The sequence below is a fragment of the Nelumbo nucifera genome, chromosome 2 (genome assembly GCF_055504915.1).
Source record: "Nelumbo nucifera cultivar China Antique chromosome 2, China Antique-T2T, whole genome shotgun sequence".
NCBI lineage: Eukaryota > Viridiplantae > Streptophyta > Magnoliopsida > Proteales > Nelumbonaceae > Nelumbo > Nelumbo nucifera.
This window is the reverse complement of record NC_142650.1, coordinates 73,120,463-73,181,410: the sequence shown is the minus strand read 5'-3', so window position 1 is coordinate 73,181,410 and position 60,948 is coordinate 73,120,463. Positions and strand designations below refer to the sequence as shown.

General features: G+C 39.7%; 1 protein-coding gene across 3 annotated transcripts; it reads right to left on the bottom strand.

The window, feature by feature from the left end:
• Positions 1–3,700: 3,700 nt before the first annotated feature.
• Positions 3,701–34,968, bottom strand: BPM4 (BTB-POZ and MATH domain 4). Of its 3 annotated transcripts, none has more exons than XM_010268407.3 (5): positions 34,159–34,963; positions 22,662–23,010; positions 22,238–22,532; positions 4,236–4,284; positions 3,701–4,156 (listed from the first exon to the last, which is right to left on the bottom strand). In XM_010268407.3, the coding sequence occupies exons 1-4, from the start codon at positions 34,551–34,553 to the stop codon at positions 4,265–4,267; spliced, it is 1,059 nt and encodes a 352-aa protein (XP_010266709.1). In that variant the 5' UTR covers positions 34,554–34,963; the 3' UTR covers positions 3,701–4,156; positions 4,236–4,264. The 3 variants fall into 3 exon arrangements, with proteins under 3 accessions (XP_010266709.1, XP_088753897.1, XP_010266708.1); XM_088897771.1 differs by lacking the exon at positions 4,236–4,284 and having other exon boundaries at positions 3,701–3,779; positions 3,990–4,156; XM_010268406.3 differs by lacking the exon at positions 4,236–4,284 and having other exon boundaries at positions 3,742–4,156; positions 34,159–34,968.
• Between the last annotated feature and the right edge of the window lie 25,980 nt (positions 34,969–60,948).

Genomic DNA, 60,948 nt, shown 5'->3' with positions numbered 1-60,948 from the left:
AAAAAAAGATTGTTCATTGAATTAGCTAAGGTTTTAAATATCGATATAGGCCAATATGTCCGTAGGGTGTATTGATGCTTTTTTTATGTTTTATTTTTTTTTTTTTTTAAACTGATTCAAAGAGATCGGTTTAAGTCTCGGCTACCCTCTAAACCATGGCCTGACCTGATACAACCCCTGTAGGGGCATATTAAAAAGGCCCCGATACGATACGTATCGACCGATATGGGCCGATACGTAATAAAATTTTGATCCTTGGAATTAGCCCACAGAAAACTGTGTATAACCAGAAAATTCAAATCAGTAGATATGAGATTGAATAATTGAATCATGGGGGATTGGAAAAACTTTAAATTCATGAAAAAAGAACACAAATTGAAAAAATAATCTCCATTTTTGATTTCTCATCTAAATGACTATAAGGTCAGAACCCCCCTCCCCCCACCCAAAAAAAAAAAAATTGTGACTTCCGACAATGATCAATGATCCACCAAAATGAGGAAAATCTGGAAGACGAGAGAGGAATTCCTATCTCCAAAGTTTTATTGGTCAAACCTGGTATAAATGGATGGAATTATCATCTTCTCTCCCTTTTAAATCTAAAAAAAAACTATAAGTTGGTCAAGAGCATTAGCAGAAGCTTCAAACAAAAAATATGGTTGTGTTTGTAACTTGAACATCAAACCCGCCTACAAATTAGCAACTAAAAGTAAGTTATTGCTAATTTTAGCACTTATCCACCTGTTATCTTCTTTTATGGTTTGGTTTTCGGTGAACTACTTATAGGTTTATCATGGATACCTAGTTGAGCCTAGGAGATGACCCCTATAACTCCTCGAGGGTTTCCTAACTGCCTATAAATAGGAGGATTGTGGGAAGTTCATTTTCATTGAATAACAAAGGAAAATGGAGAATCTTAAAAGGGTTATTGTTTTTTATTTAATTATTTCTTTTCTTTCTTTTTCCAACTTTTGTTGTGCAGGAGTGAATAAGAGAGAAGGCTATTGACCTTATATGTTTTGATGATAATAAATTCGTTGGAAGTACTAACAATTTGAACTTAAGTCTGCAATTGTGTCAAGTGATTTTCATTAGTTCAGCTAAAATGTTGTTAAATACTTGAGAAGAATTACAATGATTTGAAATGCAAAGTGGACTTCTCTTTGATGAATTGATTACTATCCAAGAAAGAAGAAAGCTAGAAAGAAGAAGGGAAAGAAGAAAGCATCAAGTTCTAGTGCTTCCAACTTGTGTTTATTTCTTTTAGGACTTGATGTAATTATTTTCAAGAATGCGTACAAAATGGACTTAATTGACTGACCTTGGTTTAATCAAGATGTTAGAGACCAATGGTTAAATAAAAAGCTTTTTCTAGACTTTACTCTGAGCTTAAGTGTGAAAGTTCCAAGTGTAAAGGCATAAAGAGTTGACTCCCATATGTTTGAAGTCGCCTACTTGAAGTTTCTAAGGTGGGACATAGTCATTAGTTAATTATCTATAAGGTAGTAGTCGACTATCCATGATAATCGAGAATGGTGTCATTAAGTAGTCAACTACCTGTGACAATCCAGTTTGGTGTTACACTAACCTTGATCAGTAGTTGGCTATTGGACCAGGGATATTTGACTATGTCTAATAGCTGATAACTTGATATGCTTAGTAGTTGACTACCAAGAGATAGTAATTGACCACTAGAAAGAAAAGATTCTCTCTTGCAATTAGTAATTGACTACCTACTTATGACAGAGTTGAATTTATTAACTACCTAGTCATAGCAGTCGACTACTTCACGAGAAACAAGAAGTTTTTTTACCACTTAAAGATCAACAGCTCTTTCCTCTTCTGATAACCCTTTAATCTTGTTAAAACAAGCTCTGAACATTTCTAAGAGTGGCTTAGTTCCTTCCCAATGAATCTATAATGGTCACAATCTCTTTAAGCATGATTCATGCTAAACACATGAGTTTTAGATAAAAATCTCAAGGAAGTGAACTAAACTGTATTGTAAAAAGGGAAAAGAGAGAAATAGCAGCATAAAACTCGTCAGAATTTTGAGGGCAAATTTCTTACAAAATTCATTAGAATTTCAGGGGTTAATTTATTGTAAAATTCTTTAGGATCTTGGGGGGCCAAAAGCAGCATAAACTTGCGAGATTGCCAATTTGCAACCCACACACCACAGATAGCAAAATTGTGCTCAACATTGATTGCAATCAACCAAAACTGAACAAGGGGATAAGTATTTATAATATATCATATATTATCTAATGCATATATATTTATATATAATATGTAGATAATATGTGACACACACACACACTATATATATATATAGGTTCAAGGTAGAACCTATCCATTTGCTCACCCCTAATCCAAATGAGTTTGGATTTACTACCCACAAGACACTATAGCCATGCATCAAGAGCATATCCCCATGAATGACAAGATATTCCCAATGTGAAGGCATAAAGTATTGTGGGTAAAAATGTTTTAAAAACTAATCCGGAATTGGAACTGCTTTGACCACCGGTTTCTGAATCAATGGTTCAACTATCCAATCTAAACAAATCAGCCCATAACAATTTAAAAAAATAATAAAAAATAAAAACAATTAAAATAAAAAACCATAGTCTATGTCAAACGGCTCAATGGTTTGACCACCCAAATTGACAGGTCACTAACCAATTCACCGATTTTTGAAAAAAAAAAAAAAAAAGTGGTTTGGATGTGAAACAGAATCGGCCTCTTGAACAGTTTAAAGCCAAACAGTCTAACTATTGACTCATCGATGGTTCATAATCCATAGTGGGGTAGGGTTGTAGGTAGCATTGTAGGGCAAATCTGCATGCCCGAACAACTAGGTAAACGACAATAACATGCATGCACTTTAGCAGTAATTGAGTAGTTGAATATATAAGCATTAAGAGGCCATTTAGTTTGTGGGAATAGAGGTCTGAAATCAAATTGGAATGGTCTTAACCGTTTGATTGGGCAGAATTGAAATCTGATTCCAATTCGCATTCCCCCATTTGAAAAAAAGGTCATTCTTTCCCCTCCCTTGGAAATGAGAATCCATTCCGGCCGATTCCAATCTGAACCAAACAGGTGAAGGAAATATACCGTTCCAATTTTGTTGAAAATTTTCGATTTCGATTCCGATTACAAACCGAATGGAACCTAACTTTTCAGTGGTGCATGTTCCTCCGGCACAATAATACTTTGTTTTGTATCAGGATTTTAACTTCTCAAGGCCAGTGTTTAAAGACTCAACCCGTACCGTGACAGTTTTGCCGATTGGATGGGCAGACCAGCAGAGCACCCAGTTAACCGATATAACCAGGCCCCGGGGAGCAATAAAACCCTTCTCCCAGCAATAAATAAACAAAGCCAATTTATACGAGGAAAAGGCAGAGAGTGTCGCATTGCACAAGCCTACACCGGTCAAGACAATTTATACGACAAAGAGCAATAGTTAAAAAAGCCAATCTCAGCTATATAATTTGAAGAACATATTAACGAAATTAACCTGTATAGCCTAATGACCGAAGTCAAGTTTTTACAGTATAATTCGCATATTCCCCAGGGCTAACCTACAAATAAATTCAACAGTTTAAGAACAAGGTCTTGGTTTTGATTTCAGGTGTTTTGTTCAATTTACCTTCTTGTTTGCAGAAGTTGATTTTAACGTTCGGTCAGCAGATACTTCTCAAATGCTTCTGAGTTCAATGAATACGTTGAGTTGCTAGCTTATCTCTGCATTGTCAGCTGCTACTATTAACCTACAATTTAACAACATCCAGTACATTGCCATCACACCATCATCATCCAAGAAACATACCACAAATGATTGACAGACGGAGGCAACGTTTTCCTTTCTCTTGTTTTTTTTCTCCTTTTTTTTTGTTTTTGTTTTTTTTTTTATCAAATCAGTTGTACAAAAACAAAGTACCAAGGTACTTTTATTTCCCATATTAGGTCCGTTGCCTTACCCTCCTGCCATTGGTATCGCCACCATCAGAGAGCTGGGCCCACACACTTCGGCTCTTTCCACCACTGCTACATTCTTCCTCACAACCGGCCACCGTCTTCAAGATCTCAGACTGCAATGCTGGACAATTTTCCTTGAGATACTCGAACCCATCCGACCGCACAACAGCTGCACCAAAGTGGCAATTAGAGCATGAAGAAACAGAGAAACAAGCATAGGGAGAACTAACAACAGAATCAATCTAAACCTTAGGCTCCGTTCTCGGTTCCAGAATTTTCAATTAGTCGGGTAAGTTCCTGAAGAATGAAAAACTTTATAAACATAAGCTGTAGCGATCAACAAATCGTAACTGTAAAACTTGTATGGACTATGGCCAACCAGTAAAAAGTTCATCCAACTTGTAGCTGTTAAAGGCCTAAAAGCCACTTTTGGCTCCATAGTCCATTCCATTTATCTTGGAGAATTATTTTTATTGGAATCTGGCTCAATAAAAACAGCATTTAACCAAATTATGGCAACAAAAGTCGAAGGGCAAGTATAAAGAACAATGTAGTTATCAGGGTAAGAACAAATAATTATGAAATAGGAAAATATGCTAACCACAAATTAAGAATAACATTATTGAAACATAAGAATTCATAAAATCTACTATTAAGAGAAAGGTAGAAACATTATTCACTAGATGCATAACTGAGAAGAAGAAAAAAGTTGCCCAAGAACAAAGAGTGGGGAAATTAGCAAAACTACAAGGCCCTTTTAACAAAATTTGTATTATTTTTTTACAACAAATAAAAAGATCATTTCATTACAATAAAAATCGTGCAATTCATGATTTGAATCGTACAGTTCATATTGAATCAGCCCTAAAACGACTCAAATCACATGTACTAATCATTTTTTAAATTGTGTGATTTGTGATCAAACCGTTATGTTATATCATAAATCATGATTCAAAACCAATTTAAACGATTAGAGCAGGAAAAATAAGACAAAAAGACCATTTAGTCCTCCACTTTTTTAAAAGCTGCACATTTACATTAAGGGGCAGTTTCATCATTTTATTAACTTACAGCCTCTTTAATTGATCAAAAGAGGATTATTATCAAAGGAAATGCTTGGCGGGAGATTGGAAACAGTGTTTTAAAAGAGCAAGGCACAAAAAAGGCACAGAGGCCAATTTGTACCCAAGGCACAAGGCGTAAGGCAAGGCACATGCCTTTTTGAAGCAAGGTACAAAAATACAAAAAAAAGCTAAAAAAGCAAAAACAAATGTTAGAAAATTCAAAAAAATCAAAAAATGCAAAAAAATAAAAAAATAAGTGTTGTATAAATAAAAAATATATATTAAAATTTAAAATAAATGTTTTAAAAAGCTATTATCTCAAAATTAAAATACATAAACATAACATGAAAAGCACATTCAAATGAAAATTAAAAAAAAAATCAAACATATAAAACATTTCCAAGAATGTAAAACCCACAATCTCTTTTTTCCTCAATTACATTACTTCAAGTAGCTAATGTGATGTAAAACATATTACATTGCTGATTCTATGAGCCACCTTTGTGCCACGCCTCTCAAGGCAAGCCCAAAAGTCCATGTTAGGGTCTTAAATTCTTAGTTCTCACACAAAAAATAATGATTTTATAATTTCGGTTGCTTTTCAAGAAGATACTTTATCAGGATAAATGAATGAACAACATTAGCAAATAAGGGGGGTTCTCGGAGCTTCAATGAGTGAGTGAAGCGGAGGGCTGTGCCTAGGACCTAGGCAAGGCGCATACCCTTAAATGTGCCTCGCCTGTGCGCCTAGGCATGCCTCAAGCGTGCCTTTTAAATCACTGATTGGAGAGACAAAACCCTCCTCCATTGAAGCTCCAAACCTCCACTTCTTTTGCATGAAAGCAAGGGCTTCAGCCCATTTTTTTCCCTCTTCGTTTTTCATAAAAAGAGGGGCTCTGCCCTATTGCATTTTCTTCTTTTTATGCATCATTTTTTTTTCTTTTCTTTTTGCATGCAAACAGGGGCTCTACCCTGTTCTATTTTACCCTTTTTTATGCATTTTTTCCTTTTTTGTTTTTGCATGAAAGCAGAGGCTCGGTTCTGATACATTTTCTTCCTTTTCTAGACGTTAAAACAAGGGCTCCTCTCCTTATTTTCTACATAAATATAAGAGGGTGGAAAACAGGGACTCTGCTCTACTGTTTAATGCAAAACAAGAGCTCTACTTCTTAGTTTCAGTCTCTTGACATGAAAACAGGGTCTCCAGTCCATGTTGTGTTTTCATAAGGCTTCTCATTTTATCTGTGCGTCCTATTTTAAATTGCTTTTTCTTGTTAGGCATCCCTTTGTTTATAAATGGTTGGAGGCATGATGGAATAGGGCATCTTTGCATCTGAGCACTTAATATTCTATATTCCTTGTTGATTTGAGAATTACTTTGTTAGCTCCAATATGTAAGCCTTTATTTATGCTGGTTTGGTGGATATGGTTAGGCATATACTTAGGCTAGCTTTGTAATTTAGTATACTTGTCCATATAGCATCTGTTTGGTCGTTTATATCAATGAATGTGTTTATGTATTCATGTATTGATGATATGATGCATGTATTAGGTTGAATCATCATGTTCCTGGATGTGTGTGAGACTCAAATTTAACAATTATATCTCTCTTATTTTTGTATTTTTCATGAATTGCATGCTTGGCTTAAATGATTGAAACTTGAAAGTGAACACAGTACTAATTTGTTAACATTATGGTTCTTTTCTTTAAAAACCTTGGAGATAAGATTGTAGGATAACTAAATATTCAAAAACAGATTAGTAATGTTGTAGAATGTTCTGATAATATTAATATTATATTAAATATTAAATATTAAATATGTGCTTAGTGCTTACATGTTAATATTTCTTTTGGATATCAATTATGTACTTAGTGGTTAATGATACCATTGCATCTATTGAATTATAAACATCAATTGTAGTATGAAAGTAGTGTAATTGCCAGACTCACTACTACTACCTACTTATATTATGTGTATAGATAGAAAATTAGTGCAAAGAAACATTTTTTCAAAGAACGCCTCGCCCAAACGCCAACTATGTTAGGCGCATGCTTAAGGGGCTGAAGCAAATATATACTGTATAAATATTTATTAAATAAAAAATATATAATATATAATATTGTATTGGTTGTTTTAGTTTTTATAATAGAACCTATTGCATGTTATCATGCTTTTGTTTAGAGGAAAGTAAAATCAAAATTAACCTTCGAGGGTTTCACTTTGACAATAGAATTGAACAGAGGAAGAGGAGAGAACAACAGCCCTCCATCGTTCCCACACAGTCCTCTAAAGTCAAGGTGAGTTAATCAGTTTTAGTTTTGTTCTCTGTTTCCTGGTTTAAAAACAGTAGTTACGCCCCATTTTTCTCCTCTTCCTTCTTTATCTTTTCTCCAAGTTTTTGAATCATTTTATTGGACTAAAACAAGGGCTCCGCCCCCTTCTTTTGTTCTTCAATTTCCTGCATGTTTTCAGCTTTTTTTCTCATTATTGGTGTCTGAAACAGGGGCGGAACAGGGGCTCCACCTCATCTTTTATTCTCCATATTCTTCTTTTATTTTAGTATTTTTTCGCCAGATTTTCTGGGTCTAGAACAGGGGCTCCACCCCCTTCTTTTGTTCTTAATTTCTTGGATTTTTTCAGCTTTTTGTTTTGTTCTCATCATTGGTTTCTGAAACAGGGGCTCCGCCCCTTCTTTTCTTCTTTATATTTCTTCTTTTATTTTATTATCTTTTCACCAACTTTTCTGGTCTAGAACTGGGGCTCTGCCCCCTACTTTTCTTTTTCATTTTCTTCTTTTATTTTAGTATTTGTTCCCTATGTATTGTTGATCTAAAGTAGGGGCTCCACCCCCTTCAGTTCTCTCTCTCTCTTTCCCTATGTATTGTTTGCTTCTTTTTCTTTGTCAACTAGTGTCAATTGGAATTTGGGCATGAGAAGTGAATTGAGAGACCATGAAATACATCAAGTCTTATAAATTACCTAAAATTGAATCAAGTCTTATAAATTGTAAGAAAGAGGGAAGTAAAGCAGCAACAAATTTCCAAAAAGAAAAGGGGAAGGTTAATGTGGAAGTGCACAAGGACTGCAGTGGTATGGACCATGTGGGAGGAAAAGAATGCAAGAAATTTTTAAGATATGGACCTTGTGGAAGTGCTTTCTGTAGCAAGTTTTCCTTGAAAGAATTAATACTTGTGATTTACTCCAAAGGAAGAGATCCAATTGGTGCCTATCTCCTTATCAGTGTCCTATGTAAAGCCAATGGTGAAACTTGCTCTCACTTGTTAATCTCACATCCTTTTGTTATATGTATTTGGGAATGGTTCTTTTCATTGTTTGAGTGTAGGTGGAATCCCCCAACTGATGTGTAAAGCATGTTTGTCTACTTTCTTTTACTGGCCAAAGAAAAGGGGTAAAATTATGTGGAAATGTACGAGGCTACTATTTGCTGGGTCATTCGAGTGTAAAGAATGCAAGAATTTCTTGGGATGGCATCCTTGGTTGAAGTCCTTCGAAATTTTCTCCATTGTTCCATGGATGGCATCCTTTTCAGATGGAAGGAAGTAGCTGATTCTGTTTTATTCAAGGATATTGTCCCACTTGGTATCCATCGGAAAGAGGGTTCCTTGAGCTTATCTTTGATGGAAGTAGCTTGGGCAACCCTGGCTTGTCTGGAATATGAGTATTTAGAGATCAAGAGAGCAAAGTTTTGGCTTTATATTCTGGATCAATAGGTGTAGGAGATTCACTAGGAGCAGAGATTATGGCTTTGCTTGAAGAAGTGCAAAGGGAAAAATGTGTGAACATTCAAAAACTAATCATAGAAGGAAACTCCAAGTTGGTTGTAGGGTGGATACATAGTAAAGAGGCAAATATTTGGACTTTTAATAATGATAGGAAGAAATTCAAATGGCCGAAACAAAACATGGAAATGAGGGTACAATGGATCAAAAGAGATGCAAATTCCTTTGCCAATGCTCTTGCAAAAGAGGAGGAAAAAAAACTAATGTTATGCATCTTTATTCTTCTCAATATAAAAGGTTTTTATTAAAAATAAAGAAAAAAATGAGATCCCCGCCTCCTCTTCATCCTCCTCCTAGCCCCCTCCTCTTAAGGAGGCTTACGCCTCCTTGTGTTCAGGAGCCTCGTTCTGAACTACGCCTCACGCCTCTAGGTAGTGGAACGCCTCCGTGTTTTAAAACATTGCTCAAAACAAAAGCATGATAATATGCAATAGGTTCTATTATAAAACTAAAACAACCAATAAAATATTATATATTTTTTATTTTTTATTTAATAAATACTTATATATTATATATTTGCTTCAGCCCCTTAAGCATGCGCCTAACATAGTTGGCATTTGGGCGAGGCGTTCTTTGAAAAGTGCCTAGTCACCTTGACAACTATGGCTCCATCCCAAATTTCGTTAGCAACAGATTAAGAAATAGGAGACTCACTACTGGTCATTTCTTGGGCTAAAAACATCACATCAGCACCTTGGAAGCTCAAATTTATTTTCAAAGAATTGACATACTTGGAAGGAGGCTCAACTCTCAGTTTGGTTGGATCAAACGGAATGCAAATAGGATGGTGGATACCCTAGCAAAACAGGGGGCAAATAGATCTACCTTGTACTGGGCAGAACTGTAGCTGTTTGCATGTGTTTGCAGAATGGGTTAATGCATTACTGCAACCTATAACTATTGTAACTGATTGTATCTGTTTCTCTGTTATTAATAAGAAATTTTTGCTGATCAAAAAAATATATTTGCCACAGGAAATTCTTGCTAATATGGGGAAGAATAGAATTTTTATACGGTAAAAGAAAATTCATTAAAAGATAAAAACAATTACGACCTAGACGGGTGTTAAGGCAACACCTCCAATCCAAACTAAAGAGAAACAAGGCGGCCAAAGACAAAATAAAACTGACCCGAATACGACTTACAGTCCCAAACTCCCCCAAAAAACCAAAAAACCACAACTTGAAACAAATCCTTGATAAAACTAGGCAAAGCCTGAGTGTTAACACCAAAAAAAAAAAAAAAAAAAATCATCCAAACACTCAACCCTCTCCCTCTCACCTACACCACTACATCCAACCTCCTCTCACTCTTCATCAATAAATTCCGCTTCCCTCCCTTCACCTTCCTCCAAAACTCACTCCTTTCCCCAAATGCTTTCCTCTTGTTGTATTCCTACCTCATGTTTTGTTCAAAGTGTTCAATTGCCTTCCTCACCATCACTTCCCCCCCCCCCCGAAAAAAAAAACATAAAAGGCCAAGAGACTTACCGATTGCCACTTGTCTCTCCACCAATTGATCAATACCCACTCACCCCTTCTTAGTGTTATTTTCCTTACCATACGATGTTGATCCATCACTTCTTCAATCGATAGTCTTTGTTCAGCTGGAACAATTTCACTGCCACCCTTAAACCCGTCTAATATAGTGAAAAAATCAATAAAAGCGCTTGGGGAACAAGCTTCTCTAAGCTTACTTCGTCCATCAAATAATTAAAATAACTCAAGTCATCAATGAACACAAACTTCGTAGTCACCCACTCCCAAATCTCCTTCCTTTACCCTAAAACGTTAAGAGAGCTTGAGGTGTGGTATTTAAACCCTATTACTTTTTTCCCTCAATCGCATAGTCGCATCCATCCTCACTAGTCTACCTTCTCTAAACGACCAAACCCCTGCAATTTTCCTTCCTAATTTCACACAGTTCAAACAAGAAGCACAAACAGAACTCGAAGAGGAAGAAGATAGAAGAGAGTTACCATCCATAAACCACAATTCCTTAGAAGTTGCATGCTCATAAGAAAAGTTATGTGCATTAGCTGACCTAGGCTTAACTCCAATTGGGCCACTTGGCCCATTTGGCCCAAGCATCAAGGCCCACACCACCCATCCGTTACATCTTTGCACCACCTAATATATCAATTTTAACACCTCCTTCCAAAATTACTAGATTGTCCTTGATTATTGTCGCCCCTTCATCTTCCTTAAAACAACTTTGAAACAACCAAACCTCATTCGCCATTTTCCCACAATCTAAGTCGATTCCTCTTCCCTTCTTTCAAACTCCTCCACTCCCTCTCTTCTTCCACCTAGTTTCTAACCCAACATGTCATCATCTTCATCAGACTCCCAGTTGCTCCTCCATAGCGTTGCTTCAACTTTTGATGCAATCCATACCCTGTACTAAAGCCCATCCACCTGCAACTCCACAAATCAGGGGATGGCTTTTGGATTCACCCTCGTAATTCCAATTCTTTCAGCAAGAAGATCATGGATATCAAGATCAGCCAACATCCTCTAATGGCATCCGCAATGTTCTCTAACACTTGATCCACCCAGAGAATGAAGGGAGACCCAGAAACCTCAATGAGATCATATCATATGTGAAGTTCAAACTGTTGCAAGTTGGAAACCATAGTTCCACTAAAACCGAACTGACACAAGTCTCTATTGTAAGCATCTTGACTACTTCTTCCTCGACAACAGCGATCTCCTTTCTACTGTCAAAAGGCTTGATGAACATAGGAACATGACTTTTAATCTAGGTCCCAATGCTTCCAAGATCGGCTTCCAATCACAAACCTCCTCTCCCAATGCTTCGAAGCCACCAACAACCTAACCATAGTCGTGGCACTGATCTTCTCTTCTTCCTCTTCATGCCTTTTTGAATCCACTTTTTCACCCCTTCCCCCTCAACCTTCAGTCTCGATTGAATAGTGCCTCTACTATTGTGGCCCAGCCCCTTCTATAAATGCCTACTGGACCCAAATCTTCGACATCCTTTTATTTTCCAACCTTTTGTAAAGGAAACAAACCAACCATTCTTGTTTCTCTTCATCATTGCATCATAAACCTTGCCTTCCTTCTAAAAATTATTCCTCCATTCTAGTATCATCACAACATTAACAGCCACATCCATAAAGCCCTTCAACCAGATTACTACATCTTCCACCAAGGAAATTGAGGCCCAACTTTCCTCATTGAACCCCAAAGATTCCAATCCTTCACATCTAGTCTCTTCCAGTCTAAATTTCTTCGCATCGATTTCGATTTCCTTCAGCTAGCCCATTTCTAGCTAGCTCATTTCACATCTATAAACACAATTGTTCCTTCATAATGTGTTACAACAAGGCCCGGAAAAGTTGGCTCTCTATAAGCCCCCTGTTTTGCTAAAGAGTCAAGAGTCAACTATCCCATAGAATTACACAGCCATATCATGGCCATGTAATTTTCTTGCACTCAACGAGGACAAGAGGGATTAGTAACTTCTGGGCTCTTCTTTTCACTAGTAATATATCCCAATTTACCTCGTGCACCAATAGCAATACATGTTGATTGTTCCCATTCAAGGTAATTAATACAATCCAATTTAATTGTAGTAGTGAACCCACATTTTGAACATCTCCAGTACCATCCAGACCCATTCCATGATCAATTATTTTTTTAAGTAAAATTAAAATTTTATTAATAAAAAAAAAAGAAAATTTGATTACAACTAAAAAGGGTGCTAAGGTAACACCCAAACCAACTACAGAAGGACAAGACAAACAAACAAAATGAAAACAAAGAATCCCCAAACTACAAAAGCAGCTAGTCTTCAACTTCAATGTCTCAACATACTCGTCATCGTCCTCGTTGCAAACCTTTCCTCCTTCCCCTAACAAATTCTTCTTCATCCTCTCTTCCCTTTTGATCTTTTCAAATACTTTGAAAGTTAATCTAGCAAACTCCCCACCTCACCAAAAAAATAGCCCTAAGCTTTTGCCAACTCTAACATCCCTGTCAACCGAGCTCTTAATCTCCACTTTATCTCCCTCCTCCTTTCCATCTTGTTGAGACAAAGCGAAACAACTCTCACCAACTCGACCTCCCTCCTCCTTACCCCTAGACCCTAGCCTTCGAAGACAACGTTTTCTCCCCTACTACAGCTTGAAGCTCCTCCCCCCTCCTTTCATCACCCTTCTTCAAATCTACATCTTTTAATCTCTTCCTCTTGTAGACTCTCTTACATTTATTGGAAGGACCTGCCCCAATCAATTTGTCTTTTATCGTTAAAAAACCACTGAAACATTGACAAAATGAAACTTGCTTGCCTCTTTGGCTTTATTTAGCCCTTCTAGAGGTTCAACGTCTCCTTGTTCACACTTCTTCTCTGACCTAGATCGACTCCAATCCTACCAACTGAAACTTCAATCTTTTGGAAATCCTCACGCTCTACTGACAAATCAGTTTCCCTGTCGTTGGCCAAAACCTCTTCTGAATCCCCAACACAGCAATTAGCATTCAGCCTCTTGTCATTGCCCCCTTCACAGCCATCCTTTCCTAACATTCCTTCCTTGCCCTCTCCTTCCTATGGGTTGCATGTAACTCTTATTTGTTGGTTTAATAAAATTTTACTCATTTATCAAAAAAAAAAGCATTCCTTCCTTGCCCTCTCCTTCCCACCTTACTAACTCCTTCACTGCTTCTCCCGAGCCCACCTCCCTTCCCTCCTAACCTCCTAAACAAGCAACCCCTTGGTCCTCCACGTCCAAACTCCATGGCTGAGATGAATTGGAAAAGAGCTCGATTACAAAATCACTAAAACAAGTTTATCCTCGCAGCTACCGCATTGATCTCCCTCCTTGAGATCCAGACAAACAATCTCAGCTCTCAGACTTGTGAGCCACTTACTAGGATTCTCGGGCTGAACCGTATGCTCAAATCTTCAACTCCGCTTGAACTTTCTCTTGTTCAAGACCCTTAGCTTGAAACGATGTGTCTTAGAGATCATTCCAACTCTATTAGTCTAACACTTCTTCCAGCCCAAGATGCCTCTTCGTCTTTCACTTTTCCAAAATCCTCCTTTTCTTTAAACACCCCAACCCTCTCCTTTTCTTTATGTGCCTCACCACTTAAATCTGCGTGGGCCCCACCACTTTCAATTCTTTTGGGACTCTACAATCATTGTCACCGATGTGGCCCAAGAAGAAGTCCCCAACCAAACCATTAAAACTTTTACTTCCAAAACCACCAGAACACAGACAGACCTTAGCCTCCTCAGTCCACATTTTCATATTTTAAACCATCTTACTGGAAATGACCTACAACCAGCCTTAAGTCAAGATTTCACAAGAAAATCAAAGGGATAGGGATGTAAGAACAAGGTGAATCACTTAAACGTCGATCAAAATACGAGCAACAATCAAATTTCTCCAAGAATTTGTTCTGGGATCAACAAATCTTAATCTTCTGCAAGCATCTCCCACGGCCTTAAAGGTTTGAAAACTGCACAAATGCAAAGGACCTGAACACAATAATCCACACCATGTCAGGAGGACCCACATCCCTGATTGCTCCAAATAAAGAGTTCCACCTTCCAATTCGGAGGTCAAGATATCGAAACTTACTATGTTCTCTCCTCGGAACATTGCTCGCCTCCTCATCACTTTTGAAAGTGAACAAAAAGATACCAGCATTCAGTCTTCTGACCTGAAAAGGTTTCCCAGGTCGCCATTCAGCAGCAGCCCACTCTTCAATCTTCTCCATGTCTGGATCGGGATTTACGAAACAACCAACCAGACTACGATCTAGGAACCTGAGTTGATCTCTGATCTCTCCATCCAAATTCACTATCACTTCCTTCATCTGTCACTCTAGTATGACATCCTTTGGGAGGATTCCTATGGTCAATGGAACAAAGTAGGTGGATGTTTTTAATGATGGAAATCAGGCCAGTTATGCCACAGCAACCTTAGGGATCAACTGTTGGCTTCTAATCAATCATACTAGTCTCTATTTCAAACAATATAAGATACCTCTAAAAAGATGTAGAAAATCTCCTACACCAGATCAATTTGGTCCTACGCACCCAAGACTGCAGGAGCAAAACAACTCTCCAAAAACTTCCACAACCTAATCAATCTCTTCTAGGTAATGAAAGACAATATCTGAAAAAAAAAAAAAAAAAAAAAAACTCACCTAGAGTCTGAAAAAATAATGTCTGATCCAACTTGGGTTCCTTCAGGTTTGAGAGAAAATTGAAAAGGAACAATCGATCCCACAAGATTCACCAGAAACTCGTGATTCAATCACCCACTCTAACAACCTCCTAGAAGCTGAGAAACAACAGATTGATCACTTCCAAGGGGCAATTGAAAAACTCTAATCCAGTAGGGCTCTCCTTTCCTCTCTAATCCCTCTTGTTTTTTGGCCTTCTCTCCAAGAATCCCTCTTGGGCACAAAACCCACCAAAAGAACTCCAAGGATTGGGCTGTAAACAACTAGCCAATCAGCCTCTTTACATTTCCATGCAATTGGTTGATCTTAAAATTGCATGGAGAACCCTTGTCAGGATCCTAACTTGGCTCTGATACCAAGTACAAATTCAAAAAACCAAGAATCTTGCTGTAAATAACAGAAAAAGAATGAACTTTGATGATGAAGAATGAGAAAGAGAGGAGAAGAAGTGAGAGAACAAAGGGGAGAGAGGCAAAAAGTAATCCAGTTGCCCCTCTCCCTTCGTATTTATACTTAACTGAAAGTGCAATTACAAATCAGCCCTCAATAGGGCAGCTACAACTAAAAGAGAAGAACCACAACTTAAAAGAAAATAACTGGTGGGCTTAGGCCCAATAACTAAACTTTTTTTAAATAGGAAACGGCAACTTTCATTAATTAGAAAATCAGAATTATAAACTGTCAACTTCAGAAGGAAAAGGTGACCCCTGAAACAAAAATCAAATTACAACAAAGCCCAAAATAAACTCTCTCTATTCACCCCTTGCTTTGATAGTAAGTCAGATAAAGCATTTGCTGACCTCCTAGTCCAATTAACAACTGCACCCAGCTCCCTTGTAAGGCTCAATAATTCTCTTACAGCTTGTCTTAGGGACCAAGTTCCCACAGTATTTGTTTGCACCCACCCTACTACTAACTTTGAGTCTCCCTCCACTTCTAGCTGTTGCATACCTAATTGCTTAGCCAATATGAGCCCCTGAAGGAGGGCCAACACTTCTGCTCTAAGCGAGTCCCCCACCACACCTATTGGACCGGAGCACATAGCTAAGATTCTTCCTCCCTCATCTCCAAACACATACCCAATCCCAGGTGGTCAAGGGTTCCCCACAGAGCTGCCGTCAAAGTTTAATTTCACAGTACGCTGTAAAGGAGGGGACCAAGCTGCTTGTAAGGTAGAACAAGATACCGAAGACTCTGCCATTATAATACTCCATCCTCTAGTCATCTATAGAGAAGTCTTTGAACAAATCTAGAGTTCCCAGCCAATGTATAGCCTTGACGGTGATCCCTTCAATAAGTTCAGGAGCTGATTTTTCTTTTCCTTAAAATCCTGTTGTTTCTCTCTTCCCAAACTGCCCACAGGAACTGAACTGAAAATGCGGTTAACCGAAGAGGTCGATTTGGTTTCAGTTTGTTATTCTTAAAAAACCGCAAGTTTTGGTTCGGTTTCAGTTAACCTTTAAAAAAAACCGAAGGTTAACCAAACCAACCGGTATATATATACAGTAATATATATTATATATTATATTTTTATTTTTATTTTTATTTTTTAAATCGAAATAAACCCACTGCCATTTGACTTCTTGAGTTTTCCCCTTTTCCCCTTCTTCAATACCTAAAGGCTAATACCAAAACTGAAAACCCGTGCTTCCCTCTTGTTCATCTTCCTCCCCAGTTCCCCTTGCTTTCCTCCGGTGCCGGTCATCATCTTCTGTCAATCAATGTCGGCATCGGTCGACGGCTGTCCTCCAACAGCCTCTCCCCCTCCCTTCTCTGTTACGGCCACGCCAGAAGGCCCAAAACTGAGAACTCTTTCTCTTACTCTATGTCTCTCTCTCACCTGTCATCTCCACCGATCTGCGCAAACTGCCAAGTGGCAACAGCAGTTGCCAGGAAGCACCAAGCCACCAAGGCCAGGCACCAGCCACTCCATCTCCGGCAACACCTATCATCTCTGCCACCTCTCACTTCAGGTTCAGGCAACAGCAACAAGTCCGGCACAGGCAAATCGGCCACCACTTCAGTGTTCATTGTCCAAGTTCAACTTCAGGCCTTCATCTTGTTTAAGGTATTTTTTTATTTTTTGCATAAATATTATTTATAACGTATTTTTTATTTTTTTGCATAAATATACAGGCTTTCAGTCTTCAGCTTGTTCATTTATAGTGTATTTTTTCTTTGTTTTGGATTGTTACTAAATGAGTGAATGAATGTTAATTAATGGTTTAGTTTGTTGTATTTTCATTTCAGCTTGTTTTAGGTATTTGATGAATGTGAAGCTTTTCTAATTCTTTCATTCTCATTTATGTTGTTTAAATTTGCAGGCAAGTTTTTCTAATTCAGGCTCTCACTAGCTCTTGATGCAAAGTTGCAAACCATCAATATCTGTCCCAAGATGCCAAGACTCTGTAAGCATTGTAGCTCAAAAATGATATAGTTGATGTCCCAAGACTTTGCAGGCAAGTTTCTCATTTTGACAGTCCTTTTATCTTCATCAGTTCATCTAACATAGTTCAAATTCAACGCCCAAATTCATGTAGAAAAAGTGGCTGAGATGATTGGATTACATGCTGATTTAGATTACAAGTCCCTTGAATGATTTAGCAGAAATAAAACTATAACATTTCAAAACTTTAGTATGCCCCAATGCCTATTTATTTATTCAAGTTTTATGAGATGATTACAAAATGAGAACATTCATTTTTATGCCAAACATCTAGTGAGAGTTGTACAAGAATCAGGGATGGCTGTCCTTTGTACATACAGCTTATAATCTTCACTATTTAGATTAGAAGAATTGAACAAATTATATAAACTATAAGTCTATAACCTATTGGAACATTCAATAAAATAAAAGTGAAGAAGTATATAAATTTAAATCAATTTATTTTAATACGTAAATTGATTTTGATGGAAGGAAGGTTTTTTTTCCTTTCTTTTTAATTTTGAGTGAAAGGTTATTGCACAAAAAAAAATGAAAAACCAAGCTGCGGTTAACCAGTCAACCGGTTGCATTGGTTCAGTTTCGAATTTGAATTATTAAGAAACCGACCAAATCGATTCAGTTCAAAAAAAAAACTCATGTCCCTAGGCACCTCCCAACAAAAAGCCCTTACCTTTGGAGGCACTGAAACACTCCAGACTTTAACAGGAAAGGGTGTAATCAGGTTTGTAGGGGGCAACAAAGCATTAAAGAAGGAAGAACAAGAAAAACAGCCTAAAGAGGTTTCGGTCCAAATTCTACTATCAGGACAAGAAAGGCCCAAGAAGACTGAACTAAGAAGAGAAAACAATTCATCTGCCAATCCCACTTCTGAGTCCCTCAAGCCTCTCCTTAACCCCAGATCCCAAGAGTCCTTAGAGACACTAAAAGCAGAAATAACTTGAAATTTTTTCAAAGAAAGAGAATAGATGATCAGGAAACTATCTCTAAGGGGAGAGTCCCCAATCCATGTGTCCTCCCAAAAAAGTGCCTTATTACCCAAACAAACATCATACCTTGTGAAAATTGAGAACAGGGGCAGTACACCAACAATGTCTTCCTCCCACGAGGAGCGAGAAGCCCTAGGGCCGATCCTAGCATCCCATCCATTTGCTGGGATCTCCACAACCATTTGCCTAACAATGCTGTATTTCTTAATCTGATATTTCCGATCCCTAATCCCCCTTTGTCTTTCTTTCTAGACACCACTTCCTACATTACCCTATAATCCTTTTTAGAATGACCAGGTCCCCAAAGAAAATCTCTCATTATTTTTTCAATCTGGTTTGCAATCTTAACAGGCATCTTGAAGGTAGACAGAAAGTACACCAGCAAGTTTGCTAGTATAGACTTAATTAAAGTGATTCTACCCCCTAAGGTAATGTAGTTCCTTTTTCCAACCTGCTAATCTCTTAGAAAATCTCTCCAGATAAAATAACTAAACTGAAACAAACAAAATAAAGTTGGGCCCATAAGGTCTCAGCCCATTAACTAAATTGTCAACAAAAATGTTACAAATATAAGCCATGAACCATTTTATCATGTTCCATTAGGGCTGCTGTACTATAGACAACTTGGGAATTAAAAAAAAAAAAGTGAAATTCTTCAAGGCAGAGGAAAGAAGTTTGGAAGCAATCTTGAAATGCAATTTAATAAGGGTGATCCATTGGGTTAAATCTATGGACTTGTTATCACCTTACTCTTTGGATGACTCAAGAAGTGGCTTCATTTGTCTACAAGAAAAAATAGAACCCTAAAAGCTTGGGAACCACCTTTGGAAAATTTCATAAAACTTAACGTTGATAGGAACAACTTTGGTAACCCAGGCCCCTCAGGCATTGGGGTGGGGGTATTTAGGAGGATTCAAGTATAACAGCTCTTTTCTTGAGACCTATTGGCCTAAGAGATTCCACTAAAGCCGAATTTCTTGCTGTACTTTTTGGGGCTCAAAAAGCAAAACAATAGAATTTGGGAAGGTTGGTTATTGAAGGGGACTCTCAAGTGGTGGTAAGCTGGCTACAGAATGAAAAGAAGACAAACTGAATCTATAGAGAGGCAATTAAGAATATCAAATGGTTAATAAGGGGAATGGCAGTAACAATTGAATGAGTTCCAAGGGATGCTAATGGGTTGGCTAAGGGGGTGCTTTGTAGTGTAGATGAGAAATTGGTAGGTGTGGACTGGTCCACCCCACACCCTGTGGCAGGGACCAACCCACACCACACCACAGTCCATAGTTGTTCTAAATTGTGGATAGATTGTGTGGGCCGGACCAGTCCACACCCATAGTGGCGTTCTGTAGGTGGTGTGGAATCATCCACACCATACTTTTTGATTCCATGTATCTCATATACATTTTATGGGAGATCTACATAGTCAATCATAAATGTCTAATTTTTGCATTTTATACGGTAAATAAATTGAAAAAAAAGGAATCAATACGTAGACAACAATTGCATTTTTTTAAATTAAAAGATTTTATTTTAAATTTTAAAAATAAAAATTTAATATTTTAAATATTATTTTATTGATAAAAATATTAAAAATTTAATATTTAAATAATGAAAAAATAATTGAGAAGGAGAACCAGCGGACTTGTGCTAGAATTAACATTAAAACTTATTATTTTATTGATAAAACATTAAAAATTTAAAAATTAAAAATTATTAAAAGATTAAATAAAATGAAAGTAATTGGACCAATGTAACGCAAGTGCGTTACACTAAAACCTTCCCACAAACTATCCACACCATAGTGTGGACCATTCACGAGAAAATACTATGGACGATAAATTGGGGTGTGGCCCGTCCCTATCCACGCTATTTTGTGGATAGGGACCGTCTACACATAGCAGAACACCATATCTTACCATGGACGGGACCACGATATATACACACTACCAAACGCCACCTAATTCTTTAGCTAAGCAAAGGGTAAACAAGGGCAGTTGTACTGGGCTCAATTGTAATTTTTGTACTCTAGGGGATAAATCTACACTTATCGGATCCTCATAGTACATTTTTGTTTACATTAATGAAATGATAGTGTTATTTATCAAAAATATATATATCATGTTCTTGATTATATATTAACATAATGCAGATGATGAAAATCCTCCAAATGTGTTTATTGTAATATTGCCAAAATGCCCTTATATGAATTCATTGGTTGGGGGCTTTGTCCCCACACCCCCGTCAAGGGGCACATGCTCCTTAGGACCCCAAAAAACTAATCATAGTGCACTATATATGAAACCAGCCACGAAAGACCACAATAGCAAAATATAAAACATCTACACAATGTCTATACCTTCTTGTGTCTAGGGGCTTACCTCTTGCCTTTTGAACTACGTGTCACACCTCTGAGTAGTGGAACACCTTTTGTCACGCCTATGCATTTTAAAACATCGAATCAAATAATGACACAAATGAAGACAACATCTTACCCACTTAGCCAACTATCTCCAAATTTGCAATTCTTAAGGACTTCATCCAAAAAAAAACCAGTCCACAAAGTCAAAAGCCTTTGTTAAATCCAGATTACAACTCCACCCATTTCCCCCCTGATCTCTTCATTTCCTTAAGACACTCATCTGCAATCAAAATCTGATCAGTAATCTGTCTCCCTCTAATGAAATGTCCTTTGTATTGAGATCTATCAAGAAAATGATCCTTGGCATTGAGACACCAGAGAAGGTAGCACTTCTCCCAATCTCAAAGAATGGACCTATCTTATAGAGACTTCCTACCAAGCTAATTGGTCTGAAGTCCTTAGGATGTAAGGCATCTAGGTTTTTAGGAATTAAATAAATAAAGTTGCATTTGCTCCCTTTTTAGGTGTGCCCCTCTCATAGGACTCCTTAAAAACCCTCATTAAGTCCTTTTATGATCTCCCAACATCTTCAATAGAAGCCCATAGAAAATCCATCAGGACCAATCTCTTGCAATGACCTTTTACCTTTTCTATCCTTGTACAATATTCACCCCTATTTGAAAACACCAAGTACAGTGACAAGGCAACCCCCTCAAAAAAATGCCTTATCACCTTGGCATTGCCTATGTAATGAGTCTAATGACTTGACAACTATGCTGAGTGCAGAGGTTCTAGCCTCCCAAATGTGGTCATTTAATGGCCATGGACCATCAGATCCTCTGCCAGAGGACCTCAGGTGTCCAACTAATAACTCTATGTTATTAATAACTTTCGGTTTCTTGTTCTTTTGGTCATCTATCCTGGAAGATTTCAACAGTATCAGGTTCTTTGACCTTAAACAAAGATGGACTGGAGTACAATATTTTTTGTTCTTTTTTAGATTTTTGGATAATCCAGGTTCGTATATGCTTAGCTCAGGAACATCATCCTAATGCTATGCTTATATAATTTGTTACTTGTCCCACGAGAAAGAGATAGAGAGGCTCTTTGACCTTAATGCATTATTTGTTACTTGTCCCACGAGAAAGAGATAGAGAGGGAAAGCTAATATCGAACACTTCCCTTTTAATACATAGGAGTTCCAATAGATATCCATCAGGGTGTGGGTTTGAATTCCCACAAAGCACATGAGTTTGAATTGGGCAGTCCAAACTCTCACAAGTGGAATTGAAACTTACTCTTGGAAAATCTCAGACATGAATTTGTTTGGGTAAAAAGAAAAACATCTAGCTGGAAGACAAAAAAACCGTACCTCCAAGATTTTCAGCAGCAAATTTTAGGCAAACAGCTTTAAGCTCCATGGCATGGTAACGATCAGCCAAGGCTAGAGTTTTGGCAACAGAATTCACAGATATATCTTTGCATAGGTAAGATTCACACATCAGTCTAAGTCTTGCCAAACCATACTTGTCTGCTGCAGCTAACAACTTTGCTGCTAACGTCTCAGACACAGGGGACACACAAGATGAACTCGATGTTGATGAATTTGAAGGAACTAGCTCTTCATCATCTATAAGTGTATCTCTGTATATAAAGTGCAGCAGTGCCTGTCCGGTAAATATGGCAATAATTTAGAAAATGAATAAATAAGTGCACTCTCCAAGTAAATAAATAAGCATATTACATTATTACTAACTTTTGTTGTAATGGACCTTAAGATATATGAAAGTTGTCACCTTAAAAACCTTAGGTTCCATGTCAGTAATAATAATCTCATGCTTATCTTCCTCCTCTAACCCATCAAAAAATTCAGCACGAAATACAGGGGATCGAGCAGCCAAAACCAACTTATGAGCATAAAATTTGTCACCATCCACATTAAAGACAATATCTGAACCTTCCTGATTTTCCAGAAGTGTACCAAAATGATCTCCAATATCAGAATCAGGGACCTGTATAGAGTGCAACCTTGAACAATCTATTGCCGAGACCACAACACCTACAGTGCAATTAATTTTCAAGCAATCATCCTTGAGGAAATCTGATGTTTCAAGCATAGCTCTTCTGTAGAAGCGCTTGTAACCCCTAATAAAAAAAGAAATGAACAATATTTAGGGTAAGAAGAATGTGAGACACAGTGCAGAACACTAATGCATTTGCATGCAGTAACATCCTAAATGCAGTACCAAAATTATTTCAAAGACAAAGATGTACTAAGGGCCCAACAAACTATAGAATGAAGTTGTCAAGGCATATAAGCAATGCTAGTGGACAGAAAAGTGCCTATCAGTTAGGGGACTAGGAAATAAAATTTGACGAAGGAAAATAAACTAAATTCTATGTTAGTTTCCTAGTGTTATATACAAAAGAAAGTATACAAATTTTCTTATAGTAAAAGAAAAAGACTAATTTAAAAAGAAAAATAGCAGGAAGATACAATCTCAGGTGATAAGATACTACTGAGACAAACTAGAGCAAAAAAGAAAAACCACCATGTTAAGAAATACTAAGCATACAAATTGAAAAGTAAAAAAGGCTTTTTTTTAACTAAAATAACAATGATAATTTTATAAAGCCATGGTAAATCATGACATCCAAAAGAAAAGAGCATTTTTTACACAACATTACAATATAAAAAAGATTTAGATTATAACTGCATGCCAAAAATATTCAACACTTGGCAACTAAAGAATGCTATAACTCTATTAAATTTCAACTGTTACCAATGAGAAAAAGAGTAACTGCATGTCAATAACTAACATCTACAAGCATGGAATGAAGCAGGTAGAAAAGGCATTAGTCAAAAAATAAAATAAAAAACTCCTCGCATAAAAGGCATAAAAAAGATGCCAGGCATTAATTTTTTTATGAATACCAGGCATAAATTTTAGGTTGACACCTGCCACCTAACCCTTACTTTTATGATTTATATTTCATGTTCACTTAACCGACCCCAAAACAATTGGAATCTATTGACACCCTGTTTAACCATAGTTTCAACCAAGCAACTTGCCAATCTAAGAACCCAACAAAAGTTGATTATTAGTTCCCTCTCCAAGCCTCTTATCTCCCTCATTATGTTTCAATATTGTCATTAGCCTTGACCATTATTCATTAGCCAACATATAACTACTCTTTAGATCCCTTCCAACATCAATTTCCTAAAATGATCTTTCCTATTTGTGAACTTTGTAGTCCTGCTAACGGTTGCATCCTTGCGAAGTCCTCATAGACAAATGAAACCAGTATAATAAGACCTGCAGTAATGTAAGAAAGAAGAAAAGGGAGAAAAAGAGAGAGAAAAGAAACAAAATGAAATAGAATGGAATCATAGAGTGACTGGCAGCACCCACTTTATTATTTTATTGGGGTGACTCGTTAAAGCACAAAAAGACAATAATACTCACTCTCACGTTGAGTCAAAGATGTCAATCATTCCTAATGAAGTGCTTATCAACTTCAATATGCTTGGTTCATTCATGTAAAATAAGGTTGGCACTATGTTGATAGCAGTCTTATTGTCACAATAAAGAGACATGGGGCCATCAACTGTGAATCCAAACTCTCCAAGAAAGTGCTTAATCCACAAAACCTCAGTCACACCATGAGTCATAGCATGGTATTCAGCTTCTGCACTGGATCTAGCAACCACTGATTTTTTTTTACTCTTCCAAGTCACCAAGTCACTCCCACAAATGACCAAGGGTCAAGCCTCTCAAGTCTCAACTCACAATTTCTTTGAAATATGTGTGTATTAAATCAATATATGCATTAAAGACACGTAAATGAACACAAAAAAATAAATGAATTAATGGTAACAAGACAATATACATAAATAAAAGGTCATGGATTCAAGTCTTGCCAATATCATTTTGAAATTCCATCCATTTAGTGATCCAAGTGATTTTATAAAACTGGGGCCAATTCACCAGTTCTCTGCTTAAAGCAGCCAATCAACTGGTTGTGGCCAATTTTTTATAAGTTTCGATTTTTAGGGTATGGCTAAACAAGCCAGAGTCTGGGTCACTGGTTCAACCGATCCAACCTGGCAATCTGGTCTTATTTTCTAAACAGTACTCATCTCTAGCCCCTCATTCACCCCACAAATCCCACCACCAAATCCTAAGTTAATAGGACCCCTACCCATCCTACTCCAACATCAAATATCCTATAGCAGACCTCCTATCATCTACTGATCTAGCCCAATCAGCATCAGTGTATATTTCCACCTTCAAATGATCATGTTTAGCAAACAAAAGACCCCAACCAGGTCTTCAAGTATCTAAGCACCATATGCAATGTTCTAGCATCAGTGAATGCATATAATGACTAAGAACTCCTACAACATATGCAATGTTCTAGCAATAGTCATGTATAGATACACCAATCTTCCAACCAGTCTCTAAAATTGTTTAATGTCTGGGAGTGGTTCTCCTTCACCCTCCTCCAATCTATAGTTCTACTCAATAGGGGTATCAGCTGGTTTGTCCCCCAACTTGCCAAAATCCTGAAGAAGGTCCAGGATATATTTCCTTTGAGATATGAAGATGCCATTATTAGAGCTGGCAACTTCAAACCTATGAAAATATCATAGGGGTCCTAGATCCTCCATTTCAAACTAAGACGCCAATAATTGTTCCAACCTCTTTATGTCTAACTCCTAGTTACTAGTGATGACAATGTCATCCACATACACAACCAAGGCTGCAATTTTATCCTGCTCCCTCTTCACAAATAGCGTGTGATCAGCCTAACACTGCATGAAACCCACTTAAATGTTAGTTATCTTTGGAGGAGCTTGGACTGTACCACCTAAAGTTAGTCATCTTTTCTCCATAAATCTGGTAGCATGTTATACAAAAAGGCAAAAAAATCTATGGAAATTGCACAGAGTATGCCATCCTTTGAGGAATTAGTGGCAAGAGGAATGCATGGATTTAAAAAAAAAAAATAGAGGCAAATTTTTTCGTTGATGTCACTATGGTGAGAGTAGTTCATTGGACATTAGCATTTGATGAACTTAGGGTTACAACTTACAAGGGATTACTTATTGAGAGAATGGCAAGTAGTGGCTACAAATCATTTCAGAAATCAGAAAAGACGGGAGGAATGGACAGAACAAGAACAGAAGAAGTTCAATATTAATTTTGATGGTTGCAATATTGGCAATCCTTGAGATTCAGGTATAGGTGAAGTTGTAAGAGACAGAAATAGCAATATTCTGCTCAGCTATTCAGGACCAATTGGCACAGATGTACAGAAGGGGAAATACCCTGGACTGGATGTACAGACCCCTTGTTGGACAAGTGCAGACATTATGTCACAATCTAAATAGCTCATCCAGATGGACCTCTAGGTCTATAAATTCTTTATCTGATGCTCTAACAAAAACAAGGATGACAAAGGAATCATTTTTTTGTGGGGAGAACCAGGGTAGGGAACAGGCTTGTAATATTTCTTAATATCCATTGATCTTGTATTTCTTAATGTTTCTTAATTTCAGCCAAATTCAGCTGCAGAAATCTTTTCTTCATGGCCAAAATTAAGAGGTAGCAAGAAGGCGAAGGTGATTTGGAGCTGCATTCCTTTTGCAGTCCATTGGAATATTTGGAAGGAGAGGAATAGAAGAATTTTTTATGACAATTCCTGTAACTTGGACAGTATAGTAGCTTCTCTTAGCAAATCGGTGGATGATTGGGTTATGGTGCATCCAGAATTCAGACAAATTGACAAGGAGGACCTGGGGGAAAAGTTAGGGGAAGTTTTGGGTTTTCAAATGTGTAATTTGGAAAATTTATTGAGTCTTGGCAGCATCCTTTATTTGTTGTAAGTGGGTGATGCCTTGTTACCAAACAGTTTGTATTCTTCTTTTATTTTAATGAAATTTTTATTCTTACCTATCAAAAAAACATATCCATTGATCTTGTAGGTGGCATAGATATTGGCTTTGGCTTTGTACTTTGTTCCACTACCCAGCTTTTTGGGTAGCTGGTTTTCTTCAAATAAATGAAAATTTCATTGTTATTTATCAACAAGAGTTTTTAATTATGACAAGTAATCATACCTTTTTTTCTTCCTTTTGATAATTATAATCATAATTATTTGTAGGTACACAAGTAATAACACCTAAGAAAGTAAAACTTGTATGCTTAAAATATTCTAAAAATCCATACATCTAAAACTTAGAGGACATAGATACAATTTCAAAAGATGGCCACGTTAAGACCTCAAACCAGTGTCCTTGACTTTTTTTTGAAAGATAAAAGAAATTTTCATTAAAATAAAAACTGATTAGAGATGGCAGCAGGTGTTGAGACAACACCCAGAGTAACACAAGCCAAATACAACAAAAACAAAAAAGAAAAAAGAAGAGGGTGACACAATCTCCAAAAATCTTCCAGCAAAATTAAAACTCCTAAACCACACCCTCTACCTGACAGTCCTTACCGCCACCCTCCAACACCTTTGCCCAATGCCAACACCCCAACATTTGAACTTGTTCCCCACCGTTACTGTCCTCGTTCCATGCCTCTCCTCCTCCCACCATGTGTTTCTTTAGCCTTTCCTCCTTACTCCTATCAGAAGCTTCAAAATCACATTTAGCAAGCTCCTTCACCCCAAAAGAAGAATCATAAACTTTTACCAACATTGACATCTCTTGAAGCTACACTCTTAATCTCCAATGGGCCTCCTTTCCCCCTAATAATTGGAGAAGCCTCGTCAGATTTCTTGTCTTCCAAATCTCCACCTTCCTTCTCAATGCCCTTGATCCAATGGACAATCCCACCTTTTTCTCAAGAACCCTGACTGAAAGAGGCACCCCCCATTCGACACCTTTGAGATCTTCCTCTCAACAATCTCCATGGTCGAAACTGACTCCTTGATCAGAACCATAGAAAATCAACGATCCCACATTTCTTTTTCCTCCTTTTTCTCTCATAAACTTTTTTGAATTTATTTGTTGGACCAGCCCTAACCAAACCTTCTTTCAACCTTGAAAAGATTTTCGTAACATGCATTATTTGGAAACTATTTGCAGCTCGAGTTTTCTTCAACACTTCCGTCACTTCCAAGAAGCCACCTGCCAACAATAACTTCCAGATCAACTCCCACCCTTTTCCAGATCAACCTTGAAAAAAAAAAATCACACTTTTCCTCTTCTATTCCAGATCAACTCCCACCCTGCCAACAATAACTTCAATTTTTGACAAGGCCTCCAGGTCCCCATCCGCACTACTTTCTTTAACTATGCCATCCTCCTCCTGGTCATGGACATATGCCAGACTTCCTTCTTCAAAACTTTCAACAACCCCCTTAGCTCCTTCTCCTTCTTTTCATGCACTCCCATCCCTTTGTGCTGTCTTCCTCCTTTCCTTTTCTCTCCTCCTCCACCATCTCTTTCCATTCTTCAATCCTTGTATCACCCAAAGGAAATGGAGCCCTCCGAAGTGCGTTGTCATGAAGCTCGACCCAAAAATAACCAAAACTTAAGTTGAGAACATAACCTAATTAACTTGCAGTACCCCAGTGGTTTCCAAATTCCTTTCGGTGTGAACATTTGGTTTCCAAATGGAAACCTCCAATCCCAATTAACCTTCTCCTTCCTATCGGAGCTATCAAATCTAGTGATCCTCCAATCCCAATCCTTGTTTTTTCTTTTTCGATCTTTGAGACAAACTTTTCTCCTCCCAAGCTTTGGATGCTTGACCTTGAAAGTCATTCTATTTGGAGCCTTTAGTTTAAGACGAAAATCTTCAATTTTTCCAACCTACCATCTATTCAACTTACCGAGGTGAGCCTCATTCCCACCCATTTTTCCAATCAGACTATTAGACTTAAATAGGTGGACCCCACTCTTATCTTTGGATTCATAAGGTGTTCTTAAAGCTCCTTCATATGCGACCTTTGGACTTTCCAATCTCGTCAGACCAAAATCCTCTTCCCTCTCAACTCCTGCTTCAATGTGTCCCGCAAATGACAACTCCTCTCCTACTAAATTTACCATCTTACCCTTTTGGCTCCCCCTATCCTCATTGTCTTCCACCTAAGTCCGACCCTTCACCTTCCCCTGCCCACTAGACCTCTGACCCTAAAACTCCACCCCTCTCCTACCTATCCCTTCTACATCCCTATATCTTCACCCCTATTGCTACCGAATTCCGCCTTGAAGAATGCATGCTCTTCACCTCCCACGAAAATTCTTAGCCAATATTCTTCACCTACAAAACAGAACACCATCAATCCTAGAAGAATCGCGATGTCATTTACTTCCACCAGGATCCTAGCCACGTCAACTTTCTTCCACTTCTATTTCTATCATCACACCTCAGGTTCTTAGCACAAAAATCACCAATAACTTTAAAAGTAAAAGAACACCACGCATGCAAAGGAATACCAACGTCCCCAATCCACATTGCTCTCCTTCACCCCGCCTGAAGCAAACCTGCTACTAGGAACCCCAGCTCAGGCTCAAATTGAGCTCCATGCTCTTCTCTTCTAAAATCAGGACCCACTCCGCATCTTCTCTAGAATGGAACATAAATAACAACAGGCCTTCGTTCAACTTTCAAACACCCAAAACTCTCTCTTCCCCCATTCAAACCATGCCCAAGATTGCACCTCTTCTTCCAACTCCAACCCAACGAACCTTCCTACTAGACTTGCATCAAGGACCTTCAATCTCTCACCCAAACCTTCTATCCGAGTCACCACATCCTACCTCACTCCATTTCGTTCCACTTTTTTTCAATGTTTAGGAAACCGGACCGAACCAACTGGTTTGGTCTTACCCCAATAATTGCTTTTGCTAAAAAACCAGTGAAAACCGATTGACCAGTCAATTTAACCGAAAAATCGATGAATCAGTCTTGGTTTCATGAAACTACCCGGACCTTTAACCAATTGAACTTTTAAAATGTGGTTAACAAGATTTGAACCCATGACCTCTTATTTTCATATATTGTTTAATTACCATTAGTCCACCTCTTAACTTGTGTTAATTAATGACTCTTTATTGTACATATTACTTTAAAAATTAAGGAACTTGTCATCCATAACACCATATTGAAGTATATTAAAAGTTGTAAAATATATTATATAGTATTTATATAACCTGTAAGATATATGCCATGTCATCACAGTTCAACCCCAGTTGAACCTTTGACCAGTGAACCTCTCACTTCTCCGGTTCTATGCCCAGTCCAGTTCTCTGAACATTGTTTTTTTATTCTCTCCTTTCTACGACTCGACTACCCCTCTTCCATTTCTTTCATCGGCATCATTTGAATGGTCCACATCTACAACTTCTTAGAACTTTTTCTGATGTTGATTTATTGTCATGCGTTAAATTTCATGTGCATGGCCTCCCAATAGAAAGTTTAACTTTTGAAAGACTAGGCCATAACCAGATTGTAGGTCACTTGAATCTTCTATGTGACCTTTCGGTTGCAGCTGTCATCAAGCAAGACTAGATAGCTTGCAACAAACTAAGTTGTTTAGAGGAGCTGTTAGAGAGTAAAGAAAAACATAATTATATAACTCATATATGACCTGAAGACAACTAATAGAAAAGAAACTAGTCAATTTAATATCGTAGAATCTTCAGGAATAATCAAAGAAATATCATCACCTTTTTCTTTGGTCCCATAGGATATAAGAACACCACATAGGTGGAACTGTTGGAGGTATTACAAGGGATGATGCTAACAAAAATGCTTGATTCATGTAAAGTCGGCCTATTTTCCAAATGTTGACCCCTCTGCTTCTATTCTCACCCAAAATCAGACCATCTCTATCAACAAAATGGCTCAAAGGAATCTCAGAGAAAGAAAGGGACTTATCTTTTTGAAAATTGTTTTTTTTATGAATGATCTTTTTTTTTTGAAAATTGTTCAACTACTAAAATGGATCTAGGAGCATCCTTCACCACTTTCCTCCTATAGACTCTCTTGATGAACCAACACCGCAAAGTCCAACTTTAAGCATAGAAAAACATTTGATACATGAACCAGATTCTGCTTTTCCTTCCCCTTACATCATTTCGAATCTCTAAAGCTCTTCACCAACCCACCTGAGCTGTCTACAAATGAAGATTGACTTTCCATCATTATTCAGGTCAGAAGCAACCCTAAGAGCATCAACTCTTTTACATCCCAAATCACCCCCTAATTCAGATAACAACTTCACTAAACTCCACATTGGGCTCGCCAAATCATCACTCTCTTTAATACCAGCCAAACCTCACCATAAATCCTGTTCAAAAACCATACCATTAGAGACAAGAACTTGCAAATGAGCACCGGATCTACTGCTATCCAACCCAATAACAAGATCTAGCACAATGACCTTCTCTCTGTGATCAACCACAAAAAACAAGCTATCCAAACATCCTTGGCTGTTGACTTGAGACTCAACCTTGACCTTTGGTGCTCGTCTCATCAGACAGAGAGTTGCTGGCACAAATATGGCTGAGCTGCAGCTTGCAAGGCAAAATAGCAGGCACAACACACACCAAAGATGCATCCATGCCTGCCACAAACCTTCTCTCAATATCCACCACATCCTCCTTTCTTAAATGAGAATTCCACCTTAAGTCTCACAAACCAACTTCAGTGCCTGATCATCACCTCCAACACTTCCTTCAACCACCTCTACTTCCTTAAAGCTTCTACAGCCAGCGCCCTCTGAAGACTCCTCTGTTTTTTTTTTTTCTTTTCCCAAACTTGTACAATTTCTTACCTTCTTTCCTACCCCACCCCCACCCCCTTTTTCCAGAGGTCTTTCCCTTCTTAGGTTCTTCCTTTGAGTCACTCAATCAGCTGAAGGTAGTAACAACCCAGGCCAACTTGTCTCTCTTCCAATCTGCCTTCCTCTTAATCCACCATCTTCTGGAAAGCCACTTCAAAGATAAGATTCAACACCCCGGTAGTAGTCTCTTTTTATTTTTTTCTTTTCCTTTTCCGTATGGAGTGGGACCCACTTCCTTTATATGACTTCTTTGAATTACTTCTACTCAAAGAAGCCTCTTCACCTTTTAACAAATCATTTGCCACATGTCTGCCATGGAGCCCAAGATTCAGTTTTTTCTTATCAGCAAACCCAACATTCAGTTGCTCTTCAAATGAAATTGCCTCATTACTTTCACTTCAGCAAGCTCATCATCTTCAGCCTTCAAACACCTCTTCAACTTCCTTATTCATCTGCCTTCATATGACCATTGATCAATTCTGCCCCAAGAAGGACTGACCTTTTCCTTCTAACAACACCCCAAGTCAAACTCTTATCCTGCAAAGACAAGAGACACAGGGCTTGGAGCCTCACTGGGAAATTCCATCTCAATTAATTATCTTGCCATACCAAGTTTTTCCCAAGTATGATTTCTATTGTCATATTTCAGAAACCTTCCTAACCGATTTATTGCCTATGCCTATGGATTAAAATGCCAGCATGTTCCATGCATGTAAAGGAATTACCACAATGCACACACACATACCTCTCCTGTATCTACTGTATTTAATCTAGCCTGTAAGAGAAAACCTTCTATTCAGACAATTCTGCAGAATGCAGATCTGTTCACTGTCACATCACCCTCTAAGGCCTTATCTGCAGCTGCTTTGTCAGGAAAAGAGAAACAGCCCTCCCTACAACCTTCTCACATCCAGCATCTGCCTCTCTCCCCATGCTTACTCAACCCATCTGGAAAATTCAAAGATCCCAGGATTAGAACCCACGAATCCCCCTACCAAGCAAGCTTGCAGAAGATCTGGCCTATCATCAATCTTTCCAAGACTTGACACTACCAACACTGATTTTGTATCCATCTCTCAATTTTTTCTCAGGAGAATTTTCATCATCCTTCCCACATATTGCAAGAATTGATTCTATAGAAGAAACCATCCAGCAAGAAGTAAAAGAAAGCCCAAGGAATCAACCATCATATTAGGGAGGTTAGAACCTTGGATCCAAAATAAACAGCTTGTTGAGAGGATCTTAGGGTTGGCTAACTATTCCATTGGTTGTGCCATTAGGAATTGGTTAGGGGAGAGTAAGCTGGATTAGGGGTCCACCATCACATAATAGCACTTTTTAGACTCATTGCCTTTTCTCATCCCCATTCTTTTTAGTGAATAAATATTCTAAAATTCAGATTCCTTAAGCTTACCCATAAATGAATAAATTATATTCAATTAGTTACCAATGTAATAATAAGAATAACAACAACAAACAATAGTAATAGTAGTAGTAGTAGTGGTGGTAGTAATAACAGCAGTGGCAGTAGCAATAATAGAGGATGAGGAACATTGATGCTAATTGTCATTTTGCATGTGAAAATGTTGCCTGCAACAATTTTTCCTAAGAATCAATTGGACATATCATGTTTAAAGCTTCTATTGTGCAACTTGTTTATATGTGATATCCATACAGAACAAGGAAAATATAGAAAACTAATGGATTTTTATTGTTAGTATAGAGACAATATCCTGTTTAGGACTGTTTCATACCATGCACTGTAGCATCTTAACATTGCTGTGCTTATGTCCACCTTGTCAATAAAAGTATAGTCTGGACAGAGAACCATCCTTTTTTATGGAAAGATGGCTACACTTCAATCATCCACTTTTTTATCAGTACACCTTAATCATTCACTTCAATTAATATTTCATGCTTCTCACTTGTATTCCTCTTGATTATACCGGTTCAATAGTTGAAAGATTCAACAATTGCAGAAAGAAGCAATAGTTTCTGCTTATAAGTTCGGAAAACCAGTAACAAATAGCTTGCATGAGATGAAAACAAAATATCATCACAATAGAGTGCAGAATGTGTAAAATAAGAGAACTGGCAGGATGTAAAACAATAACCAAAATAACCTTTTGATCCTAAATCCACGAGAAGTGTAAATCCTCAAACACGCAATCAGAATTCAACAAGGAGAATTGAACACAACTGGCAGAATTCCATCATGTCAAAGAGTTAGATTTCACATAGAACTATTATCACGTATAATCATTATACACTTCCAAAAGTTAACATCGCTCGTTGCAAAGATATGTAAGACTAAGAATCAAGCAATGATACAGGATTAAAGCAGTTGAAAAGAACCCACAAAGTTCTTTAAGACTTTCGCCTGGAAATCCAGAAGAAGTAACGCAACAATAGTTCAGACAGAAAGGATTCTCAGTCCAAGTATTAAACTTCATCAAGTAAAGAAAGAAATTCAAAATTCGAGCTTACCACATGCTCCCCCGATACTTTAAGGTATAAGGACCGCTCTCTAACGACCGATCGAAATGGCTATGAACCTTGTGCTTCCCCTTCCCGCTCTGATCAATAAGCGTCAGCTCAAACAGCGCCCGAACATCCGTCCCCTCACTTGCGAGCGCAATAAAGACCGAAACATAAGCCGAATTATCCTCAGGATTCTTCCCATCGGGATAGAAATATATCGCCCATTGATACCCTCCAACAGTGAAATTATCGCTCGCAATGTGTTTTCCAATCCCCATCCCCTTCGCCAACGAGTAACCTTGGATCACGAATTTGTGCGAGCCATTAACGGTCTCAGTCACAGACCGTGAACTTGTCGGAGAAATCAAAATGCCCTTCTCCGGCGTCGCGCTTTCCGGCATCTTCCAGCCCCGGAATCCGTAAATTTCATAAAAAGATCTCGGTGCGTCGCGAGATAAACCCTAGGCCGATAAAAGCAACTTTCCAAAATGCGCAAATCAAGGTTACACGATGACGATGGCTTCCCCCGTCAAAGAATTCTCGGAAATACCAGCAGGGAGACGTCGTCGAATACTTGATGAATTCGAACCAATTCGAATTATTTCTGGATAGAAAGGAGATCGTTCGAATGAAAATTAGGGTTTCTCTCCTCCAAATCCCCCCCTCTCCTCCTCTGTGGGTGCCGAGACGAGGAAAGAAAAGGTTTAATCAGACGAAAGAGAAAAAGTGAGACTCGTTACGGGAAAAAGAGCGGAAAAACCACAATTAGGAAAGCTTTGAGTTGAGAGAGATATTTGTATTGCAAATGGTTACCGTAATGCGCTGTCTACATTCTTTTGTACGTTAAGCCGTTAACACCGAAACAAGTGTTTTAATTTCTGAATTTACTAAAACACCCCTTGGTTTTATGGAATTACTAAAATCAAACCTACTCTATAGTTTTTATTTTATTAAAACATTCATATAGTTTTTTAGAGAGTGAGGGTTCAGCCCAGGGTCAGAATTCTTAGGCCCAGAGTACAGTTGGGGTAGGTGCCCACTCGGAATTGATGCCAATTCATACGTGGGCATCGGTGTATAAAATGGGGGTATTTGACGTTTCGAATTTTTATAGATTATAGATCCATAGTCGAATTCAAAAATCTGCAATGAGCCTACCTATACTTTTCCATTCTTTTGGTAAATAAAACACATGTATAGTTTGCAACCAATTTATTTAATCAACCTTAGAAAATAATAGCATTGACCTTAACATCCCTTCAAACAATTTAATCTAAGAAAATGTCATTCTTGTCCCTAATAACACGAGGGCAACAACTTTATTCAACAAATTATGTTGTCGATTGAAGAAGGAAGGCTTCCATTATTGACAAAGAACCTCATATACCATTGTTCTCTCTTCTTCATCCTTTTGAAGCTAAACATTTTTTGATAGATCTGAAAATCAAAACTTGTTTCTTTCTAAAATCTTGATATGAAGTTTTAGGATACTTTTGGAATAAAAAAAAAAAGCATGGGTTCATGCCCTTAAATATTTTCAACTCTACTTATATGGTTATATTACCATTTTTACACAAAAGTACAAAGGGTTCTTAACAGAAAGTCAATTGAGTAAACTAGTTGCAAACTATAGGGACGTTTTAGTAAAATTTAAACTATATGGTAGATTTTAGGGTCATTTACTGTTGGTTTCAGGTTTTTGGAACTAAAACCTATTTTGTTAAGATCAGTTTTAAGATCAATTATTTGGCGGTTCCAACTTCCAAGGTCTATCCATGGAACCTATTCTTTATAAAATATAATAATATGCTTCTTTTCCTCTCATAGCTTTGACCTTGGATAACAATCTAACTTAAACATTCCTTAATTCAAATTCATACATATTGTAGACATGAATTTTTAAGCCATATGACTAGGCTTAATTTATAATGGTAGTCCTCCCAAATTAATATAGGCCTCCATGAGCTTAGGGCCCAAGTCTATGAAAACATAACCATGGACCCAAGGATCCAATTGTACTAAGTCCAATTAGGGCCATATCTTATTGTAATAGGGTGGTCCCTTATGTAAAACCACTAACTCCTACATAATGGAGCATGTTTAGGAGTTAACCCTAACCCAACACCCCATTTACACATTTGACAAGTTCTCATTCACTCACACCAGCACTTAAGAATTGCAAGTAATTAAAAGGTCTTGCTAATTCCAACTCTACATCAAGTTTAAGAAAGAAGAAGGAAGAAAAGCAACTACTTCTTAGTTCTCTACTTCACACTTGGATTCAAACTCTCTCAAGAAAAACAAAAATCAAGCCACTACAAGAAAGCCCTTTTTAGAGAAGCAGTCTTCACAATCAATTAAGTGCACAGTCCAAAGTGAAGAAATATATATCAATTCTTTAAAAGCACTAAAATCAAGAAAATCTACATCAACACTTTGAGAAGCACAATAAACACACCAACAACCCTTGTCTTCATCGAATTCGACTATTAATCGAAAGTTACGTATGCCATTGAACAAAATCAAAAGGAGCTGAAATCCTTTATATGTTCTTTATTACAAATTCAATTGTATTTTTTCTTCATACTTTGTGTTAATCAAATATGCAAAATTTTTGTAACAAATTTCTAGCACACCCGGTGAAGCACTCTCTTCTTCTCATCTTTCAAGTTAACAATTGCAATAGTTTTCCAATGGATACCAAGAAGACTACAATTTCCTCCAACAAGTCCTATAGTGCTCCTAGTTCAAACTACAATTGTCTAGTCACACGTGCTATATTAAAAACCAAAAAGGTTTAATTAGAATCTCCAATAGAGTTTCTGGCCAAGAAAAGCACCAAAGCAGCTCTTCTGTAGAAGCAAGTGTCATTTAACCCTTCATACTCTGATTCAAGGGATAAAGAAAACTTCATCTTTGATGGTCACTTTAACACTAGATCAGTGAATCAATCTTATTCCTCTATATGCACTACAGGCTCCGATAAATTCTTTTTGGATATGAGGATGGATGGACCGCCTAGCCTGAACCTCCTCTACAAACAAAAATTGGACTCTAAGGTGCCAACAAGACCTTACAAAAGTTGTGCTTGTAGCTTCCAACTGCCAACCAAACCTTGAAAAGTTGGGCTTGTAGGTACCAACTAGACCTTGAAAATTGGTCTTGCATGTTCTAGTCATACGTTTAATGGTTTCTAATGAAGGAAGATTTGGCCCGACCTCATAAGTTACGGCACGTGGCAAAAAAGGGCAAGTAGCTCGGCACTTAAAACAACGTACCGAGGGTACAAACGCCAAAGGGACCAGCAGGCCCGAACTCCCTAGCAAGGGGCCCGAACTCCCTACTTAGCGGTCGAACTCCCTGCAAGGTGCCCGAACTCCCTACTTAGTAATCGAACTCCCTGCGAGGGGCCCGAACTCCCTCTTTGACCCCGAATCACACAAAGTAGAGACCCGAACTGGTCCGTCTTATGACAGTTCGAGGCCCCCCTTATCCGAACTCAAGACTTCGCCTCACGCCCCGCTCCAGGCACTTCGCTTCCGGAGCATTGAACTAGACAAACCGCGCCGTACCTGACACCGAAGGAGTCCGTATCCAAGGGCGGCACACCTGATTGACTTGGGATTTGACGCTTGACGGCCGCATTCCAAACGGCCACCTGCCACCGTCACCTATCACCATTGCCTCCAGTTACAGAAACGGCTCCGACAAAAGGAGCAGTGACGGTTTTGCCCCAGCAGAGGCGATGACGCCCGAACTGGCAGAAGCACGGAAACACTCATTCCCGACCTGACAGAAGTCTAGGAGTGAGTGCGCAAGGTGGTTATAAAAGGCTCTCCACCCCCAAAGAGGAGGTATGCAAACTTTGCGCTATCTGGTTTATCTTGCCTTTGAAGGATTCTAACTTAAGCTTCGGAGCCTTTACACCGGGTTCTCCCCGGAACTTCTTCATCTCCTCCGTTTTAGGTTCTCTGCTACTCGGTTCAGAAGCAAGATCGCTGACAGCTAAGACTGGCCGGATTGCGCATCATCAATTGGCGCCGTCTGTGGGAACGCTTCAAAAAGCCTCCCTCCAAACTCTCATACCCCCTTTTCCTCTTCAAAAAACCCAACACTCATGGCCACTTCCAGCAACGCCGAACGCGGCTCAGAGACAAATACCACCGGGGAACAGCTTCAAGTTCCCGTGGTGTGCATTGGATAGTTCACCATCCCCCTTTCGCTGGATGGAATCCCCAGTTTGAATGCGCCACAAGCAGTGGCGCCCGTAAACCTTCCTGCCACAAGCATCCCCTTTCCTCCCCCTATTGAGACAACCTTTACTGAACCGACTGCCGTCCCCCTGGTAGCCAGCCAAAATCGGTTGGATGACCTGATGCAGTGCATGCGGGCAATGCAGGCCCAAATGCAACAGTTCCAGCAACACCAGCTTCACCAGCACCAAGTGCTGCACAACATCTCCCAGTATCACTATCAACAGCAGTTCCCCCAACTGCCACTGAACCAACCACTACTTCCACCTCGCCACCCTGCTCCGAGGCCGGCTAAGGCCTCCCCGCAGGATGGATGCCCCCACCAAGGCAAGGCCTCCAGGCCCCAGAACCCCCCTAATAGTCAGGCCTCGTCCCCAAGCCAAAGAGAGAAAAAAATCATCCCCGCCTCGCAGTTCGCAGGCGGGTCGGGCACCTCACCCGCGAGATCAACACCTCGACGGTCCAAGCCTGAGTTCCCACTCACAGAAAACCGATTCGGCGCACTGACAGCAGCAGACTACCAGCACTCCGGGCCCATCGAGCTCGGCAACACGGAGGCCAACAGCACAAGTACAAGGCCCACTCAACAGCGAAGGCGCCGGCGAAGTCGCCGAACCGCCACCCGTGTCCTATCAAAGCTCAGAGACAAAGAAGAGACGAGCTCGGACGAGGTAGGAGTTGCCCCGATTCTCTCAGTTCCCTCCCCCCTCACCTCAGAACTCCTGGCAGTCCCCTTGCCTAGAGATTTCAAGATCCCACCTCTGGACAAGTATGACGGGTCCTTCGACCCCAATGACCACGTTGATGCTTTCCAGTCCCAAATGCACCTCGCCAGAGCCAGCGAATCATGCATGTGCATGGCCTACACCACCACCCTCAGGGGGGTAGCCCGCACTTGGTACAGGAACCTGGCCCCTGGGTCGATAAAGTGTTGGGCTCAGTTCGTGCAGGTCTTCACCGCACATTTTGTCACCAGCAAACGGTGCCCCAGAGCAGAGCAAAGCATCTTTGGAGTAGTCCAAAGGGAAGGAGAATCCATACGGGGCTACATCAAACGATTCAACGAAGCATGCTTGCAGATACCGCGGTTAGACCCCGCGGTGCAACTCACGGCGGCAAAAAGAGGGGTAACGCACAAAGAATTCAAATGGCACATGGTAGCTAACTAGCCCGCAACCGTGGCCGAATTCCTCAAGCTCGCAGACAAATTCATGAGGACAGAGGAAGAAATCAACCAATGAACCGAGGGCGGGAACGAGAAAAGAAAGAGGGAAGGAGAGCCCTCTAACACAGTCGACCGGAAAAACCCAGCCCGAGAGCCGAAGCCGAACCAGTCGTTCCGAGCTCCCCTAGCAGTTCTGACGGATTACATGCCATTGAACACAAGGTGAACCGAAATCTTAATGAAGATCAAGGACGCCCCATACGTGAAGTGGCCACCTCGCCTAAAGGGAAATCCGAACGAAAGAAATAAGAATTTGTATTGTAGTTTCCATAGAGACCATGGTCATAGTACCGAGCAGTGTAATAACCTCTGGGACGAGATAGAGGGGCTCATCCGTCGCGGATACTTGAGAAACTTTGTACAACACAACAATAATAGCAATAAGGCAGACCGGCCAGGGGAGCACGAAAAGGATGCCCCCGAAACTAGCAACAGACCTGCCGAACCATTGCAGCGACAGCCCCCGGTGGAGAGGCCAGTTCGGCGAACCATCCATGTAATTGTGGGAGGTTCGGTGGTAGCAGTGTGTACCTCGACAGCAGCACAGACTTCGGTTCGCGAAGCGGCCTCCGAGGAGTGGAACCCTCCAAAAAGACCAAAGACCGAAGAACCAATCTTCTTCACAGAGGACGACGCGCGAGGAGTCCGCTACCCCCACGATGACGCGCTTGTCATTAAGCTAAGGATCAGCGACTTCGAGGTCAGACGCGTACTCATAGATTTGGGCAGCTCGACGGACATCCTCTTTAAATCAGCATTTGATCAGCTACAACTACAGAGGAGCAAACTGAAGCTCGCGAACACTCCCTTGGTGGGTTCAGCGGAGAGGAAGTCAGGCCCCTCGGAAAAATAACAGTACCTGTGGAAGTCGGCACATGGCCTTGTGCGGTCAGACTCAACCATGATTTCCTGGTGGTCGCGACCCCCTCCCCATACAATGCCATAATAGGGCGGCCGATCACGCATATCCTACGAGCGGTGGTCTCCACCTACTATCTGGCCATGAAGTTCCCTACGGACTTCGGTGTGGGGGTAGCGCGGAGCGACCAGCTCGAGTCCCGCAAGTGTTATGTTGCCGCCCTAAAGGGAAAAACCAAGGCAGCCGACGACCTCGAACTGGAGCGGCTTGCGGAGCAAGGCGAGGAACGAGCTTCACCCACAGAGGAAACAGTCGCAATCCCGACCTCGGCTACGGACCCAGCTCGCACACTCCAAATCGGTGCTTCCGTCGAGGAATCCCTATGGACCGAACTGGTGAGTTTTTTACTTCAAAATTTAGATATTTTTGCATGGTCCGCGGCCGATATGCCCTGTATTGACCCTGGCCTTATAACTCACAAACTTAACACTGACCCTGTAGTTAGACCCGTTAGACAGAAGAAACGCAACTTAGCCCCAGAACGCTGGAGGGCGGTCAACGAGGAGGTCGAGAAGCTCCTCGCAGCAGACTTCATAAGGGAAGTCCATTACCCGAGTTAGGTGGCCAACCCTGTGCTGGTAAAAAAGGCGAACGGCAAGTGGCACATGTGCGTCGACTACACCGACCTGAACCGAGCTTGCCCGAAAGATTGCTTCCCCCTCCCTAGAATTGACTGCCTAGTGGACGCGACATCGGGACATGAGTTGCTAAGCTTCCTAGACGCCTACTCAGGCTACAACCAAATCCGGATGGACCAGTCCGATGAGGAAAAAACCAGATTCATAACTGAGTTCGGTCTGTACTATTACAAGGTCATGCCCTTCGGATTAAAAAATGCCGGGGCGACCTTCCAAAGGCTTGTAAATAGGCTGTTTCGGCCGCTGATTGGCACGAAGATAGAGTGTTATGTAGACGACATGGTCGTCAAGACACAGTTTTCACAAGAATTAATACAAGACTTAGATTCTGTCTTCCAAATCCTGCGTCAGTTTAGCATGAAATTAAACCCCAAGAAGTGTGTCTTTGGCGTCTCCTCGGGCAAATTCCTAAGCTACATTGTCAATCGACGCGGTATTGAGGCCAACCCGGACAAGATAAAAGCCATCCTAGATATGAGACCACATCGGAAAGTAAAAGAAGTTCAGAGACTAAACGACCGCGTAGCCGCTCTAAGCCGCTTCATGTCCAAGTCAGCAGACCACTGCCTACCTTTCTTCAAAGCAATCAAAGGCAAAGGGTTCGAGTGGACCCAAGACTGCCAGCTCGCGTTTGACGAGCTAAAAGGTTACCTCGCCAGTGTGCCAACCTTAGCCCAGCCCGAGGAGGGCGAGGTCTTAGAACTGTCTCTCGGCAAGCGACGAGGTGGTCAGTTCGGTACTAATAAAGGAAACTGATCGGGTCCAGCGACCCATATATTATGTTAGTAAAATTTTGTAGGGGGCAGAGACAAGGTATCCGCAGATAGAAAAGCTAGCATATATACTGGTGATAGCAGCTCGGAAACTCCGCCCGTACTTCCAGGATCACACCGTCATCGTCCTGACCGACAAACCTCTGAGACAAGTTTTACTCAAACCCGAGGTTTCCGGTCGACTGACGAAATGGGCCATCGAACTCAGCGAGTACGACCTCTAGTACAAGCCAAGAACTGCTATTAAGGCCCAAGCCTTGGTAGATTTTCTCGCAGAATGCACGTTTAGCCTCGAAGCCCCTGAGTCGGTCGAGCCCGAGATCCCCAGTTCGGGCGAGCTTGGAGCTCCCAAACCAATCGAGTCCGAACCCCGTGAAGGAGCAGCCATCGTAGCATCTCTCCTGGTTAGACCAAGCGCGAACTGGGATGAGGAGCCCTGGATCCTTCACGTAGATGGCTCCTCGAACCAGCAGGGCAGCGGGGCAGGAATAGTGCTACGCGGCCCGAGTGGAACAAAGTTGGAATATGCACTATGCTTTGAGTTCGCAGCATCCAATAACGAGGCAGAGTACGAGGCACTGATAGCCGGGCTGAACCTAGCGCACAAGGTCGGAGCAAAGTGAAGGAGGCTTTGCTCAACTTCCAGTCACACTTCATCAAGCAAATCCCGAGGTCAGAGAACACCGAGGCCGATGCCCTGTCCCGATTAGCCAGCACGAGCCACAACACCATGAGAACCGTGTATGTAGAGGACTTACCTCGGCCCAGCATTCTCGGTGGGGCAGAAGAGGTCACTCCCGTCTCCGAAGCAGAGCCAAGCTGGATCGACCCACTTGCGAGCTTCCTGCAAGACGGAACCCTCCCCGTGGACCGCAACGCAGCCAAGAGGGTGCAGCGCCAGGCAGCCAAATACGTCATAATAGACGAACAGTTGTACCGACGATCCTACACTACACGCTCCCCTACCTGCGATGCTTGCACCTTGCCGAAGCCGAGCTCATACTCCGCGACACTCATGAAGGCTTGTGCGGTGGGCACCTAGGGGGCAGAGTCCTCGCCCAAAAAGCACTTCGACAAGGATACTACTGGCCAACGATGAAGATAGAGGCCATCGAGCTTGTCAGAAAATGCGACAAGTGTCAGAAGCATGCCAATATCCACCATCAGCCCGCTGCCGACCTCAAATACCTCACCAGTCCATGGCCCTTCGCCCAATGGGGCATCGACCTTCTGGGGCCATTCCCACCAGCGACAAGCGGAAGAAAATTCCTAGTGGTGGCAGTAGATTACTTCACAAAGTGGATAGAAGTTGAACCTCTGGCAATAGTTATAGCCCGAAACATACAGAACTTCTTCTAGAAGAACATAGTATGTCGCTTCGGGCTACCTCGGGTACTGATCTCCGACAACGGCAAACAGTTCGAGGATATCAAGTTCCAAGAATGGTGCCAAAGTATGGGAATTAGTCAGAACTTCATGTCGGTCGCACACCCGCAGGCAAATGGCCAAACAAAAGTAATGAATGGGGCCATCCTCCGCGGACTGAAAACACGACTAGACCGAGCTAAAGGGTTGTGGGCGGACGAGCTACCAAGTGTTCTATGGGCTCACCGAACCACGGAAAAAACCGCCACAGGAGAAACCCCCTTTAACCTCACCTACAGCACCGAGGCGGTAATCCCGGTGGAAATCGAAGTACCTACGCTGCGACTAGAAGCATACGACGAGCGGACAAATGAAGATGAGTTACGCACCAACCTCGACCTACTAGACGAGGTGAGAGACCTCGCGCACATCCGAACTGCGGCCTACCAGCAAATGGTAGCTCGGTATTATAACGCGCGAGTAAAGAAGAGAAACTTCCGCGTCGGTGACCTGGTTCTCCGTAAGGTCATGGTGCCCGAACCCGGTGTAGGGAAACTTAGACCAAATTGGGAAGGACCCTACAGAGTAAAGAAAGCACTCGAGGGGGCGTACGAGCTCGAAACCCTTGAGGGAAAACAAGTACCCCGAGCATGGAACATTGTCAACCTAAGGCAATACTACCTATAGACCGCCGAGCAAAGTGGGTAAAATCACCTCCAATGCCTACGAGCTAGGATGCCGAGCTAACGAAGGAATCTTGGACGAATATTCAGTTCGGCAAATACATGAAGTTTGACAAAAAGTAGGGCAGTACAAAAAAAAAAATTTTACAAGCCCTGAGCTATTTCTTCATCATCAGAAGGCACTTCGACTAAACCCGAAGGCCCCGCCTCGCCCTCGGAGTCTGGCTCGGCGTCAGCAGCATTAGCCATCTCCTGAGTTATGCGCGAAGTGGATATGGCGCTTACATCGAGCTCGGGATACGTATTCCGGATCATCCACCGGCTTAGCTTAAAACCCCTCCTATATGAATCCACCATCAGATCATCGAAGCCCGGCGAAGCAATGTACTCATCGACGGCCTTCTTCTTGGCATCTTCAATACCTTGAGAAAAGATCTGCGTCCTCTCCCTGATATCCTCCTGAAGATACTCGACCTGATGTTGCAGATCCAGCCTCAAGTCCGCCATATGCTTCACCACCACTCCCATGGCCTCGGCATCTCTCTGAGACCTTGCCTGCCTGATCCGTGAAAAACGAGCAGTCTCTTCGGCAGCGCGAGCAGCAGCCTCAACAGCACGAGCAACCTCCTCCGCAGCGCGACGAGCCTCTTCGGCAGCTCGCGCCTACCTCGAGCTCCTCTCCACCTGAGCTGCCAAAGCGTGAATAGAAGAATTCATCTACCAAAAGAGACCGAATGATCAGAAGAACCAACAAAACAAAAGCCAAAGAGCTCCAAAAAAAAGGGTAAACACTTACCACCATGGCATGGGTAACGGCACAACAGACCACTTGATGCAGAGGGAGATCAGTCCACGCCGCGACCTCCTCGGGGAAAATAGCCTCTTTGCTCTTTTGAAGAGCATGGGTCGGCGTCAACACACTCCTGAAATCCCCCGGGGCCCCCGAGCCCGAGGGCCCAGCTCGCGTGTAAGCAGACCCAGAGTAAGTGGGAGCCCTAGAGTATGTAGGAGCCCCTATGTATGTAGTCTCAGCGTAAGGGCTCCCCGCCGGCTCCTACATCGGAGGGACCATCTTGGGCCCCCTGGGTGGATCTTCTGGCTGGTAGCCCGGCACCTCGGGCTCCGCATCCTGAGGCACTTCGGCGCGAGTTCGCTTGGCAACCCGCTTTCTCCTCTTCATGCCTTGAAACAAGTGCCCACCTCGGGTCCCTCGCGAATCCATCACACCTGCGAAAAGAAGTTCGCCGTCAGTAAAAAGCAAGAAAGACAGCAAGATAAGAGTCGCTAAGTGAAGAACCTACCCGAGCTCAGGCCGGCCGCAATGAGCTTGGCCTCCATCAGATACTGTTCGCACCTCAGCCCAAGCCGCGCCCATTGCCGGAGGCCCTTCGCCGTCTCCTTGTCAAGTGTAACCCTGGAGTCAGGAGCGGCCATGCCCCACTCGGCCTGAAAAGGCCACCCCAGCACACTTCGCACCCCGAAATAGTCCCGCTTCCATGCTGGGACCTTGTTGGGGAGCTCGTGTAAAAGCTTAAAACCCGGGCGAGGAGACAGGTAGTAAGCCCGTCTGCGCTCGGGGAGAGGACCCGCTTGCTTCTTAAGCATCAAGATTGAAGAAAAAATCTCCAAGTCCAACGAAAAGCTCTCATCACAAAAAAGGGAGATTATCCCCACCAAATTTCAAATAGAATTCGGGTGAAGCTGGCCGACTGTCACGCCGAAGTGGTTCAAGACTTCAACGAAGAGGGTTTGGAAAGGCAATCGCAGCCCCGCAGCGAGCTGCTCCCGGAATATTACGATCTCATCAGGACCGTGTTCCCAAGGAAAGCCACCCGAAGGTATAAAATAAGCATACTCTCCGGGCAAGTTATAATAAGTAATGAGGAATTGGAGCCCCTCGGGCGTCATGGTCGAAGGGCCGAACTTGTCTAACACCCGACCCCGGCGAGAGGTGGACGCCAAACTACCTGAAGCGCCACGGCCTACAGGCTCGAACTCTTCCTCGAGCTCTACCTCCGGCTCGCTAAGGCTATCGAGGGATGCAACTTGGTTCGTAGAACCTGCATCAGACCCGCTGAAATGACTATCTGAGCCATCCGAGCTAGACATTGGGAGTGATGAGACCCAGGAAAGTACTCACCCGGACAAAAGCTGTAGACCACAGGAGCTCGGACGAATGGAAGACCTTGAGCGTGAACTAAAAAAATCCGGACGCAAATTGGATGCGAGCTAAGACTCAGACGCGAGCTCGAGAGAAATACAGAAGCGACAACAACTGGGGTCCCCCCCGCTATTTATGCTCATTGTGACCGAAGGGCAACGGCTTAGATCAAAGCCAATCCGACGGCCTACGGTCGCATTGACCGCATGTCCCCCGAGCCCGAGACATGATTGGCGCACGTCTTTTTGAAACTGACAGCGACGGCGCGCAACTTTTCGAAACTAACGGAACGCCAGCGCACGTCTCCTCAGAAAAAACGGCAGCGGCACATCTTTTTCATATTTGAAAAAATGCCCGCTTTCGCGCCCCCCAAGTGGCGCGCCCTTTTTTTTGAAATTTCGAAGCAACGCACGCGCCGCCACATCTATCAGCATTCAGACAGGCCGACGCGCCTCCCGCATAAATGGACACTCGAAGAAACCCAAGAAACCCTGACAAACGCACCTCGCGACAGCAAGAATCAAGACTCGTGCAGGACAAATCTACCTGACACCTTGCAAACTCCCCGCACTAGGGCGAGACCCTTAGCACGAGGAGTGGGGGCAATTGATGAAGGAAGATTTGGCCCGACCTCACAAGTCACGGCACGTGGCAAAAAAGGGCAAGTAGCTCGGCACTTAAAACAACGTACCGAGGGTACAAACGCCAAAGGGACCAGCAGGCCCGAACTCCCTAGCAAGGGGCCCGAACTCCCTACTTAGCGGTCGAACTCCCTGCAAGGTGCCCGAACTCCCTACTTAGTAATCGAACTCCCTGTAGGGTGCCCGAACTCCCTGCGAGGGGCCTGAACTCCCTCTTTGACCCCGAATCACACAAAGTAGAGACCCGAACTGGCCTGTCTTATGACAGTTCGAGTCCCCCCTTATCCGAACTCAAGACTTCGCCTCACGCCCCGCTCCAAGCACTTCGCTTTCGGAGCATTGAACTAGATGAACCGCACCGTACCTGACACCGAAGGAGTCCGTATCCAGGGGCGGCGCACCTGATTGACTCAATTTTCACTTGGATAATTCAATATTTAAGCTCTTGAAAGTTTTTAGTTCAAACTCAAGCATTTATTGTGCTAGAGAGCATTTAACAGTTATAAATCCATTGAGAGACATTTAATCAATGTGAGCATTGGAAAAACTGCTCACTTGGGCTGAATTTGGAGTTGCCACCCATCAAGTGAATGAAAGGGAGGTGATGGGACCTCCAGGATTTATATCAAAAAGCATTTTAGTTCATTAGTGACTCCAATAACCTGATGCACCAACCAACCAATCCGAGTAAGACTTGTGCACCCCACTCCTGGGTCTGATAGGTGGGGCCCACAAGGTGTCCCAAGTGAGCACAAATAAAAAGATACAATTAATTAAGCACAGTAACAATAAAGAAAGTTACCTATAGGAATGAGCCAACACAAATGAAATTATTATTTATTATTTTATTTATTCATTTTTTGCTTTTATCATGTTTTCCTTTTCCTATTCTAATATTTTTTGGTTCACCTATTTATTTATTTTATTCTATCCATGTACACTTTTTTATTTTTATTTTCGTTTTATTTTTTGCTATATTTTCATTTTTGTAAGGGAGCCTTATTTCTATTTTTTTACAAAAATTTTCTTTTGTTCTTTCCACTCAACCCAAAAGAGAAACCCTACTAATAAATCTTCTAATCAATTATGTTATTATCATTATTTTTTCTTATATTTATTTATTATTTATCTATTTTCTAATTTTCTCTTAGCGTTCTCTTTGGTTTCAAATCCAATCTACTGCCTGCAACCCACACTCTCCCTTATCTCAAAAATACACACTCGGTTACCCAACTCAATCCATAGGATTTTAACTTGGTGACAATGAGATTTGGCAGCCTAGATCATAGAATGGAGAATACATTGCATAGGATGCAGAGATTAACCCCAACATATACAGACACAACCTAGATAACAGGATTGCATAGGATCTAAACTAAACATCATACTCAAAGAAATTTTATGCTTCAATCAATGTAAATAGCAATGCTAAGTCATCAGGTAAACTATCACTCAAGAACAACAATCATCAAATAATAAAATTGATTTCAAAATGTAAAACAGTACAAGAAAAGAAAACTTAGTCTGACCTCTAGCAATGCTACATTCAGATTCGCACACAAAGCAAACAAAAAAGTACAGGTCAGATTGGGTTGAGGATGAAAGTCTACGAGAGTGAGTTCGATGGAACTTACTCCATCGACCTGCTCTCCCAACCTCAAATCCTCACTGTGAAAGAAATACGAAAAGAACATGGTTTTGATTCACCTGTGGGATGTCCTGACCGATTGCTAAATGCTACGAACCGGAGATCTATCCAAGAGTGATAGAATATAGATGAAGATTCAACAATAGGCCTCTTTCATCGATGGTGGTCGAGATCTCAATCAATGAAGAAGTGACGATACATGGGAGCTTCAAATTTAGGTTCAATGTGTGTTGGAGATGGACAGAGAAGAGTCTCTATCAATAGTGATATGGGTCTTGTCACTACTTTGTCACAGTGGGAGACTTGCTGCCGCTTCTGGTTGCATTTCGTCTATAAGGAAGATGATGAATAGTGCTGAGAACAGTTCTCGAGTGGTTAGGAAAAGAAGAAGAAGAATGAGAGGGAGAAAGAGAGTGGGAGAATGGTGAGGGGAGGAGTTCACCGCCGCTACTGGAAGTTGCAGCGGCAAAGATATGAAAACAGGGGAGTGGGTGTTTAAACTACTCCAAAAAAAAGGAAAAAGATAAAAAAAGAAGAGGAAGGAATATGAGAGAAAATATTAAAGATAATGAAAGGGAAGGGAGAGGGAGAAGAGATCGGTGAAGGGGGGTTGTCGTCGCTCTACCACTGTGCGTCGAGGAAGATGAACAGTAGGGCTTGTGGATCCGAAAAGAAGAAGAAGAAGAAAAGGAAAAAGAAGAGTGAGAGAGAGAGTAACTATGGTCGGAGGTGGGGAAGAGCAGATCACCGTCACCTGGGTTTCGGTTCGAAGAAGAAGAGGGTGAGGAGTGTACCAGTTTACATTGAAAACTTAGGTGGGTTTTTATATGTAGGGAATAATGGCATTTTGGTAAATTTGGAAAAGTTTAGGGGTATTTTGGTAATTCTGAACAATGGGTCAAAGAGTGATTTTGTGTATGTGGGCTAATAAGATCGGCCAAAACAGAATCCTTTTAGATGAAATTCAGGTTTCTTGGATTTTTGGGTTTTCAGGTGTTTTGGAAAGGTTAGAAGGGTCTGATCAAGAATTTGGGGTGAATTGGGGTTTAGGCAACTGACCAAACAAAAATCAGGTGTTGATCGTTGTCCCTCTTTGTTGTAAGGTAAGATACTACAAAACAACAAAGACCAAAAGAAACATATAAAGATTTTTGTGAAGGGCAGCTTAGAAAAGGGGCAAGACGAGGAACGAGGATCGAGACAAAGAAGTAAGGTTCCCATGCAGCATCGTTTCATCATGTTCAGGCCAATTTTATTATTGTGTGATTACCTAATCACTAAGGAATGGTGTATCCTCAGGAGGAGGGATGCAGCACATGTTAGACACAACAAAAATAGCATATCCGAGCACAATAAGCAATGATGCAATCAGGAAAAACATTTTCTACTAGAAAAGTACTCAAAATGATGCAAATTTTAAATACTTAATTGATGATTGCGCGCGATATGTTGCGTTGACATCGATGAAACCAAGGAAGGGTCATGTTATGCCATGGCATAGATTTTTAGGCTAGTAAATAAGACGTTATGTTGTGGTGCAATTGGAAATCCACTATAAACTAGAAAATCAGCAAAAATCCATGGTATGCCATGATGCAAAGTTCTAAAATGTTTATAACGACGAAAACACTCAAAATGATGCAAATTTTAAATACTTAATTGATGATTGTGTGTGATATGTTGCGTTGATATCGATGAAACCAAGAAAGGATCATGTTATGCCATGACATAGATTTTTAGGCTGGTAAATAAGACGTTATGTTGTGGTGCAATTGGAAATCCACTATAAGCTAGAAAATCAACAAAAATCCATGGCATGCCATGATGCAAAGTTCTAAAATATTTATAACAAGGAAAAGCATGTTAAGTTGTGATGCAAATTGGAATATTCACTGTATGCCAAAAAATCTACAAAATATCATGATATTCCATGATGCAAGATTCAACTTTTATGATGAGGAAAAGTACGTTAAGTCGTGATGAAAGTTGAAAAATCTATTGTATACTAGAAAATCAGCAAAAAGTCATGATATGTCATGATGCAAAAGTAGAACTATTCATGATGAGAAAAAACACGTTAAGTCGTGACACAAAATTGAAAAATTCATTGTATGCCAAGAAATCAGCAAAAATTCCTAATATACGATGACGCAAAATTCAAAACTTTTATGATAAGGGAAAGCACGTTAAGCCATGATGAAATTTGGAATATTCACTGTATGTTGGGAAATTTACAAAAGTCATGACATTCCATGATGCAAAATTTAGAATTATTCATGATGAGAGAAAGCACATTAAGTTGTGACACAAAATTGGACAATCTGTTTGTATGTCGGGGAATCAACAAAACTCCTGATATGCCATGACACAAAATTCAAAAACTTTTATGATGAGAAAATCATGTTAAGCCATGTAGCAAATCAGAAAATCCGTTGTATGTTGGAAATCAACAAAGGCTCTTATATGCAATGACACAAAATTCCAAACCAAAGTCATAAATGCTTGTTATGCTAAAACGCATATCATACTTTACAGAGAAAGACAAAACTCCTCTGCTCTACGGATTGATAATATAAATTTCTTTCTTAGCTCTTTCAATGTCTAGAACTAATATGGTTTTTACACAGCTCTATGATTTTTCTTGCCATCCCAATCATTCTTTCCCCCACATTCTTTCTCTTTATTTCTTTGTTGTTGTTTTTTTGGTTTTCTTTTGTTGTTTGTTTGTTTTTTTCTTCTTTTTGTTATCCCCTTTTTTATATTTTTATTATCATTTATATCGTCTTCATTTACTTAAACAAAATAATAGTCTGGGTTAAAGCAAGGAGACTTATACAGATTTCAAACAAATATAGATGTGGGTTAAAGCATAGAGGATAACATGACCAACGAAATTTCTAACGTAGGCAAAGCATAAAGGCTGACATGACTCCAATGGGATTTCTGATGCAATTCAAAGCATAGAGACTAACATGACCAATGGGATTTCTAACACGGGTCAAAGCATAGAGGTTAACATGACCAACGAGGTTTGTGGCGCGGGTCAAAGCATAGAGACTAACATGACTAACAGGATTTTTGATATGGGTCAAAGCGTAGAGGTTGGCATGACCAACAGGATTTCTAACACGGGTCAAAGTATAAAGACTGACATGACCAACATGATTTTTTACGTAGCCAAAGCATAGAGGTTGACATAACCAAAATGATTTTTTACGTAAGTCAAAGCATAAAGGCTGACATGACTCCAACGGGATTTTTGACATAGGTCAAAGCATAGAGGCTAACATGACCAACATATTTTCTGATGTGGGTCAAAGAATAGAAGTTGACATGACTAATGGGATTTTCTAAAATAGGTCAAAGCATATATAAGCTGACATGACCAACGAGATTTTTGATGCTAGTCAAAGCATAAAGACTTATATGACCAATGAATTTTCTAACGTGGGACAAAGCATAGAGGATGACATGACTGCAACGGGATTTCTAATGTAAGTCAAAGCATAGATGTTGACATGACCAACAGGATTTTCTGGCATGGATCAAAACATAGATGTTGGCATGACCAATGGGATTTTTTGACGTGGGTCAAAGCATAGAGGTTGACATGACTCCAACAAGTTTCTAATGCAGGTCAAAGAATAGAGGCTAACATGACCAACAGATTTTCTAACGTAGGTCAAAGCATAGAGGTTGACATGGCCAACAGATTTTCTGACGCGGGTCAAAGCATAGAGGCTGACACGACCAATGAATTTTCTTACGTGGGTCAAAGCATAGAGGCTGGTATGACAAACAAGATTTTCTGACGTGGATCAAAGCATAGAGGCTAACATAACCAACGTTAAACCAATTTGAATATCACCAATGAAATCAGAATTTAGATAATCTAATTGATAAATCTTCAATCAAATTATGGACTCAAGAAGCAGAACATCGAAGTGTGAGATAAACAACCAAAGGGGTTTTTGGAGGATAAGGCATTGATTCACACAAAAGAGCTCGGAATAACCAACATATAAGAAAGCAAAGGGATATGATGTGATAACACAACCAAGATAGAAGTTGAGTATGCATGGAAAAAGGTTAAAACTGAAGGGAAAAGTGGAAAATTTTGGAATGATGAGAAGTATTCAAAATTGTTGGTACAAAGGGCATGAAATATTGGAATGATGAGAAGGAAAATTTTCAAAATTGAAGGGCAAAAGTACCTTCAACCTCAACTCATATAAGAGTAATTATGTCCAAATAGGCTATATTTGGTTTACATCAAATGAAAGTGTGTACCCTCTCTTCAGGATAATCACTTAAAACTTATTGATTTCAAAAGCATGTGCGATGGAATTGTAAGATGTTGAACCAAGGATTGATTGTTGGAAAAGCCTTTATCACTGGGGGTCTGCCCTAGTTTTTTTTTGCTAATATACATGGTGGGTTATGAAGCTGATACATCAATGGAGAAAATGTCCTTCATTGCTATTAAATAGGTTTGTCCACTGTTGATTTTCTGATATTTTAAAGATAGATGAGGTCTTGCTCATTAAGATGAAATGTGGCATGGGATGAAGGTCACAAATGACGGGTTGTTAAAAAGGCCCAAATAACAATTAATATAGGCATTGGATGCTTGGGTCATCTCTTTAGAGATTTAATTCAAGGTCTAGTCTCATCTTTTTCTTCTCTTTCTCCTTTCTTTGTTTTTTTTTTCTTATATTTTTTTGTTAAGGCTCTCTTCATAGCCATGTGGATGGAGATTGCTCTTCATATTCTTCATCAACATGAATCGTGTTTTCTTATTAATCAAGAAGAACTTTATTTTGGGATGAAATGTAAATAGGTAGGGAAAATCAGAACTAGCGTATGGGTGTCATAATCAAAGATCCCATAGCGATAAAATCATCTTAACTGCCCTAGTTTCTTTTAATTACTTCTTAATTCTCCATTTTCCAATTCATTATTGCATTGATCTTCCTTGACAATTGCCTAATTTTCGTGGATTATTTCATTCTCAGTAAAGTTGCCAAAAGTTCATTCACTTTTTCCTTTTTTTTTCTCTTTTTTTTGAGCTTTTGCTTGGTTACTCTAATTGTATTCTACTTGTTTTGACACCCACTCACTATGAAGTATTTATTATAAAGATAAGGTTAACAGAAAGGCTCAAAGGGCCAAATAAGGGACCTTACTTCATATTATCAGGATTGAATGTAGAAGGTCAAACAAGTGGCCAAGGATGGCCTCCCTTCATTTCATTACCGAATGCGTGCCACATACTGAAGTACATATTAAGCATAGTATATGCCAAGAAAAATCCCTTGGGCACTCACATTCTTCTCTCTCTCTCTCTTTTTTCTTTTTCTTTCCTATTTTCATCATTTTTTAGCCATTTGATGATCCCCAAGGTGCATCCCATGGATTTGGCTAATTTGTCGAAAAAAGGTCTAATACATAAGATCAACTAGTTAACTAGAGTTTTTTGCTAATTCAAGCGATCATTGAAGAAAGAGAAACGACCGAGGATGGCCTCCAGTCCTTTCTTTGATTAATCGACATAGCACTAGGTTAGGATGGTGCCTTTGTTGTACGTCGTTTAGGCGTTATTCAAAGGGAATATGCTATGCTTTGGCGGTTGCAATTCTACCCTAGTTTGGACAAAGCGGATGGCTTTATTACTGGTTGGGAGGTCAAAAAAGAAATTTGACTATAGAACTCTTGATCAACAACTAACTTTTCTTCAGGCATGCTTTTGGAAGTTTGAGAGGGAACAAACTCTGTCTTCTTCTACATGTAGACAACCTTTAATGGACTAATCACTCTCCTACAAATAAGTATCTTAGGCAAGGGAAAGAGAAATGGAGAAAATAGTACTTTATCTATGGAAATGGCCAGACCCATGAGATGGGCTGCTCTATTTACCCCTTTGAAAGGCATCAGGCCAGACGTAGTTCAAAATGCCCTAGAATGACAAGAAAGAGAGGATAGAAAACTAAATGCAATTAACAAAAGAAGATTCTTGATGGCTAGAGGTAGGGTAGAGAGCATTGAGCCCCTGTCTCAGAAATTACATTTAAATCCATGCAGTTGGATCAATACTAAAGATGATATCCAAAACTGGCCAAAGACGACACTCACAACATGCTGATGAAAAGGAGAACAACTTAGTTCAAAGATGATTCCTAAGGCCCAGGAAATGCAATGAAACCCTGATCAATTAGCTTTTGAACTGCAACCTTGAGCTGATGGCAATTGTCAGTGGTATGCCTCGAGCTTCTATGATATTCACAATAGGCATTCTCATCATAATGCTTTGGTTTACGCACCGGGGGAGGTCTCTCTTCAGGCAACTCCGGATATCCATCATTAACCAAGGCATGTAACAACTGAGAGTATGGATAAGGAAGTAAGGTCAACTCATTTTCTATTTGGAGAGCTTGTTGCGCCCTTGAGGTGTGTTGCTGTTGATGCGATTGTGGACGCACTGGAGTAGGCACCCTAAAAGAATGATTAGATGGAGTTGTGGTTGTAAGGCTAGCTAGATGGCTAGCTTGATGGCTAGAGATGAATTGTACTTCATTCCCTCCTTGATTTTTAGTTTCAGACTTCTTTGGATCAGAGGTGGTTGCCCGTACTCCAATCATCAGTGGGTTAATCCATTCATGCCTAAGAGATTCTTCAATTTTGACAACTCCTTTCACTACTTTGCTAAAGTCCTTAAGCAGTTGTGCAACCAATAGAGTATGGTAGGGATCTTTCGAAGTCTTGACAAAAATCCAAACAATTTCTTCATTGGGCATGGGGTGTCGCAATTTGTATGCCATTTCATGCTACCTATAAGCATAATTTAGGAAATATTCTTCAAGATTATGAGTCATGGACTCAAGATCTGCTTGATTTGGCACTAGTTCCATGTTGTTGGAAATGTGGTCTAAGAATGCTTCAGATATTCGTTTTCATGATTTCTTCTTCTCTTCTTCAAGATTGGTAAACCACATTCTAGCACTCCCAATTAGGATCATCTGAAACATTTGGTTCAAGAGCTTCTCATCAGAACCATATTGAAAGATATCCCCACAAAAGACTTTTAAGTGAGTTTGTGAATAGCCTTTTCCATCATATTTCTCAAAATTGGGCACCTTGAACTTCTCGAGTAACTTGGCATTCGGGTACAAGCATAACTCCTTAAAATCTGTGATTCCCAAATTTTGCACTCCCTTCACTTGCCTCATCTCTTCTTTCAATATCTCCACATCATCCTTCAAGGGTTTTGGAATGAAGGAGGTGGTGTAGTGAACTTGGGGTTATCTTCACTGAATAGGGTCGGAGAGGGCCGGGGATAGGATTGCTTCGGAAAGGTTAAGTTTGGTTGATGTGGAGGTTGGCAATAGGACTGTTCTGCAAAGTTAAAGGCTGGTTGGGGTGGAGGTTGACAATAAGACTGTTTTGCAAAGGTAAAGGTTGGTCGGGGTGGAGGCTAGCGTGACGAAGCAATGAACACTAAGGGGGGAGGTGTAAAGGTAGTATTGGGTGTGGCGGATGTTGGGAATGAAGATGATGTGAAAGGTAGGAAATTTGTTGATGTGCTCGGGGGTGTGAAGGTGGGAAAGGTTCCCAATGCTGACGGACAGGTACTTTGATATGTTAGGGGAGGAGGTGGTGGTTCTAACCAAGTATGCTCTTCACAAAAGGCTGCAAATTTGGCTGTTACATCACCTGGCTTCTCTTCAAGTTTGAGATAAGTATATAGAACTGAGGCTAGTATGCTTGGGTTTGCATAAACAGACAAACCTACATATGAAGAAGTGATTGCAGGATCATTCTTAACTAAGTCTTTTGCCATGGCTCGGGCAACCGATCAGGTTACTACGCGACAGGTTGGAGGTTTAAGATTCCCAATGGTGTTCTCCTATCAACATAACTTAGTTAGCAACTCCTTTCTCAATTTTTCTCTCACTCACTCATTCTTTCTCTTTTTGATTTTTATGATTTTTTTTGGAAGTTTTCTAGTTATTTTTATTTTTATTTATTCCTTACACTTTTACCCCCTTTAGCCTTGATCTTTTATTCTTTATTCTTTATTTTTATCATTTATCTTATTTAATTTTATTATTATTTTCTTAATATTTCCTTCTTCTTCTTTTCTTTCCCTCTCTTTTCTTTACTTTTTATCCCTATTTTTTGATTCCCCTTTTAATGCTTCTATGTTTCAATTTTCTTCTTCTTCTTCTTCTTCTTGTTTCTCTTTCTTTTCCTTTATTCGTTTTTCAACATTTGTTATTATTTTTATTTCTTCTATATTTTCTTTATTTATGATTTTTACTATTTAACTATTAATTATTTAATGTATTTTTTTTTTTGTTTTTGGATTTTTAATTCTTGATTGACTTTATTTGATTTTTATTTTCTTTTACTTTTTGACATTTGGATTTATGATTTTTTATTTTTAGTTAGTTTTGATTGATATCTTTTTATTTTTCCAATAATTACTTTTCCAAAAGAAATATAGTTAATATTTCCCATTTAAATGATTTGGTTTCTTTACCCTTATTTTTCTTATTTTTAATTAATATTTTTAGATGATTATTATTATTATTATTATAATTATTATTATAATTATTATAATTATTATTTATTATATATATTTTCTATTTGTTATGAATTTGCAATGTAGTTTTTTTGAATATTTGATTTTTTATTTTTTAATATATTTGTGCTATGGTTAAATTTTCTTAATTATCTAAAAGAAATGTGCAGAATTTTCTTACTTAAATGATTTTATTAATGTTGTTTTTTATCCTTTTTTTATTTCTTTTTTTTACTTCATTTTTTTCATTTCTTTTTCTTTTTTATCTTGTTTGTATTTCCATTTTTATTTTGATTTTTCATATATTTTTATATTTTATTTATTTTTTTTTCGATTGCTATATCTATTTTGATTTTTTTGTTTTTATTTTATGAATATTTTGAATTTTTATTTGTTTTTTATATTTTTTTGGGAATTTTGATTATTTTACATAATTTATGTCTTATTTTTTCTTTATTTTTTTTTACTTTTCTTTTCTCTTCTTTTCTATTTTTCTTTTCCTTTTCCATGATTCTCTCTTTTTTTATTTTTTTTGAATTTCAAATTTTATTATTTTATTATTTTGATTTGTCAAATTTTTTTTATAATTTTTTATTTGACATTGTTATATACATACATACATACATACATACATACATACATACATACATACATACATATATATACACTCACACACACACACACACACACACACACACACATATATATATATATATTTTTGTCTTTCTTTTATACTTTTTTTTCTTTTCCCTCTTTTTAATTTTTTTCTATTTCTTTAATTAATTATTTTTGGAGTTTTGATTTTTTTTATTTTTTGTTCTCTTGTATGTGCATTTGTGCTTGACTAACCTCCCTATCACTTTTGCTTCAATGTTTTTTATGATATTTTAATATTATTTTTTTAATTTTTGACTATTTTTTTAGTTTATATATATATTATCTTATTGTTCTATTTCTTTTTTATTTTTATTGGACTCTTGACATTTTATCTATTTTGTTTGTTTTGTTTTTGTACATATATATATATACATATTTATTTTATGTTATTATTTTGATGTGGTCTCCACAAGGGGTATGTAAGCAAACTAAGTTGGGTGGCTAACATCCTAAATGACTAGGTTGACACGTGGAGTGTGATGCATGAGGGGAGGGTTGAAACCTTGACTCAAAGGGCTCCAACAAGGTTGCTAGCCTTTAAACCTCCACCCATCGAACAAATGGGGTTCTCAGGTTGGTGGCTGGTTGAGAACCATTAGCTCAGCCAATAAGTACTTAGATTTTGTGGCTTAGGCTTCCGACCCTCTCCTAATAGGACATGGGATTCTAAAATCTAATGCAGGATGATGCGAAGAGTGTGCATAAGCAAATAGTGAATAATAGAAATAAAGCAACAAACAACTATCTAATAATCAACAAGAAATGAGCAATTATTATTCTAATAAAATAAAATCAACATAGAAGCATGCATATATACAAGAAAAGGCTATCAAGTCAAATGGGCCCCACATATGATCCAAAAACTCCCTAGTGGAGTCGCCAATCTATGAGCGTCGGGAAAACGAATCACTTGGGCTGAATTTTGATTCATTAGTAATTCTAAAAGCCCGAGGCACCAACTAACCAGTCTAGGTAAGACTTGGATGGGAGAGGGAAGGGGTTAGACACCCCTCTCCCGGGTCCGATAGGTGGGGCCCACATGGTGTCCCTAACGAGCACAAATATAAAGATACAATTAATTAAGCAAAATAACAATAAAGTAAATAACCTATAGGAATGAGCCAATAAAGTAATTCCCTATTCTAATATTTTTTGCTCACCCATTTATTTATTTTTATTCGATCCATGTACACCTTTTATTTTATTTGCTATATTTTCATTTTTTTTATTATTTTTTTTCATTTTTGTAAGGGAGCCTTATTTCTACTTTTTTACTAAAATTTTCTTTTGTTCTTTCCACTTAACCCAAAAGAGAAATCCTACTACTGAATCTTCTAATCAGCTTTTTATTATATTTATTTTTTATTTATCTATTTTCTTATTTTCTCTTAGCTTTCTCTTTGTTTTTAGGTCCAATCTACAACCTACAACCCACACTCTCCCTTATCTCCAAAAGACACTCTCGATTACCCAACTTGGTCCATAGGATTTTAACTTGGTGACTATGAGATTAGGAAACCTAGATCATGTAATAGAGAATACATTGCATAGGATGCAAAGATTAACCCCAACATATACAAACACAATCTAGATGATAGGATTGCATAGGATCTAAACTAAACATCCTACTCAAAGAAATTTTATGCTTTAATCAATGTAAATAGCAATGCTAAATCATCAGGTCGACTATCACTCAAGAACATCACAGTAATTATTAAATAATATAATTGATTTCAAAATGTAAAACAGAACAAGAAATTTGACTGAAATTTGGCAAGTGAGGTTTTTGGACATTTTGAGTTGATTAACTGGGTCAAATTGGGCCAAATGGGCTCGAATCGGGCAGACCTGGAAAGGGCTTGATTCGACTAATTTGGAGCCTCAAAATGGAATTTATGTGTGGTTGAGTGGCAAACAAAGGCAGTTTTGGGTAAAATTTCACAGGGTGGGGTTTTTGTGTACTCCAAAGTGATTGGTAAGGTTAGATTGGGCCAACTTGGCCTGGATTGGGCGGATTTGGAATCCAGTTAATTTAGAGCCTTGAAATTTCATATATAGGTGTGTTTGTACGATTGTGGGTAAATGGAAGTGTTTTGGACTGAAATTTCATATGTAGGAGTTTCTTGGCATTCTAGGGTGATTGGAAAGGTTTGATTGTTTTAGATGTCTTTGGGTCAAATAGATATGGATTGTGGGTGTGAGAGGGTTTGAAATGAAAGCTTTGTTTGATGAAAGGTTAAACAAAGGAATATTTTGTTCAAATTTCATGGGTGGGTGTTTTGAGAGGTCTTGAGTTTGATGGTTATGCCTAATTTAATAGTTGAGGTGTAAGTGGGGATTGATCGAGGCCATCAGATAGGGATTGGACAGGTTTGATAGTGGATTTGAGGGCTTTTAGGATGAAATTCAGGTTTCTTGGGTTTTTTGGTGTGTTAAAGAGGTGGGAGGGGTTTGATCGAGAATTTGGGGTGAACTGGGGTTTAGGTGGCAGACTGAGCATAAATTGGGTGCTTTGACCCGCATTAGAAATCCTATTGGTCATGTTAGGTTCTATGCTTTGGCTCACGTAGAAATTCCGTTGGTCATGTTAGCCTCTACACTTTGACCCACGTTAATATATCCCGTTGGACTTAACGGTTATAAATCCATTGAGAGACATTTAATCCACTCTAAAAAACATTCAAAGCTTATTCCCAACAAAAATGAAGGCTTACCAAAGAGGAAGGACATGTTGAGCCTTCAAATAGTCATTTTTCATCGCCAAATAATCAACTACTATGCTTAGAGAGAAATCTTTCTTCTCTATTAGTCAACTACTTCCTCCTAATAGTCGACTATAAGCCAATGCCTAATCTTAGTTGTAAGACATAGTAGACTATAACTAATATGGTAGTCGACTAGCAAGCAAAGTTAAAATGACACTGGTCTTGGCTCTCACAGGTAGTCAACTACTAGGTGATACCAGTCTTTGTTGTCCAGGGTAGTTGGCTATTGCTTTGAGGGTAGTCAACTACTGATGGTGTCCCAGCATAGAAACTTTGAGTAGGAGACTCTAGGGATTTGGAAGTCAATTTCTTAGGCTTTCAAACTTAGATTTTTCAATTTTAAGTCTAGTAAAGAGTCCAAAAACGATCCTAAGAATCAATTACATTGCTAACCATTAGTCTCTAGGTTTGGTCAATCAAGGTAGGTCAGTGTTTAGCCCATAATGTGCATCTTTGCATTTGATTACTTTAAGCCCTAACAAGATTA

Coding starts and splice junctions, on each gene's coding strand:
- BPM4 (XM_010268406.3), bottom strand. CDS start 34,553: ATGCCGGAAAGCGCGACGCCGGAGAAGGGCATTTTGATTTCTCCGACA. Junction 23,011..34,158: donor AAGTATCGGGGGAGCATGTG/GTAAGCTCGAAT, acceptor TTTTTTTATTAG/GGGTTACAAGCGCTTCTACA. Junction 22,533..22,661: donor TGGAACCTAAGGTTTTTAAG/GTGACAACTTTC, acceptor TTTACCGGACAG/GCACTGCTGCACTTTATATA.